The 72,089-nt window shown below is 42.1% G+C and overlaps 1 protein-coding gene across 2 annotated transcripts; it reads left to right on the plus strand.

Moving 5' to 3' along the window:
- Nucleotides 1–10,117: 10,117 nt before the first annotated feature.
- On the plus strand, nt 10,118–47,400 carry LOC308685245 (mixed lineage kinase domain-like protein). 2 transcript variants are annotated; one of them, XM_081356913.1, is made up of 13 exons: nt 10,118–10,205; nt 11,801–11,826; nt 26,638–26,751; nt 31,899–32,351; nt 32,466–32,582; nt 32,890–33,073; nt 34,033–34,133; nt 34,215–34,350; nt 34,465–34,549; nt 35,526–35,665; nt 35,749–35,798; nt 35,916–36,059; nt 45,526–47,400. In XM_081356913.1, the coding sequence occupies exons 4-13, from the start codon at nt 31,904–31,906 to the stop codon at nt 45,564–45,566; spliced, it is 1,446 nt and encodes a 481-aa protein (XP_081213039.1). In that variant the 5' UTR covers nt 10,118–10,205; nt 11,801–11,826; nt 26,638–26,751; nt 31,899–31,903; the 3' UTR covers nt 45,567–47,400. The 2 variants fall into 2 exon arrangements, with proteins under 2 accessions (XP_081213039.1, XP_081213038.1); XM_081356912.1 differs by lacking the exon at nt 26,638–26,751.
- Nucleotides 47,401–72,089: the final 24,689 nt, after the last annotated feature.

Here is a 72,089-nt window from a genome sequence, read left to right on the forward strand (position 1 = left end):
ACCATGCGTATGGCCCTGGCTGTACTAAAAATATGAAATGTAAAATACACAAATAATATTTACAGTTACTTCCATTTCTTAATTAATAAAGCAGTTCTAATTGTCTGAATATGTTGCACATGACGAATAAAAATACAATCCCAAACATGATGCTTAGCTTTTCATTTAATCAATAATTCAATAATAAAATAATTGTGTAGTATACACACACTATTTATTAATATGTAAGCCCTAATGTAATTTTATTTCAAATGAATGAGGAAAATAAAGTGGATTGAATCCTAGGAGCTCTAAAATAAATTTAGAATCATTTTCTGAATCTAAAGGCAGCATCCGCTACTGAAGGCAAGCCAGCCACACTCCTGGACCTGTGTTGACGGCTCTGTAGACCATTTAAAATTTGTAAATAGCTATACAAATAATATGTTTGTGTTACAACTGCATCTGTCTCTGAAAAAAATCAACAGTGATTGATTTTTATTGTTATTTTCAAAGATTATTAGCAAAATAATCTCATTATGAAGTGAGCGCTATTCCTATGTTATTTCGCTCTGGAACCTGAACGGAAAAATATTTTTGCTAAAAACAATTCGTTTTTAATCCAGTTAACTTCAAAGATCTCTTATCCTGAGACGCCATCTAATGGACAGCAGTGGAATTACAGCCATCATTTCTCAGCCAAAGTCTATATGATTTTTTGGAGTTTTGTCATAATTTATACGAAAACCAGAAGTCCGATCCAATCCGAAAATTTTGTTTGAGTTTGGTTGTAGCATTAAAGCTAGGAGTAGCAGTCAAAAATTTTGTCTCAGGAGAAGCAGGAATAAAAAATAATAAGCATAATAATTTGTTGGCTTCCCAACATAATAATCGCTCAATTTGCACAGTCTAGTTTTGCATGCTGAACAAACTATTTCAGTGTAACAACCGAAAGCGATGCAAAATTAAACCAGGGAAAGAACACTAGAAGGATTTAGTCCAAATTTTCTGAAGGGACACAATTGCTTGATATATAATGAACAGTATCAGTATCAAAGTATAATGAACATATTGAATTTAGGCTTTTACTCACCTATAAACATTCATCAGCGAACAGAAACAGAAACTCAAATGAACTTGCCTGACGTGCGAGAACAAACCTCATTGTTTCTTGCGGAAGCTCAAACGTGATGCGTAACCCGAATGTCAAGCAAGCGTGCTTGAGCTTCCCTTTACCAACTGATGTGTGCATTGATGAATGTTTATGTGAATAAAAGTCTAAATAAAATCTGTTCATCATATAAAGCGATCGTGTCTCTTCAGAAAATTTGGACTAAACTGCTCAATTCATATGGATTAGTTTTACAATCTCTTTATGACCTTTTTGAAGCGTCAAGGTGGTAGTAGCGTGGACTGTCAGTGGAGGGACAGTAATCTCTTAATTTTCATTAAAAATTCTTCATTTGTGTTCTGAAGATGAACGAAAGTTTTATAGGTTTAGAATTAAATGAGGGTGAGTATGATGAATTTAAATTTTTGGGTGAACTAACCCTTTAACTGTCCATTTCTCTATGGCAGCGATGACTGAATGGGCCGGAGTAGAGATTATAGGAAGAGGGTAGGCTTCGGCATCTTGGCAAGCAGGGACACGGGATGCATCCTTACTCTAACCAGCTCATTCAAACAGTGAGAGACAGAACGAAGTTTACGATCATAATAAATGCTTTTCTTTTAACATGGCTACTTTCCAGGACAGCCCTTGCATGATCGTGTGCATCCTGAATCGATGACGTCAGGCTTTCTGGGTAAGGAATACCTGTTTCACTAAGTCCATCACAGTTTGGCAGGGTGATGAGATCGAGTGGTGTATCCAATTCCCGTCCGTACAACAACATGGAAGGGCTTTGGCCCATATTCTCGTGTGGGGCGGTTCTCAGGGCAAAACAAATTTGCAGAAGATATCGGTCCCAAGGGGTATGTTTGTTGCCGATGTAGGCATGAATGGCAGTCTTCAAGGTGCGATTCACCCTCTCTGTTGCAATCGTTTGAGGGTGGTACGAAGTCGTGAGTCTTTGTTCAGACCCCAACGCAGAGAGTACATTTTTGAAAAGTAACAAAAGGGGAACCTCTGTCTGAAATCACCATGTCGTGCAAAGACCTCACTGAGCAGCTTGCTAGCCACTACTTGTGCAGTTGCTTCTCTAACTGCTCTGACTTTCACCCACTTTGAAAAATAGTCCAAAAAAAAGGGATATAAGAGTTTCCGCGGGATGTGCGAGGTAAAGGCCCCACAAAGTCTTGTAGACCCAGGGTCTTTGGGGGCAAATCGGTATCTTAAACCCAGCAGGTTTCCTTTGGCTAGGTTTTGTGAACTGACAAACAGTACAAGAGGTTACATACTTTTTGGCCTCTGACGACATTTTCAGCCAGAAAAATCTGTTTTAGTCTTGCCACAGTTGTTGTTGTTCCCAAATGTCCAGTGTTTGGGTGATAATGGTAGTATTCCAACAAATTCCTGTTTCAGAAGATGATGGCTACAAGACACTTCATCTTGCATTGTATACTGTGACAGCTCTCCCGTGTCACTCTTCTCTTGCCCCTCAATCATGCGTAACCGGGTCATTAAGTTGCAGGCAAGGCACGCAGGTCAAGGCCCCAAACAACAGCATACTCAGGGAGAATGTCCATGGGTACATCACCAAAAGGCATGGGGTTTAAAGACATAGCATCGGGAACTTTATTACTCACAATGTGGCTTATGGACAATGTTAAAATCTAAATCTTGTAACCGGAGGGACCTACTAGCCAGCCTGCCTGTGAGGTTTTGACAAGACATTAGCCATTTTAGACTGCTGTGGTCCAAGACAATGGTCACATGAAGACCCTCAACATATAGTCTGAAGTGTTTGAGTGCCCAGATGATGGCCAAACATTCCTTTTCTTAAGTACAATATGGCTTTTCAGATTTGTGCAGAGCATGGCTCGCATATGCTACCACAACCTCTCTGCCCTCTCCCTTTGCATGAGGGCAGCACCAAGTCCGACATCACACGCATCAGCATGAATGAAACAAGGAAGGCAAAAATCCGGGAACCTCAAGACAGGTGCAGAAGTCAACTTGTCCACACAAATGGAACATCTGCCCTGATATGTGCGAACAGTGGCTCTGTGTGGCGAGCGTAGTCATGGATAAAACGTCTGCAATATCTTGTCAGTCAAAAAGTCTTTCAGACTTGTTTGACTTTGACTGGTACTGCAAAATCTGTCACTTCTCTCACCTTGTTCTTGTTTGACAGGATGCCCTCTGCGGTGATGTTATAACCCAGGAAGGTAAGTTTGCGCCTGCAGAAATGACACTTTGCTAGCTTTATAGACAGTCCAGCTGACTCCAGTCGAGTGAGAACATCCTTAAGGTCAAAAAAAGATGGCGCCCGGTGGTGTGTTGGCTGCTCGTCTTGCTCAGTTTGTTTTATTGTTATCACTTTTTGTGCTGTGTTTACTTCCTCATTATGGCCAAACTTTATGGACTTACGATCGTCAAGCGCTATTTAATATCCGTTCATCTGTACCCGACCTCTCGGACGCTGGACAATATTGTTTTCATCCCTGGCTTGTGAGAACCATACCCACGGAGATAATTCGACCCACGGGGAATGCCAGTGATAGGAAAAGAAAAAAACGCCGGAGGAAGCGTGGTTGCAGAGCGGGTGCGGCGGAGAAAGCAAAGAGAGCGTGGAATGTTTTTTCCTTGAGGATGCGGGATTTGCGGCTCCCGTGCCTTCGCGCTGCTTGTCCAGTGGTGCTGCTGTCCGTGCCCAGACCTTTTGTATCAAGGCGATCGCACCACATCAGGAAAGGTATAAATCACGGTAATTTGAGCTACTTGCAGAAGATAAAAGAGTGTGGGGACGTAGATGTACCGACTGGGAACACCCTGGTAAGGACGGCATTAGTCAATGCCAGATCCCTTGCAAACAAATCATTCATTTTAAATGATTTCTATATCATTTTGAATGCTGGGAAAACAGACCATGTTACTCCCCTTCTATCTGTGTTAGGTTGGCTACCAATACAATTTAGGATACAGTATAAGATCCTGATATATGTTTTTAAAGCACTACACGGAATGGCGCCAGAATATTTGGCTGAGCTCATCAAGCCCTATAGCGCAGGTGTAAGACTAAGATCAGTAAACAAGTTTCTCTTAACGATTCCCCGTACACGTCTTAAAACGAAAGGTGATCGTGCTTTCGCTGTTGCCGGACCTAGATTGTGGAACAATCTACCACTGGACGTTAGATCTTCCCTGAATCTTAATGTTTTTAAGGGTCGTTTAAAACCGTATCTGTATTCTCTGGCTTTTTAGCACTTTGTACATGGATGTTGTATGTCTTTTTCCTGTCCTGTTGATTTTATCGCAATGTACAGCACCTTGGAACTACGGTGGTAGTCTGTAAGGTGCTATATAAATAAATAAACGAACGAACGAACAAGGTGCTGTTCAAATGTGGATGAGGCCACGACAATATCATCCAGATATACGACACAAGACTTATATATGAGACCTATAAGGATGGTATTTATAAGTCTCTGGAAGGTGGCTGGCACGCTGCACAGGCCACAATGTAGAACACGGAATTTAAATAGCCCACAATGTGAAATGAAGGCAGTCTTGGGCCTTGAGTCGTCTGCCACAGCCACCTGCCAGTAGAGGTTAAGGCCAAGTCAATCGTGGATATTTAAGTCCACCAGGCCAGGAAGTCAAGAGATTCATCAATTCTTGGGAGTGGGTATGAGTCCTTCACAGTGAATTTGTTCAGGCCACGATAATCAACGCAAAATCTTGGCTCTCCTGATGTTTTTTTTTTTCACAATTATCACGGGAGCAGCCCATGGGTCTGAAGCAGGTTCAATTATGCCATCCTTTAACATCTCTCGAATATGCCCTTAACTCCTTTTTCGCCGGAGAAGAATAGTAAGGTGCGAGATGGATCGGCTTTGCAGTACCCGTCACGATCTTATGTTTGACCATAGTTGTGTGGCCCAAATGTCCATCAAACAAAACATTGAAGATCTCCAGTAATTCAGCCAGCTTCTCTTTTTGATGATCATGTAGAGAAGCCTCTGCTTTTTTCTGAAACAGAGCGGAAGATTTAACCCCCAAAAAATGACACACCGTGGTCAGGTACTGTTGTCTGTTGTCACGACCAGCTCAAAGCCGTGACAAATGAGTGGAGGACATAGTAATGTTGGTAAGGTTGCAACAGAAATATTTATTTACATAAATAGAAAAATATATAAAACAGGAAATCATTTACAAAATAACTACCATTTCTGTCTGAAAAATGACGTTAAACAAACTTGAATTATTTTCATGTTATCACTGTGAAGCTGCTTTGATACAGTCTGTATTATAAAAAGTGCTATATAAATAAAAGTGACTTGACTTGACTTAAAGTGTTAGACAGAACCAAGCTCAAAGTAATAGTAAAGGTGAACATAAACACAAGAACAAAAACCTTGTGTGTGATGTGTGACTGACCAAGCTATTTAATGTCACCAGTAACGATAGATTAGCTAACATAACTTCGGCAGACTATATAAAGATGACTTGTCAGTGTTATTCCATGGTAGCGCACATGATCACATAAATATAAAATAGATAAATATTACTTTATCTGATGTTTTAAAGACTAAAGGCACAATAATCTTTTTCCAAAAAAGTGGTGTGGTAAACATCAAAACGTGAGAACGTTAACTAACACCATAGCTACATGCAACTCTGTGTAATTTAGATACTTAATGGGGTTTTGTTTATTTTTACACAGCAACAGGACTCTTGCTTTTTGTTTATTTGCTGTCTTGAATAAACAGTTAACTGAACATGCGAGTGAATCTTGAGTTATTTCCCCTGACTCCATAAGCTTGAGTTCTGCAAGTGAACGGTGCCTTGTGGTGCCATCTTAATGAAGCACAAAATGACTGACCTTTACCTTGATTGTTCCAAGCTGGTAGTGGAATGACCTGCATACCTCAACCCGAGTCTTTAGCCATTTTCAAGAAACTGCTAAAGACGCATCTTTTCCGACACTTGACCCATTAATCCTAACATTTACTATTCTATATCTTTTTCTCTTTTTTTAAAACCTTGCTACATGTACTATGCTAGAATAAAGGGGACTAGGCACAGCACTTGCATATTGTTGCCCTAATGTTGGTTTGCTTGCTTCTATTGGTCCCCTCATTTGTAAGTCGCTTTGGATAAAAGTCTGCTTCTTTAAATCGGACTTCAGATACAACACAAGCAGCTGTCACCTGCACAAGTTTTATGATCATACTGCCATCATTGGGCGTGTATCAGAAGAGAATGATCAGGAATTCCAGGAGGTCATTGCTAACTTTGTCAACTGGTGTGTTAAACCACCTTTGCATTAATGCCAGCAAGACAAAGGAGATGGTGATAGACTTTCGCAGGAAGGCACCGCAGATTACTCTGGTGAAAATCAAGGGTTTGGACATTGAGACGGTGACAATATACAAATTCCTGGGTGTTCACCTCAACAATAAACTGGACTGGTCTAACAATACAGAGGTTCTGTACAAGAAGGGCCAAAGTCGCCTTCACTTGTTGAGGAGACTGAGGTCCTTTGGTGTGTGCAGGTCATTGCTGAAGTCTTTCTATGACACCGTGGTGGCTTCTGCAGTCTTTTATGCGGTAGTCTGTTGGGGAGCTGAAAGCATTGAGAGGTAGTGAAAGAGACTTAATAAACTGGTAAAGAGGGCCATCTCTATCCTGGAATGTCCTCTGGACCCCATCAAGGGAGTGGGGGAGAGGAGGATGTTAGCTAAGCTGACTTCCATCATAGACAACATCTCTCACCCCCTGCATGAGACTGTGGGGTCCTTGAACAGTTTCTTCAGCAACAGACTGGTGTACCTTCAGTGCAAGAAGGAGCGCAACCGCAGGTCCTTCCATCCAACAGCAGTTAGACTCTTTAATTGCAGTAATAACACTATGTAGCACTTATTATATCTATTAGTATTATCTGGTATTTTTTTATTCAATGTGTTTTTCCGTAATTTTTTTATTTATTTGGAGCTGCTGTAATAAGTGAATTTCCCCGGTGTGGGATTAATAAAGTTTACCTATCCTATGTAAATGTAAACATTTTGACAGAAAAGATGATGCACATTTAATTGGGTTAGAAAAAATAGTTTTATAAAGGTAAAATGCCCATAAAAGGTAAAAATCAAACTTATTGGAAAAGATAATTTCTGCCACTGCTGCAAACTGACCACCGCGCAGACTATGAAGAATATCAAAAGCTTTGGGAGTCAGATATCCACGGCAGTCCTAAACCTATTATCTAATTATTGTTATCGATAAAATCCCTGATATTTTTGTCAATATCACACACTCCTAGTTTGGATTAGTTTGGAAAACCTGTTTTGTTTTTGAATCTCCATCATCTTCGTAGCTGCTTACCACATTGAAACATTTATATAGCAAATAAAAACTGCAATAATATAGCATATCGCGATATTGAATAACCGCGAGGGAAATTCCTTTACCATGACAATCCTAGATTTCCTAGTTCCCTTTCATTCGGGAACTCCTACGTCTCGTCGGAGGAGTTTCCAACGAATTGGCTTACAAATTGAGATCACGCTAGGGAGACCAATTGCCTTCGAGTGAATTAAAACGAGCCAATGAACATTGGCATGCAACATTTGCATTCCGCATCCCGCCTCGCAGCGCTGGTATAAAGGCGGAAGCAAGCTCATACACAAACGCTTTCTGCTTCGGAGCCGACCGGTTGTGTCCTCTGAGTGAATGAGCGTTTTAGATTGTGTTTCCGTGAGCTCAACGAGTCTGCTGTTTCGAGACCTCTTGGTGTTGGTGTTACGCGCTGCAGTGATCTTCGCGATCTCCCGGGTATCAACTGTCACTTCACGCGATCTGCTTTTTCAAAAAAGCTGTTGTCACAGCTGGTATTCGGTTGAGTGCACACAGTGGGCTTGCAGTTTCCCTGCTGTGTTGCCGCGTTGATCCCTGCGTGCTTCAGCACACTAAAAGAGCTTTCTCTGAAAGAGCAACACGAGTGAAGATCGCGTCCTTTTAAGGATGACGTTTCACCCGTGTGTTTCTGGATGTGGTCAATATCTGCCACCGGTTGATGGGACGCGTAGGTTCTAGGTGGCCTACCACAGGCTGTGGTAGACACCATCACTTCAGCTAGAGCCCCCTCTACGAGGCACCTCTATGCGTTGAAGTGGAACCTATTCGTCGGTTGGTGTTCTTCCCGCCGGGAAGACCCCCAAGCTTGCCCAATCAGTGTCGTGCTTTCCTTCCTGCAAGATGGGTTGGAGCGAAGGCTGTCTCCCTCCACTCTCAAAGTGTATGTTGCCGCGATAGCCGCACATCACGATGCAGTAGAAGGTAAGTCTTTGGGAAAGCACAACCTGATCATCAGGTTCCTCAGGGGTGCTAGGAGAATGAATCCTCCTTGTAATCAGCACCCCGTACCCTCTTGGGATCTGACTTTAGTGCTCAGAGCACTCCAGAATCCTCAATTTGAGCCCTTGCATGCAGTTGATATAAATATCTTGTCAATGAAGACAGCTCTCCTGCTCGCTTTGGCGTCCATCAAGAGGGTAGGGGACCTGCAGGCATTTTCGGTCGATGAATCGTGCCTAGAGTTCGCGCCGGACTTCTCTCACGTTGTTCTAAGACCCCGGCCCGGATATGTGCCCAAGGTTCCTACCACTCCTTTTAGAGATCAGGTAGTGAACCTGCAAGCGCTGCCCCTGGAGGAGGCAGACCCAGCCCTGGCTTTGCTCTGTCCTGTTCGCGCTCTGCGCTGCTACATTGACAGAACTCAAAGCTTTAGGACCTCAGACCAGCTCTTTGTCTGTTACGGAGGCCAGTAGAAGGGGAAGGCTGTCTCCAAGCAGAGGTTAGCCCACTGGTTAGTGGATGCTATCGTCCGGGCTTATGATTCCCAGGACGTGCCTTCTCCACCTAGGTTGAGGGCACACTCTACTAGGAGTGTTGCCTTTTCCTGGGCTTTGGCTCAAGGCGCCTCGCTGACAGACATCTGTAGAGCTGCGGGCTGGGCGACACCTAAAACGTTCGCTAGGTTTTATAGCCTTCGTGTAGAACCTGTTTCCTCCCGTTTACTCGCTTCGGCCAGTAGCGCGAGGAATTAGGTTAGTGTCGGCTTGCTACACCATTCTCGCCCCAGGGGCCAGATACGTGCGTTTTCCTGCTCTGTTGGTTACCCAACAAACGGCTAACCTCATGAGTTCCTCCGTCACCCCCCCCCCGACCCCCCAGTAATGAGTAATCAAACTAATTACAGTTTCCTCCGTTACAACGCCGTTACCATTACTGACAATAAAATACAGCGTTACTATTATTGAGCTCACTGAAGCAGTTTTCATCCGAGTAGTCTCTCAGCCATAGGACCTGCAACGTTTTTTTTCTATGGTGTGTGTGTGTGTTTATGGGACGCCGGACTCGCTAAAAGCGAGGCGAACGCTGCGAGCGAGAGAGACCGAGTGTGTCTGAGAGCGCGCTCAACAGTGCACGAGAGAGACCAAATGTGTCCGCGCATAATATAGTTTGTTTATAAATAAATTACACATTTCAGCATTAGAATAATCTCTGTAACATATTAGTATCATCTGCAAAGTTTTAATTAGTTTACTTTTGTAATGTTACTCAGTTACTAACTCAGTTACTTTTTGTGAGAAGTAACTAGTAACTATAACTAATTACTTACCCAACACTGGTCATGACAACATATGTTTTTACATTACTTTAATTTCACAAATAATTTAAGCAATTTCCACTTTCTTTTAAAGTTAGTTTTAATTTAAGTTGAAATTACTTGAACAGCAAATCAATTATACTCAATTTAAAAAAGCAACAGAACTTAAGTTAAGTTGAAATAAGTGGACATTTTTTTACAGTATAGTTTTTATAGGTCGTTTGTTGTTGTTTCCTGTTTTGAAACTTTGACCTTTAAACAGTGCTGTTATGTGTTTTCCTGGTAATTTGCCGTGCAGTTTTCATACTCTACACTTTGCCCTTCCTGTTTTATGAAGGCCCAGCCCCTTGAACATGTCTGGCCTCGCCCCTGACTGAGACTAGCTGTTTTCACATTCCTGTGTCAGACTGAATAGGGTTTTTGCCAATTTTGACAAGATAAAGTAACTTAAAAGTAAGTATAAGTTATGTATTTACATTTAGAATGTATTTTGTAATTGTTTTATTTTTATTTTACAGTCATTGTGCCATAATCATAATATGTTTACTTCTGTTTTTCTTAAAAAATTATGATTATTATGTCTTTGTGTATTATGTCAATAACTTTGAAGTATCTGAGGTATCTGTTTTGATTCAATCTAAAAGTATTTTGGAGGGTTTGTAAGAAAAGTTGGGCTCTGCTTTAGAAGTACCTGTTATATAAGCTTTTAAATACAAAGACACAAGTGTACAAAGGCTGGAAAGGATTACCAGGACAAAGTCAACAAAGAAGTCTAGATTACTCCTTATAAAATGTTTAGGCATGAAGGGAAACATGATTTTTAGCTGATGATGTGCTGCAAATGCAGTGGCAAGCTCAAAATGAAAGGAGATTTCTCAACGAACTTCCTGTTTGTGGTTTCTGCTTCATGCGATTGTGAAAATAACTTTGGTTTACTGGGTTTCTTTTCTCATTTTAACATGCAGTAATGAAGTAGTTTTCAATGATAGTTAACTTTCTTCAATTATTTTTTGGTAGTATACCTTTCATTGGAAACTAGGGGAGCGCGGGGCACAATGTAACACGGGGCTAGTTGTAACACGCTTGTTTTAAATACTTCCGCACATGCTAGGATGACGAAACTTTGTGTATTTACTAGTTGCCATATCAACACTATATATAAAAAAAAAAAAAAAATTTGGAAGATATCCATAGACATTTATTAAACCATAGCAAAAGTAAATTTCTTACTTAAGTTAATTTTTCATCTCTATTTTTTGTGTTTATTTAAAATAAGACAAATCTGATATTATTTTAATCTCCAAGATGTCATTTAACAGTTGAGATAGTTATTTAATGCTTCGCTAACTAGCAGAAGACACTCGCAGGGTTTAAATCCCATTTGTGCAGGCGGGGCATGTTGTAACACTGCGTTACAATGTGCCCCTATTAGAAATATGCTATTATATTCTATACTTTTATTAATTTTATTGAGAAAACGTGAGAAAAAGGTGAAAAAAGACTGAGAATCAATGTTCAGAAATTACTAATTATTTATTTGTTTTGAACTATGTTGTATAGCTGTGTTTTCATGTGTTCGTAGTCAAAACTCAAAAATGAGTTTATATTTAATTATTAAAAATTGCCATTATTTTATATGAAAAAGTTTTTTAATTGTATTTTATTTAGAAAATATTTTAGTTTGTTTTGTATATTTTTTTATTAGATCAGATAACATTTTAAGCTGTCATATGTTATGTTACAATGTGCCCCTCACATGTTACAATGTATCCCACCTATGGGGCATGTTGTCACATTTCACTTCCATTCTTTCAGGGTATATCAAGAAAAAAGTATATACTGTATTAATAAAACAAAAACACATAATTGTAGAAAAATGAGAAAATGGTGCACATTGATTTGATTTTTTAAGTTTCACTTCTCCTTTCATTATAATGCATATGAGGAATAGATGCCATAAAACGTTCTACGTTTTTGACATGTATTGCCTTCACTTTCCTCTGAAGTTTGTTTTTCCATGATTGCATTTGTTTCATTTCTTCATTCAGAAGCAACAACGAAAGCCATTAAACAGGTATTTAAAATTTAACCTGCTTTGATGCCTCCTGTATAATAAAACTGTAAAACCTTTACACCCTATGAACCTCTGTTAGCTATATAGACTGAAGCTGTCATGTGAAAATATAGCTGTAGAAAAGCAAAGGAGAAGTAGGTTTAAAGGTAATCTGATAAACATTTGATATCTGGAAAAAAAAAATCTCTAGTTATTTTCACTTGGAGGAGACCAGGTCTAGTTGTCATGGGGAGATTATCATGATGGATATATTTCCATATATTCAGTTCCCTATCAGTTAGTCACGTTCGACGTTATGTCAGAACTGAACTGAAGAATTGAGAACTCGCCTGAGAGCCCAATTACCTTCGAGTGTAAACTAATGAGCCATCATATTGGCGTGCGAGATTTGCATTACGCACCATGTGAAGCGGGTATGTAACGAAGCACTGACAGTCACGATTGTTGCCTAATGTGTCTGGGCTTAAAGCACACTGAGGTGGATTTTGTGGATGAGTCATGTACTGTGGGAAGATGGCCATCACAATGTTGCGGTCAAGACTCGATTACCTCAGACGAGGTGGAGTCCCCTCTGATATGCCCCGATCTAGTTCCTCTGCTGGCCAACAAAGGGGCTACTTCAAAGAATACACAGGGTGACCTGAGGATTACAGTGGGGGCTCTCCCGCCGAGCCAATTTCTGTGGGCCCCCCACTCCTCTAGCCCCCTCCCCCCTTCAATAATTATCTATTCTATATAAAATCTATCTATATATAACCTAGTCTATAATCTGTTTTTAATGATAGATAGATAGATAGATGGATAGATTCGGCGGGTAACTTTGACAAGGATGAATGAACAGACGCATATTTTTGCCACTATACTGTTATTATTACGGCATTACTCCCTGCAGCACCAACTATACTCGAGGCTACTTCAAATTCTCCAAATGAACGTCCTCGTTGTACAAACATTTTATCGTCGCCGGCAGGAAAGGAGGAGAAGACTGCAAGCAATCCTGCGAGAACCACCGGAACTTCCTGTAAATGGTCTGAAAATGAATGGAGAATATCTTGTGTTTTTCCGTTGGTGCTCGACCATTTCCATGGGTGCTCAAGTCCCCGAGAACCCACGGGATCACCACCTATGTCTCTGACCCAAACAAATTAACTGAAATCCTCACTGAAGTAAAGGCCTTATTGTTGTTTCAGTCAAGTCAAGTCATCTTCATTTATATAGCGCTTTTAACAATGTAGATTGTTCCAAAGCGGCTTTACATTGATAATAGGAAATTAAAGTAACAGAGATTGTTTTGGCTTTATAGCAGCTCTAGAATAAAGTTATTGTCCAGCTAAAGTTAGTTTGATTGATTCACTTCCGTCGCAACGTTCATTAGTTATTAACTTAGGGGCCGCTAACACGACACCGTTGTAACAGAAAACACTTTAAGTTCTTTCTGCGCAAACTTCAAAAACGCGAACCAGTGAGAATGCGGATGGCGTGCACATGCATATTATGAGTTCAGTCTATAGGTATGCGAGTTTGAATATATGTTCGCAGGCGTGTAGTCCTTCCCTACAAACCAACCCTCAACAAACTACTTGTCTGGCCTTAAAATTTATAATACAGAATTTTTATCGGTTCCGTGTAGCCACGCGAACCGGAATTATCCCAACAACGTTTTATCTGTAGAGAGGTAAAGGGAGGGGAGGGAGGCCTTCACAGGGGAGATACTAGTTGACATTTCAGGCCTGCGCTGTCGTCGCGTCCAGGCGCAGGTCCTTCATCAGATCTGGATACAGCCTGGATCCGTTGGACTGCAGTAAACCTCGGGATAAACAGAGAGACTAATATTAGCGTAGAAGCCATTCTTCTTTTGATGTAACGAGTACATCAGGATTTATGGGAAGTGTTCCCGGTTCCGGCTAACCTAATCTATGCAGCCTAACATTGAATTATACAAGTCTATAATGTGTTATGTGTATGCTAGGTCAAAGAGATGTGTTTTTACTAGTCTAGCTTTGAACTGACAGAGTGTGTCTGCTTCCCGGACAATGTTAGGAATACTGTTCCAAAGTTTTGGTGCTAAATAGTAAAAGGATCTACAGCCAGCAGTCGATTTTGATATTCTAGGTATTATCAACTGGCCGGAATTTTGAGATCGCAATAGACGAGAAGGACTATGCGTTAAGAGCTTGCTCAAGTACTGCGGAGCTAAACCAATTAGGACTTCGTAAGTAATCAGCAATATTTAAAAATGTATACGATGTTTAATCGGGAGCCAATGCAGTGTTGACAGAACTGGGTTAATATGGACATACTTCCTGGTTCTAGTAAGAACTCGAGCTGCTGCGTTTTGGACCAGTTGTAATATGTAGCCATAATAGCATTACAATAATCTAGTCTTGATGTCATGAACGCATGGACTAATGGTTCCGCATTTGTCAATGAGAGTTACTTCCGTTACTACTAGCACAACACGCTAATTCGCTACTGTTAGCCTGTTAACGCGCCACCCGGATCCACCCAGATCTCAGAGCCTAGGCTACCTAGAGAGACGCGTTTTTTTGACAGCATGCTAATGGGGCGTGCAGCTAGCGAAATATTAGATGAATGTGATAATTTATGTTTGGGCCTGAAATCGCTGATACCACCTTTAATTGAGGATAGTAAGAGTGCTAGAGCTTTAGATACTATTTTGGATGCGCCTAGCGTGAACTCTTTACATGATGCGGTTCCAGCTGAAGTAGAGCCTGTGCAGCCAGGCAAATGGGTGACGGTGAGGGATCGCTCTAGTCGCGGATCTAAAAACCACTCTTCCGTTCCGATTACCATAACAAATCGATTTGCCCCGCTCAGTGAAACACCCACTGAGAATTCTGTTGATTGTGCCCTAGTAATTGGGGATTCGATCACACGGAACGTGAAAATAGAGACGCCAGCGACCATAGTCACATGTTTGCCGGGAGCCAGAGCGCCTGACATCAAAGCAAATTTAAAAGTGCTGGCTAATGCTAATCGTAAATTCTCTAAGATCTTTATTCATGTCGGCACTAATGATGTTCGACTCCGCCAGTCGGAGATCACCAAAATGAATATTAAAGAGGTGTGTGAACTTGCAAGTACGATGTCAAGGACTGTAATCTGCTCTGGTCCCCTTCCTGTTCGCAGGAGTGATGAGATAGTCAGTAGATTGTGTTCACTGAATCGCTGGCTGTCTGAGTGGTGTCCGTGTAATAATATAGAATTCATAGACAATTGGAAAAGTTTTTGGGGCAAACCTGACCTGTTGAAAAGAGATGGTATTCATCTCTCCTGGGATGGTGCTGCTCTTCTCTCTAGTAATATGGCTCATAGTCTTAGAGCTCAAACATGACAAATTGGGCACCAGGTCAGGAAGCAGACAGACTGGCTAAACCAACCGTCTGCTAGCGGCCTCGCGTCACCCAGGTCAGATAAATCCCATCACATAGAGCCTCTTTCACCTAGCTATCATCATATAGAGACTGTGTCTGTTCCCCGAATTTGGAAATCCAAAAATTTTTTAAACCTATCTAAGGTTAAAAATGTAATTGATGTTCAACAAATAAAAAACAGCTATAATACAGATGAGCAAATGCTAAAGCTTGGGTTACTGAATATTCGATCGCTTACTTCAAAAGCACTCATTGTTAATGATATGATTTCAGATAATAACCTAGATGTGCTGTGTTTGACAGAAACCTGGCTAAAACCAAACGCTGTCAGGACCTACTCATTGTCGTAATCATACTCTAGATCTAATATTATCACATGGAATAGATGTTGATGCCGTTGAAATTCTGCAGCAGAGAGATGACATCTCAGATCATTATCTAGTCTCGTGTAAATTACATTTAGCCAAGGCTGCAAAGCCGACTCCGTGTTACAAATATGTAAGACCTATCACTTCTGCCACTAAAGATTGCTTTATTAATAATTTTCCTGATCAGTTTCATCATTTTAGCATCCCGGATAGCTTAGAAAAACTTGATATTGCAACAGAAACTTTTAACTCTCTCTTTTCCAGCACTTTAGACACAGTTGCTTCTTTGCGCTTAAAGAAGATTAAAGAAAATAATCCAACGCCGTGGTACAACGAGCACACTCAGGCCCTTAAGAGAGCAGCCAGAAAAATGGAACGAAACTGGAAGAAAACAAAACTAGAGGTATTTCGCATTTCATGGAAAGAGAGCTCGATTGCATACAGAGAGGCTTTAAAAGCTGCTAGATCTGCTTATTTTTCAACCCTATTAGAAGAAAATAAACATAATCCTAGGTATTTATTTGAAACAGTGGCTTAACTAACGAAAAAGAAAGCTTCAAACACAGAAAATTTGATTCATTCGTTGCTATAGGAGAGGAAGAATTTACTAAACTCGTTAAATCATCTAAATCGACAACATGTATGTTAGACCCTACACCGACTAAGCTACTGAAAGAGATGCTTCCAGAGGTCACAGATCCTCTTCTTAATATCATTAATTCGTCTTTGTCTCTAGGATACGTACCAAAAAACTTTAAGCTGGCTATGATTCAACCGCTTGTTAAAAAACCGCAACTTGATCCTTCAGAATTAGTCAATTACAGGCCGATCTCGAATCTACCTTTTCTATCAAAGATACTAGAAAAGGCAGTATCTTCACAACTGTGTTCCTTTCTAGAAAGAAATGATATCTGCGAGGATTTTCAGTCCGGATTTAGACCATACCATAGTACTGAGACTGCACTCGTTAGAGTCACAAATGATTTGCTCTTATCATCCGATCGTGGTTGTATCTCGCTATTAGTGTTACTCGATCTTAGTGCTGCGTTTGACACCATCGACCACAACATTCTTTTAAATAGACTAGAAAACTATGTTGGCATTAGTGGAATTGCACTAGCATGGTTTAAATCATACTTATCTGACCGTTATCAAGTTGTAGCAGTAAATGAAGAGATGTCTCATCGATCACAAGTTCAGTATGGGCTTGGCCACAAGGCTCAGTACTAGGACCGCTGCTGTTCACTCTGTACATGCTACCATTAGGAGATATCATTAGGAAACATGGAATTAGCTTCCACTGTTATGCCGACGATACTCAGCTCTATATTTCTTCAAAACCTAACGAAACTTACCAATTCACTAAATTAACAGAATGCATAGCTGATATAAAAAATTGGATGACTCGTAATTTCCTACTTCTAAATTCTGAAAAAACAGAGATTCTAATTATTGGACAAAAAACGTCCTCACGTACTGTAATAACCTAGAATACTGTCTAACACTTGATGGCTGCTCTGTTAAGTCTTCGTCGTCAGTTAGGAACCTGGGTGTGCTCTTTGATACCAATCTTTCATTTGAAAGTCACGTGTCTAGTATCTGTAAAACCGCATTTTTCCATCTTAAAAATATATCTAAATTACGTCATATGCTCTCATTGACAAATGCGGAACAATTAGTTCATGCTTTCATGACATCAAGGCTAGATTATTGTAATGCTCTACTGGGTGGTTGCCCTGCACGCTTAATAAACAAACTACAGCTAGTTCAAAACGCAGCAGCTCGAGTTCTTACTAGAACCAGGAAGTATGACCATATTAGCCCAGTTCTGTCAAAACTGCACTGGCTCCCTATTAAACATTGCATCAATTTTAAAATATTGCTGATTACTTACAAAGCACTAAATGGTTTAGCTCCGCAGTACTTGAGCGAGCTCTTAACGCATTATACTCCTTCACGTCTATTGTGATCTCAAAATTCCGGCCAGTTGATAATACCTAGAATATCAAAATCGACTGCTGGCGGTAGATCCTTCTCCTATTTAGCACCAAAACTTTGGAACAGCCTTCCTACCATTGTCCGGGAAGCAGACACACTCTGTCAGTTCAAATCTAGATTAAAGACACATCTCTTTGACCTAGCATTCACATAATACATTATAGACTTCTATAATTCAATATTAGGCTGCATAGATTAGGTCAGCTGGAACCAGGAACACTTCCCATAAATCCTGATGTACTTGTTACATCATGAGAAGAATGGCATCTACGCTAATTTTAGAGTCTGTGTTTATCCCAAGGTTTTCCCGCAGCCTGCCGGATCCAGGCCGTTTCCAGATCTGACGAAGGCCCTTCGCCTGGACCCGATGACAACGCAGTGCTGAAGTGCCAACTAGTCTCTCCCTATGGAGGATCCCTTTCCCACTCTACAGATAAAGCGTCGTCGGGAAAACTCAATTTGCGTATCTACCCCGAATTGATCAAATAAAATAAAATTCTGAATTAAAACTATAAGGAAACACCAGTAATTTGTTTAGGCTTGGTTTGTAGGGAATTCCAAACCTGCACACATATATTCAAACGCACATAACTATTGAACCCATTCTTAATGCGCATCTGAACGCCATCAGCGTTTCTCACAGGATCGCGTTTAAAGTTTGTGTAGAGAGAATGGTGTCGTCTTGGCGGCCCCTAATTTAATAACAAATGATCATTGCGACGGAAGCAAATCAATCAAAACCAACTTTAGCTGGAAATTAACTTTATTAAAGAACCGCTATAAAGCCAAAACAATCTTACGTTAAATTATACATTTATCTCTGTAAAGCTGATTCAAGATGGCGCCGCGGATGGCTGCCTCGGTGTTGAGCTCTCCAGTTGTTACACTGTTCTTGTTAGTTTGTCCTGTTTTATGTTTGTCATACGCTATCAGTTATACCAGGGACGAACTGCTGAACATTCGGCAGTGCACACCAACTGATCACCAACCAGTTTTTGATTCTTCTGGCGTTTTGCGGAACATTGTCGTCGGTTGCGCCGCTGCACTGTGGAAACAGTATAAGACGCGCAGGCGTGGGAAGCGAGCTGGCGCACTCGTTAAGCTCAGGCAGCGCGGATTCAGAACGGCGCTGCCTAGCATCCATCTGGCGAATGTCCGCTCTCTCCCTAACAAAATGGACGAACTACTTCTGCTCTCATGCAAAAACAAGGACTTTACCAACTCTGCTGCTCTGTTTTTCACGGAAACCTGGCTGAACGAAGCCATTCCGGACAGCGCATTACATCTACCGGACTTTCAGCTGTTCAGAGCGGATCGCGATATGGAGTCAACAGGGAAAACGCGCGGTGTTGGGACATGCTTTTACATCAACAGAAGGTGGTGTACTGATGTAACTGTGTTAAGGAAGATGTGCTGTCCTGATGTGGAAGTGCTTTTCATTAACTGTAAGCCGTTCTACTTGCCGCGGGAGTTTTCCTCGCTCGTTCTCATCAGTGTTTACATTCCACCGCAAGCACACGTGAGTACGGCGCTGCAACAGCTGGCTGATCTGATCACAGAAACAGAACAACAACACCCGGACTCTGTTCTTATCATTCTCGGAGACTTTAATCAGGCAAAACTCACACGTGAGCTGCCTAAATTCAAACAGCACATTACATGCCCCACCAGAGACAATAATATTTTGGACCATTGCTACACCACAACAAAGGATGCATATCGCTCCGTCGCCAGAGCAGCTCTAGGACTTTCCGATCACTGCCTGGTTCATCTTCTACCAACTTACAGGCAAAAACTTAAAACTGCTAAGCCAGTAATAAGGACTGTAAAGAGATGGACCAACGACACAGAGCAGGTCTTACAAGCCTGTTTTGAATGCACTGACTGGAGTGTTTTTGAAGCTGCTGCCAGCGATCTGGACGAGCTCACAGAGACTGTAACATCATACATCAGTTTCTGTGAGGATTTATGCATCCCTACCAGGACTTACTTATCATTCAACAATGATAAACCATGGTTCACACCAAAACTCAGACAGCTTCGTCAGGTCAAAGAAGATGCCTACAGGAGTGGGGATAGGATCTTGTATAATCAGGCCAGGAACACATTGACAAAGGAGATTGAAGTGGCTAAGAAGAGCTATGCCAAAAAGCTGGAAAACCAGTTTTCCTCCAACGACCCTGCATCAGTGTGGAAAGGCCTGAAAGATATTACCAACTACAAGACACCATCCCCCAGCATCGACAGCAACAAGCATCTTGCGAACGAGCTGAATGTCTTTTACTGTAGATTTGGGACCCCCGATCAGACACCCCACACCCGCCCTGACCATCTCTCTACACAGCCATCAACACTTCCAGCCATCCCCCTCCCCTCCCCCCCTGCACTTCAGATCAGTGAGGATAATGTGCGTCAGATCTTCAGGAAACAGAAGAGAAGGAAAGCACCAGGCCCAGACGGTGTTTCACCAGCCTGTCTGAAAACCTGCGCTGACCAGCTGGCCTCTATCTTCTCACTGATCTTCAACAGATCACTGGAGCAGTGCAAAGTCCCTTTCTGCTTTAAACGCTCCACCATCATCCCAATCCCGAAGAAACCAAAGATCACAGGACTCAATGACTACAGACCTGTTGCCTTAACATCTGTGGCCATGAAGTCATTCGAAAGACTGGTGTTAGCATATCTGAAGGACATCACTGGACCCTTGCTGGACCCCCTGCAGTTTGCCTACAGAGCAAACCGGTCTGTGGATGATGCGGTCAATATGGGACTGCATTACACCCTACAACATCTGGACAAACCAGGGACCTATGCAAGGATTCTGTTCGTGGACTTTAGTTCTGCCTTCAACACCATCGTCCCATCACTGCTCCAGACCAAACTGACCCAGCTCTCTGTCCCTAGCTCCGTCTGTCAATGGATCACAAGCTTTCTGACAGACAGACAACAGCTAGTCAGAATGGGCAAAATCACGTCCGACAGCCGCACCATCAGCACCGGTGCTCCACAGGGATGTGTTCTCTCACCACTACTCTTCTCCCTGTACACAAATGACTGCACCTCTAAAGACCCCTCTGTCAAGCTCCTGAAGTTTGCGGACGACACTACTGTTATCGGACTCATCCGGAACGGTGACGAGTCTGCGTACAGACAGGAGGTGGAGCAGCTGGCTCTTTGGTGCAGTTATAACAACCTGGAGCTGAACACGCTCAAAACAGTGGAGATGATCGTGGACTTCAGGAGAAACCCCCCTGCACTCCCTTCACTCACCATCATGGACAGCACTGTGACTGCAGTAGAGTCATTCAGGTTCCTGGGCACCACCATCTCTCAGGATCTGAAGTGGGACACTCACATAGACTCTATTGTGAAGAAAGCCCAACAGAGACTACTTCCTGCGTCAGCTGAGGAAATTCAACCTGCCACAGGAGCTGCTCGTACAGTTCTACTTAGCTGTCATCCAGTCCATCCTCTGCACTTCCATCACCGTCTGGTTCGGCTCTGCTACCAAAACCGACCTCCGTAGACTACAGCGGATAGTTCGGACTGCTGAGCGAATCACTGGCACTACCCTTCCCACACTCAAAGAACTGTACTCATCCAGAGTGAGTAAAAGGGCTCGCAAAATCACTCTGGACCCGTCACACCCAGCACACTTTCTGTTTGAACTGTTACCGTCTGGTCGACGCTACAGAGCACCGAGCACAAAAACAACCAGACACAGGAAAAGTTTCTTTCCCCAGGCCATCTACCTCATGAACACTTAATGTTCCCCTACTGTGGAACAAACATGTGCAATAGTTCCCTCAGACATTTCATTATAGCACCTTATAACTTTCTATATATTTATAATTTATAATCTTTTTTATATTTTTTTTTTATACCTATGTTACTTGTCACTTGTCTTGTCACTTTATATTGTATGTGTACTGGAAGCTACTGTCACCAAGACAAATTCCTTGTATGCGCAAGCATACTTGGCAATAAAGCTCTTTCTGATTCTGATTCTGCTTTGAGACAATCTGCATTGTTAAAAGCGCTATATAAATGAAGATGACTTGACTTGACTTGACGTGACTTTCAAATGAAAAATTGGTATCAAAGAGCACACCCAGGTTCCTAACCGAAGACGAAGACTTGACAAAGCAGCCATCAAGTGTTAGACAGTATTCTAGATTATTACGTGAGGATGTTTTTTGTCCAATAATTAGAATCTCTGTTTTTTCTAAATTAAGTTGTAGGAAATTACTAGTCATCCAATATTTTATATCACCTATGCATTCCATTAATTTTGTGAATTGGTAAGTTTCGTCAGGGCGTGAAGAAATATAGAGCTATTATCAGCATAACAGTGAAAACTAATTCCATGCTTCCTAATGATATCTCAAGGGTAGCATGTACAGAGTGAAAAGCAACGGTCCTAGTACTGAGCCTTGTGGTACGCCATACTGAACTTGTGATCGATGAGACATATCTTCATTTACTTCTACAAACTGATAACGGTCAGATAAGTATGATTTAAACCATGCTAATGCAATTCCACTAATGCCAACATAATTTTTGAGTCTATTTAAAAGAATGTTGTGGTCAATAGTATCAAATGCAGCACTAAGTTTGAGTAACACTAATAGCGAGATACAACAACGATCGGATGATAGAAGCAAATCATTTGTGACTCTAATGAGAGCAGTCTCAGTACTATGGTACGGTCTAAATGCTGACTGAAAATCCTCGCAGATATCATTTCTTTCTAAAAAGGAACATAGTTGTGAGGATACCGCCTTTTCTAGTATCTTTGACAGAAAAGGTAGATTTGAGATCGGCCTGTAATTGACTAATTCTGTATGATCAAGTTGCGTTTTTTTAACAAGCGGTTTAATCATAACCAGCTTAAAAAATGTTGGTATGTATCCTAATGACAAAGATAAATTAATGATATTAAGAAGAGGATCTATGACCTCTGGAAGCATCTCTTTCAGTAGCTTAGTCAGTATAGGGTCTAACATACGATTGTTGTCGATTTAGATGATTGAACGAGTTTAACAAATTCTTCCTCTTCTATAGCAATGAATGAATCAAATTTTTCCTTAGGGAGACTACAATGCACTGCCTGATGCGATACTGTAGTAGACGGTTGCATAGTAATAATTTTCTCCCTGATGTTATCAATCTTATAAGTGAAGAAGTTCATAAAGTCATTACTGCTGTGCTGCTTGGAAACTTATGGGCTTGAAGCTTTATTTTTCGTTAGTTTAGCCACTGTTTCAAATAAATACCTAGGGTTTTGTGTGTTTTCCTCTAATAGGGTTGAAAAATAAGCAGATCTAGCAGCTTTTAAGGCCTCTCTGTATGCAACCGAGATCTCTTTCCATGAAATGCGAAATACCTCTAGTTTTGTTTTCTTCCAGTTGCGCTCCATTTTTCTGGCTGCTCTCTTAAGGGCCCGAGTGTGCTCGTTGTACCACGGCATTGGACTAAACATTGTTCAATGCCCTTGTTCCGATGAGGGAACATGACATTCGCATTCTCAACTATTTTGACGACTGGCTCATACTGGTCCACTCGCGAGAGCAGTTGTGCAAACACAGGGACCTGATGCTCCAGCATCTCTTTTCTCGGTATGGAGTTGGACTCGGTCAACCTGACAGCACATCTCACAAACATACTGAACTGCCTGAATTCGTTCAAGGTCAGGAGAGCTGTTCCACTTAAATGTTTTCAGAAGCTCCTGGGGCATATAGCATCCACAATCAACCTCTCACATTGCTTCACATGAGATTGCTTCAGCACTGGCTTCATGGCTGAGCCCCGAAATGGGCATGGCAACGTGACACGTACTGGCACATCAACTGCCTCGATTTGCTAGCAGTATGGCTTGCTCTGCGCCACTTCAAATCGCTGTTACAAGGCAAGCACGCTCAGATCGGAAAACACTGCGGCCGTTGCGTACATCAATTATCAGGGTGGTCTATGCTCGCGTAGCATGTTGCAACTTGCCTACCATCTCCTCCTTTGGAGTCAGAAGCATCTGAGGTCGCTTTGCGACATTCACATCCCGGGCGAGCTCAATCGTGCAGCCGACGAGCTCTCACAACAGGCCAAGATCCCGGGAGAATGGCGACCCACAGACAGTCCAGCTGATTTGGAGACACTTCGGGGCTGCAAAGGTAGACCTGTTTGCCGCTCTGGACACATCCCATTGCTAGTTGTTTTACTCCCTGTCTGGGGGAACCCTCGGCACGGATGCGCTGGCACACAGCTGGCCTAGGGGCCTACGCAAGTATGTTTTCCCCCAGTGAGCCTTCTCGCACAGACACTGTGCACGTTCAGGGAGGACGAGGAGCAGGTCTTGCAACCGGACCTGGTTCCCAGAACTAATGATCCAGTAACACTTTGCAATATGGTTCATTAGTTAACAACAACATGAACTAAGAAGGAACAATACGTCTTCAGCATGTATTAGTCTTAGTTAATATTAATTATAACATTTACTAATACATTATTAAAATCAAACGTTGTATTTGTTAACATTAGTTAATGCACTGTGAACTAACATGAACAAATAATGAGCGGCTGTATTTTTAACTAATATTAACAAAGATTGATAAATACTGTCACAAATGTATTGGCCATTACACTTCCCATAACACCTGATGTACTTGTTACATCATAAGAAGAATGGTGTCTATGCTCATATTAGTCTCTCTGTTTATCCCGAGGTTTAGCATAGTCTTCTAGATCCAGGCCGTATCCAGATCTGATGAATGATTCCAATTTTTAAAGAAAAGACTATGTGCCTGCGCATGAATGCGCAAGAAAATATGCATGTGTACGCCGTCACCATTTTCACAGATTCACATTTTTTAAGTTTACACTGAGATGAAAAAAATTTTCAGCATTTTTCAAAACGTACACCTTGGAACGAGCCACCAAACACTGTTTTCTGTTTTCAGTTAAAACTATGTTGTGTAAGCGGCCCCTAAGTTAATAACTAATGATCTTTGCAACAGAAGTGAATCAATCAAAAACTAACTTTAGCTGAATAATAACTTTATTCTAGAGCTGCTGTAAAGCCAAAACAATCTCTGTTACTTTAATTTCCTATTATCACTGTAAAGCTGCTTTGAAACAATCTATATTGTTAAAAGCGCTATATAAATGAAGGTGACTTGACTTGACTTTTTACCAATGATCCTTGTGACAGAGCTGTGCTTTCCTTACTGCAAGAAGGGCTGGAGCGAAGGCTTTCTCCCTCAACCCTGAAAGTGTATGTTGTCCGCAATCGCCGAACATCATGATGCAGTAGATGGTCAGTGTATGGGAAAGCCTGACCTGATCATCAGGTTCCTGAGGGGCCCGAGAAGGTTGAATCCTACCCACCCTCACCTTGTACCCTTCTTGGGACCTCTCCTTGTTCTTAGCAGCCATGCAGGGAGCACCCTTCAAACCACTGCAGTCAGTAGAGCTTAAAAGCCTGTCCTTTAAGACAGTACTAGTGACTGCATTGGCTTCTTTTAAGAGGGTAGGGGACCTGCAAGCATTTTCGGTCAACAAATCGTGCCTGAAATTTGGACCAGCCAACTCACTCATCTTGAGACCCTGGCCCAGATAAGTGCCCAAGTTTTCCACCACTATCTTCAGGGACCAGGTGGTGAACCTGCAAGCTCTGCCCCTGGAGGAGCTAGACCCAGCCCTTGCTGTGTCTGTATGTGGACCGAACACAGACCTTCAGGACCTCAGAACAGCTCATTGTCTGTTATGGAGTACAGTGGAAGGGAAAGGCTCCAGGCTACCAAGCCCAAGGATCAGCTATACCCCTTGGGGGTGAGAGCTCATTCGACACAGAATGTTGGAGTCTGCATGGCGCCTCGCTAGTAGACATTTGTGGAGCTGTGGGCGACACACAACACATTTGCGAGGTTTTACACCCTCCATGTAGAGCCTGTGTCCTCCGGTGTACTTGCCACAAGTAGCCAGTAACGCTTTGGACCCGCTCGGTGTCTCGCTTGCAGCGCCATTCCCCTCTCAGGACCGGATACGTGCACTTATTTGCTCTACAGGTGAGTTCCCTGGCGAACCCAGCATGGAGTTCCTCCAGCACCCTCAACGGTCAGACATGGCGGAGGCATCCGATGCTAGGTCTAACACTCATGTGTATGCCCAGAAAGTCAGCCCCTGTGCTAGACTAGGTGCCCATGTGTTGTGATTCCCCTACAGGCGATCCCACATATGTATTCTTCCAAGGAACGGCTTCCCAATCAGCAATTCTGTGTCTTTCCCTTGGCAGAGCACACTCTTCTGTCTCTGCTTGGTATTGACTTCACCCTAGCTAGGCTGAATCTACCACAGAGACCTTCATATGTAGCACTCCATATGTTGAGTATCTATATCGAAGTAGTCCCTTTGTTGGCCAGCAGAGGAACTAGATCGGGGCATATCAGAGGGGACTCCACCTCGTCTGAGCACACATATTTTGGCCAGTCCATATGTGTAATCCCCACATGACACTTCCCTATGGGCAGGATGTGGTCTCCGTAGCATCCCTTTCCATAGCTACTTTTCCCAGTGTTATCCAATAGTCTCACTGTGTGGTCAACAGAAGCAGTTGTCAACTCTCCCTGCATGAAGCCCTGTCCTTTCTCCACCCCAGCAGGTGTGGTGGGATTAGGCGGCTCACACAGGGAGCTGGAAGGGGCAGCAATTGTAGTGTTTTGTTCTGAACGTCTGTCGCCACAATTGCTGTTCCACTGCTGAACGGCCGGCACAAACCGTCTCGGCGTGTGATGCAAATCTTGCACGCCATTGTGCATTGGCTCGTTTAGTTTACACTCCAAGGCTCTCAGGTGAGATTCCAATTCGTCAGGTCAGTTCTGACATAGCGTATCTGTTCCCTCCATTTGGGATAGTAACCAATATGTTCTATAAGGTATTTAGTATTAGTCAGAGGTTTTTAGCGCAATTTTCCACCGGACAAAATTGCGATTGTTAACTCATGATTTCTGTTCTGTCTGTGCGCACCAATCTTGCACTTCTATCTACTCCTCAACCAGACCACCTAGAGACTTCGGGTTTTCGGCATTATGTTAAGGAAGGTCTAATCTCGGGAACGCACAAAAAAAATCCAGGAAAAGATTTACTATCTCTTAGTGTTGTGATCCCATGAGGTGAGAAAATTGCGCTAAAACACTCACTGAGTTTTTATTACTTGTTTTTTTCTTTATCTCTTCCATTTTTGTTTAACAAATTGGTTGTGTTTAATTTTTACTGTTGACATTATTGCAAATTTACCAGTTAAATAATCTGTACTGGATTTGTTTGCTTTAGAGCTTATTTTATATTTCAAAATAAAGCATCTTTCACAAATCAGTCAGTAAACAGTAGATTTACATTGTGAAAACGTCTCGGGTTACTGGATGTAACCCTGGTTCCCCGAGAGAGGGGAACGAGACGCTGCGTCGAATACAACGCTACGGGGAATGCCTTCGGCATGCGTTATCTGAAGTCACTATACAACTATTCCAATCTGGATTGGTGTGCGTCATCGTGCGTCATGATGTTGCATGTGACGGTGACCCGGACGCTATATAAGGGTCACAGGAACAAGGAAATGACAGCTTCGAAAAAGGTTCAAAGCAGCTGTTCTCAGGGCGCCCCGAAGGTGGGGAGAGGGGACGCAGCGTCTCGTTCCCCTCTCTCGGGGAACCAGGGTTACATCCAGTAACCCGAGACGTTCCCCTTCGTTACGGGGAACTCCCGCTGCGTCGAATACAACGCTACGGGGAACGAGTACCAGCTAGCCCCCACAGAGAACAAGCGCCCTGGGTGTGAAGCATCTGGCACACTCAAGAGCACTAAAGCAAGGGAGAGTGAAAGATCCAACTGTGCTAAGAATTTTATTCTTTCTTGTTTGGTGTACAAAGGGAAGGTCGCATCAGCAACCTCGATATTAAGGTCCAAGTAGATAGGCCTGATTAATGACAGGCAGAACACTTAACTCCTAACACCCTTTTTAGTGGATAATCTCTGGAAGCCTAAGAGGCTCTCTTGCTTACACCGTACATGCAACGAAGGATGAAGAGCTGAGGAATTTTTAGAATAGCCTCCGGTACCTTGGTCACCGGGGAGAAATATCTCAAAGAAAGCTAACAAACTCCCATTTAATACCCTATATAGATATACTCTGCGGAGCCGAATAAAGGCTCTAAGCAATTTAATATGATAGCCTGCAGAGACAGGGTTCATCCAGATTCTGACGCAGCATACAGAGGCAGAAAGCACTCTGAAGGTGAGGATCATTGCTAAGGACAGGGGAGAATTTATAGAACCCACTATACTAAGAATTTTATTCTTGTCTTTTTTGGTGTAAGAAAAAGGCTGAGTTAACAGCCTCAGAAGTGAGGTCCAATATATACATATGCCTAAAAAGGCAGGACACTGACTCCAAGGCACCATTAATGGATAACCCTAAAAGCCTAGAAGGCTCTCCTGTCACACTTATAGCAACGAAGGATGAAGAGCCAGAGGAAATCATAAGATAGCCTCCGGTACCCTTATTGGTGACCGGGGAAATTTCCTACTAGAAAGCTAACAGATTTCCAAAATATGTAGATTTTCTTTTAATCTGACATATATACACGTATCCCGCAGAACCGACAGGGGCTTTTCTTTCCACAGACCTGTCAGCCTGCAAGGATAACAGGATTCATCCTAGAAGGCTACAGGGAAATATGGAGGTCATGGGACGACCCGGGTGGACCACCCTGAGAGCATACGGAGGCCGTAGGCGCCATAGCGGCTCTGAGCGTGGACGAGAGGTCCCGATTAGAGTATAGAAGAATCCCAGTACTGAAGCCATAGGGCAGTAAAAGGCTGGGTCCAGCTAACTCAATTAAAACTTCCTGAGCCAGGGAGTTCTGGAGGTAGCTGATCTGATGACCTCGGCCACCAGATCACCCTATTCGAGAAGGCCAGTGTGGTTTTTCGAGAATAAGATCTACTCAAAATCCTCTGACCCTCTCCAGAACTCCAGGGAGTAGAGCGACCGGGGGAAAAGGCGTACAGACGTTGCCTCGGCCACGTCTGTACCATGGCCTCCAGACCCAACGGGGCTGGATGCGAGAGAGAGAACCAGAGCGGGCAATGAGAATTCTCATGAGAAGCGAATAAATCTACCTCCGCCTGGCCGAATTTCTCCGATATAAGCTCCACCACCTCGGGGTGGAGCCTCCATTCCCCTGGCCTGGGCCCCTGCCTCGACAGGGTGTCTGCTCCCACATTATCAACCCCAGGTATATACATGGCCCTCACAGAGGGAAATTTGTCCTTAGACCATAATAGAATATGATGGGCCAATTTGCACAGAGGACGAGAGCTCAAGCCCCCCTGATGGTTGATGTAGAAGACCACCGATATATTATCAGACCTAACAAGGACCTGATGGCCTCTGAGGTCTGGAAGGAAATGCCTAAGGGCAAAGAATACTGCCAGCATCTCCAGGCAACTGATGTGCCATGCGAGGTGATGGTCCTTCCAGACCCCGCGGGTGTACCGGCCCTCCATGACCGCACCCCAGCCCATGCGGGAAGCATCCGTGGTCAGAATTTTTCTGGGACACGAAGCTCCAAGCACCTGGCCTTGGGACAGGAACCGTATGTCTTTCCATATGACTAGAGAACGAGGTTATCTGGACGTAACTCTAATCGTACGGAAGGGGTTGCCCCTTGGGGAAAACCCCCTGGTCCTGAGCCACCACTGTAGGGCCCTCATATGAAGCAAGCCGAGTAGAATCACTACTGATGCGGTTGCCATAAGGCCCAAAATTCTTTGAAAATGTTTGACAGTGATGGCCTGGCCTAACCTGATAGCTCTAACTGCAGCCACGATACTTTAAATACGTGGCTGGGTCAAGTGAACTTGCATAGATTGCGAGTCCCACTCAGCTCCAAGAAATGTTATTCTTTGAAGAGGAGACAGAGAACTTTTCTTGACATTGAGCCTTAGCCCCAAGCACTGAAGATGACGCAAAACAACATCTCGATGTTGGATTGCTAGCGTCTCTGGTTCTGCCAGAATAAGCCAGTCATCTAATAATTTAGGATGCGGTTCCCCTGAAGTCTCAGTGGAGCAAGGGCAGCATCCATACAGAAAGTGCAAGGGGATAGAGTTAGGCCGAAAGGAAGAACCCTATATTGGTAAGCTTTTCCCCCCAAAAGCGAACCTAAGGAACTTCCTATGATAATGGATGATGAAGTTATGAAAATAAGCATCCATGAGATCTATGTCACAAGCCAGTCTTCAGATCTGATTTGCTGAATGATACTGGGTATAGTGAGCATATTGAAACTAAATCTCCTCAAAGATTTATTCAATACTCTAAGATCTACAATAGGATGAAGTCCACCATCCTTTTTCGGAACAATGAAGTAACGGCAGTAAAAACCTGAATCCCTCTCCTGATTAGGGGCAATTTCTATTGCTTTTGCTAAAAGAGATTCAACTTCATTTTCCATCACCTGGCGCTGATGTGAGAAAACCAGTGTGTGAAATACCCCGTTAAAATCGGGTGGTCTTACTTTAAACTGGATTTTATATCCTTTAACTATACCCAGGGTCCATTTAGATATATTCGGAAGGCCTGACCAGGCGTCTAAACAATCTACAAGAGGAATCAATTTCTCTGGGTTAGTCTCAGGTGATATAATGTGCTTATCGGTGGTCTGAAGCAGTTTACTGGCAGGACGTAACCGATGAATAATCTAATAAGGAGATCAGTCCCTCGAGACTGACCTCAGGTTTTGAGATTCGGTGACCTGAAGCGATAGACCGGCAGGAACTAACCGAAAATAATACTTTTTTTTTTTTTTTTTTTTTTTTTGAGAACGTCTCCTCTGACCCCGAGCCCTGTACAGGGGGAAGGGGAGGGGAAGAGGTGACTTCCCAGAATATGAGGAGCTGGTGACTGTCCTCCATATAAGCCTTCCCTACCAAATTCGAGATAATATTTATATTAGCTCCACTTTAATTTTAGAGGGACGTGTCTGAGTCATCAGAGGTAATACGATATCTGGGAGAAATATTCTTCTACCCCCTGCATCATTAAATTCCCCTTTAATTTTCCTCTTCAATTATTCCCCAATCTCAGTACCTCAGTATGGAGATCGTTTGAAAAAGGAAGACTCTGACACAAGGATTTTGACTGGGTTTGCAGGAAGCACTCTTTTTAGATGCTTCCTTCTTATTAAATTACCAAACATTTAATTTCATTACAGCCCCAGTCTTTCTCCAGCAACTCCTCATAATGTGGTGAATATTCGTGATTCAGTGTTGATAGTATCTGACTCCTCAGAATCAAATAAATCAAACACCGGGTCTTTAACACGGTCGGAAGAAGCCACAGTGACGCGGGCTTCCGAACCGTGCGCGAGACCTGTAAACACTGCTCCACGTGCGAACCCAATGCAAACAGACAACGCGCTGCCTCGACAGACGCGAGCTGATGCACTAGGAACGCAAGCCTATTTTATTATTTTTAAACAGGCTCAGGCGGGAGCGGAAGAGTACACTCAGAGTCTACACCCTGCAGACCTGTAATCTACGCGCTGCCTTGGCAAACGCGAGATCCAAGCCACTATAGATTTTGTATTGCAATGCAGACATTAATCTACGCGCTGCCTCGGCAAACGCGAGATTAGTCACAGAATCTTTATTGCAGAGTAGCCGTAATCTACGCGCTGCCTCGGCAAACGCGAGATCCGAGCCACTATAGATTCTGTATTGCAATGCAGACATAAACCTACGCGCTGCCTCGGCAAACGCGAGATCCCAGTCACAGAATCCTTTCAGTTTGCACAAAATAGACAGTGCCCTCGAGAACTGTCCGTGCAAGCTCCGCTCACAACCCAACACCACAAAGCAAGTGTGCGCCATCCTTGCTTCTTTAATTTTTCTTAAATCAAGGAGACGCACACTGCCTTCGCCATAGTAGATTTGACAGACAACACCAAATAAGACGTACAGTTTGACATAGAACGCTGCTGAAGAACAGAAGCTGTCATTTCCTTGTTCCTGTGACCCTTATATAGCGTCCGGGTCACCGTCACATGCAACGTCATGACGCACGATGACGCACACCAATCCAGATTGGAATAGTTGTATAGTGACTTCAGATAACGCATGCCGAAGGCATTCCCCGTAGCGTTGTATTCGACGCAGCGGGAGTTCCCCGTAACGAAGGGGAACTTGACATTATGCTTCCGCCATCCAAGACACTTAACCTTAGAAACATTTATTTTTAAATTTATTTTATTTCCAGCTACGATGGACATCATAGAACCAATTCTGGCCATTGCAGAAAAACTGTACGCCCTGTGTGGGGAGGTCCAAGCCAACAAGAAGCGCTGCAAGCGTTTAGCCAACCGCGTGTCCACTCTGGCTAAGCTGGTGGAAGCTGTGAAGGTTCATGGCTTTGGGACTGAGCCTGAACAGGTTATAAATGGACTTAAACAACTTAAACTCACTCTGGAGTCAGCAGAGAGTGTGGTAAGGAAATACACTTCCTTCAGCTATATTAAACGTATCACGAAAGCGTATGAACTCGGTGAGGAGTTCAACGGCCTAAATGAAAGGCTGAACGATGCGGCTCAGTTACTTTCTCTAGCGCTTCAGGTCGAGCACAGAGGGAGTATAGAGAAAGTGTTTCAAGAAGCAACGAGGCGACGGGAAGATGAAGACGACAGGCAGAGTGATTCTCTGGAATTTCGGAATTGTAAGTTATAGGCTACTTAAAGTTGATGTTGTATGGATTTGAATTGGATTGAAATGGCTACTTCGTAGGATACAACTACGTATTACATGGTATAAATTTTCCTTCTAATAATAGTGCTCCAGTCTTTAGTCCAGGAGAGCAACAAAATGAACACAACAGTTGATGCTGTGCAAAAGACAGTTGACCAAACGCAAAGAGATGTTCAGGGCATTAAAGACATCCTGGAGTCATGTAAGTACAAACATATTGGTCAATAAAACTGTCCACAAAAAAGAAAGAAATGTATGTATGTATGTATACACTGTATATCATTAATTATTAATTCATAAATATCAATTAAGAGTCGGACTATATTTTATTGTCATAAAATATGTTTCAGCAAACTTACTGATCCAGACACACATAATTTTATATTTTGTTACTGTTTTTTTAAAGAATTTCAAGGCGTCTATGAAGCTTTCAGGAATGTTTAGCATTGTTGAATTAATAATTAGAATGGTTGCTAAACTGAACAGTTTTATTTGTCATTTGTTGGCAGTTAAAAAACCCTCCCTTCATCTGCAGGACATTAGAGAGATTAAACCAGAAGAGCTGACCTACAGTTTCCCTGCTAAACCACTTCTGAAGTGCAGCCATTCTGAACTATACAAAGGGATGTACAACAAGTTCACTGTGGCTATCAAAAGATACTCATGCCCGCTGAACACCAACCCCAGCCCCAGGTAGATGGTAATGGCAGACTCTGGTTATGGGAAACTGTTCCATAATAGTAATAAAATTCGACTCGATAAAATTTTGTGGTCAAATGTTATCATGTCATTACATTTTTATTATGAGTGAGACCAGTCTATAGGGGCATTCGCATTTGAGGAACCTTTTCATTGTTCCTAGAACTATTGGCAGAAGTACCCGGATGTCGGCGTGTTCGCACCGCAGGAACTAGGAACGATTTTAGTTCTAGGAACTCTTTTGGAGGAACTAATTTAGCTCCTACTTCAGAGTAGGGTCTAAACCAGCACTCTAGGAACTCTACGTGACGTTAGTGTACGCGGATTGGCCGAACACACGCGAAACACCAGCACCCGCCATTTTTTAAAAAGCTTTGTAAACACAGATTATAGCCTATATATTTACTCCAGAAACTAACTCTATGGACACGGAAAACAGTGATAGATGGGCCTCTTAACCTTTACGCTGAGGATAAAATTCAACGCAACTTTGAGGGGACCAAGCTAAACATGATAATTTATTTCTGCTCAACTAGCAACACTAGACATCAACCACATGGCATCCACTAATAACTTTTCATTTACTATCTACTTTCTATGTATAACAGTTCTATCTAATAACGTGTTAGACAGATCGTAAACTAATGAACACGGAGAATGCGAGCACTGTTTGTTTGCTCAGGCTCAGTCATTCTCAGCGCCGTCAAAATAAAAGTCACGACAACGAGCGCGGCTTACGTCACTTCAGAGTTCCTACTGGCAGTGAGAATGCAACCAGAAAACGTTCCTGGGGGAACCATTAGTTCTTTCTCGGGAAACCACTCCGGGTGGTTAGGTCCTAGAACTAAGTTCCTTGAACTATCGGGTGCGAAAGCCCCTTATATGGTTGCAATCATCATCTTGACTGATTAAAAAACTAAAATTTATTTGTTGTATTTGTTCATTCTCTCCAGTGAGTTGAGGAGTCTCTTTAACAAAGAGGTGGAGACCATGAAGCGCTTTGAGTCACCAAATATCTTAAGAATGTTTGGTATCTGTGTCCAGGATGAGAATGGTATGCTAATCTAATTAAAAACTATTTTCAAAGATCAAACTTTTGAGTTAAATACATCTGATTGTCATTGTTTTCTTACAGGACCAAATCCAAGTTACTTGATAGTCATGGAATACTGTGAGAAGGGTAGTCTTCGACAAGTCCTGGACAGTAATAGCAATCTGCCCTGGGATAGAAAGACTCAAATGTGTCTGGATGCTGCACAGGGGCTCTACAGGTACAAATCTAGTTAATTTATTCTCATTTATGTCTCTTGACTAAAAACAAAGTTCTTAAATACTATAGTGAAGGAACTCAATCACATTATGTGGTTATCCTTTGCACAATACAGATTGCATCAGTCAGAAGAAAAGTTTAAAGTGCATGGTTCCATCAGCAGCTGCAGTTTTCTAGTGGCAGCTGGCTACAGAGTGAAGGTAATTTATTTTCTCTTTCACAATGTTGCCATAATATAACCACAACATGTTTTTGTTAAACATAACTCACATCCCACTTTAACCCTGGATTTAACCCAAGTCCGCCATTACCATCTAACTGGGAATGGGATTGGTACTCAGTGGGCATGAGTATCTCTTGATAGCCAGAGTGAACTCGTTGTACGTCCTTTGTATCGTTTGGAATGGCTGCTCTTTGGAAAGGGTTTTAACAGGGAAACTTTAACCACTGGATGTACACAATAGCTAGGTAAACTGGCTGCGTCTACGACACTTTGGGGAACGCCCTTAGCATAACGCATCTGAAGTATGAATGAAACTAATCCAATCCTGATTGGTGCTGCGTCATGACGTAACATATAACGGCATACACGGAAGCTACAAAGGGACGCCGACACACAACAGAGTTAGCTTTTTGCTCTTCAGCAAGTGCTCTGTGTCAAACTTTCTGTCCTATTTGGTGTTGTTTGTCCCATAAGAATTGTCCCAACTAAAGGTCAGCATAGCATTATTTTGCAGTTTTTTAAAGGTTCATACATTTTAACGGTACTCCAATGGATAGAAAAAAAAAATCTGTTGTCAACATAATACAAAATAAACGTTTCCATACGATATTTTAATAATTTGTTAATAATAATTTTAATGTCAATAGTTCAATTATTTGATTTCAGTAAAAATGTTGTCTTTGTTAAATCTTATTAATATTTTTCTTTTTCTTATAAAAATATAATGTTATATTTTATAAGGATTCATCATATTTGGAGGTCTTGGGCATCAAAAAGTACAAAAAACTTCTTAGAGAACTTATAGAATTATTTTACAGATATTTATTCAATCAAACTCTAAGTGTGCTGGACACTTAACATAACCTAACCTAAACCTAAAGGGAATATTACTTGTTGGGGTTTCATCCTAATTTTTATGTTATGTGTATTTGCTCATTTGTATGTTTCTAAAGTTGGGAGGTTTTGAGCTGACAAGAACAGAAACTTCTCTTCAGAAGAATAAATCCAAAAAGAACAGTGCTTTCCATTACAGCTCTCCACAACAGCTTCAGAATATCAACCATCCTTACGACAAGGCATGTGAGATCTACAGGTATGGCACACTAACTCAAATATCAAATGTGTATCTTATTAAAATAAAGAATGACTGTTACTTACTGTAAATGCTCTTTTTAGTTTTGGCATCGTCTTGTGGGAAATTACAACACGAGATGTTCCTTTTAAAGGTGTGTATCACTACTACAATCAATTTTGATAAAAAAATAAATAAACTCTTCTGTTTATCTTTTACATATTTGTGTTTCCCTATACATGACTTAAATGTTCTGTGCCTGTGTTTTTAGACTGTTCTTCCCACAGTCAGATCTATCAAAAAGTGTGTGTAGAGAAGGTCATGGAGCCACTTCCTACAGATTGTCCCAAACAGCTAGAAGAGCTCATCAATGCATGCCGTTTATTTGAGCCCTTCCAAAGACCAACGGCAGGAGGTAAGACCCTATCACACAAATAAAGTTACATAAAACAAGTGGGCCATCACCTCATCCTTTAATTCTGTGATTAGTGATGCGTAACGTTACATGTAACTTTACATAAACAGACTTTTAGGAAGTAGTGAAAAAGCAGCATCACTTTCCCTATACCAGCAATGGGCAACTCTGGCAACTCGATATCCACTTTCCTGGAGGCACGACGCAAATGTTTTTTGCTAGTTTTAGCCCGGCGCAGTTATAATTTTCACGTCCTGCGCCACGTTGTTTAAATAGCAAATGCATTCATGCCCATCTGTTCGCCCATGGGCGTGCTGGTCTGAAAACAAGGTGTGTTCAGGCTCATTGTTGGCGCGTTGCTATTTTGAGGCAACTGAAATAGACTGAGGCATTGGCCAACAAAAACCTGGTCTAAAGTAATTGGCGCAGTATTATTATTTTTTTTGTTATTTAAAGGGTGCACAATATGCGTACACTCTGCTTATTACACACACAGGGCAGACTTTTTACGTGCAGCAGCACATAAATATGGCAAATATAAAAATAAAAGGATTACAATATAAAAGATTATTATTGTGTACATAAAGATATGGTGGAATCCGGCTAGTCTCGTAGATGGTCTGCTTGGCCGCTTGAACCTTGCGCACAAGCAGATCCGTTTCCTCTCTGGAGAAGTACATGCGCTTTTGACCATGCGCTTAGATCGTTGAAATAGGGCCCTTAGTGTTTGTCAGTTCTCGTTAATGATAGCGTCAGTGTATATGTGTGTCATGAGAGGACACACAATGTTATTTAACAACTATGTCTTTATTGAGCGGACTGCATCAACTACACCCTTTTGTGCACTTTGAACTTCCTTTTCTAAAACTCCCCACTCCCCTTTTCCCAGGCCCCACCTACATCCGTTCATGGGGTCCAATAAGCCCATACACAATAAGGCTGATTCACACATCTCCCCCCTTTTGAAAAAGAACATTTTCTTATCTCTTTTCATTAACACATAACAAAATAAAATGTAACACAATGAAACTACCTCATTATGGTTGTTTGTTTTTCTTATACTAAATGAAGACATTAAAGAACAATATGTGATATAGCATTCATTGTCTCGTTTTCTACATTAACTATCTTCTTTCCTGTTTGTTTTTAGAAACCAGAACAATAGACTAAAATCAGTTTACAAAGTCTGATAAGAATGTGGTTTTGTTCTAAGTATCGTGTTGGTGTTTTCACAACTCTTCCGCTGGAAGTTACAACTGGTGTTGCCTTCTCAGGTGCAGCAGGAGCAACTGCAGGATTATTTAAATGTACAGTCTCTGCAACAGGAGGGCCTGAATTCCTCCCTCCTTGAGGTTTACTGCACCCAATAGAATCTGGCTGCAATGGCATCGCTTGCAGATGTTTACGGTTCCTGCGCAGGACAGCTCCATTCTGTGTTTGCACCATGTAAGATCTTGGTTCAGATGTTTTGTTCAGCACAACAGCTGGTGTTTTCCAGCCTTTCTCACTGTCCAGTTTAAGAAGAACTTTCTCCCCAGGCTGAAGTTCTGATAAAACACGAGCTGAGTGTCTCCGATCATAGAAGAACTTGTAGGATTTCTTTGCAGCTTGATCCTTCATCTCCACGGCTTTATAATCAATGGGTTGAGGCTGGTGTTTTTCCTCAAGCATTGGCAGGTTGGTTCTGATCTGTCGACCTGTCATTATCTGGGCCGGGCTTAGACCAGTTGCTGTAATGGGTGTCGCCCGGTAGCACATCAGTGCCATATGAGGCTCAGGTTGGCTGAGATTCCGTTTTGCAGTTTGAACTGCTTTTTCAGCAGCTCCATTGGCTTGGGGGAAATGAGGACTTGAGGTTGTGTGTTGAAAATCGTAGTCTGTACTGAACTGCTGAAATTCAGCCGAGGTGAACTGAGTCCCGTTGTCAGATATAAGCTCTCTCGGAATTCCCCATCTTACATGCTCTTCAGTCTGCTGATAACTTGGAAGCTGGTTGGCAGTTGAATGTGGGCTATTTCGATGTCACGCGAGTAATAGTCTACAACTATCAAGTAAGCTTTACCATTCAACTCGCATAAATCTGCTGCAATTTTGCACCAGGGACCAGCAGGCAAGGGGGTATTGATTAAAGGTTCTTTCCTTTGTGTGGGTTTGTGGGCCAGACAAAAGGTGCACATTGAGACCCTCCTGTTAATGTCATTACCTATTGCAGGCCACCAAACTGACATCTTTGCCCTCTGACGGCACTTGGTTAGACCTTGATGTCCTTCATGAATTTGGCTTAACACTTCCTCCCTCATCGACTCAGGAATGACAATTCTGTCCTCATACAGGAGCAGCCCATTGACAACTGCCAAGGAAGCCCTAGCGGTATGATAGCCGCTCAGCCGGAAGGGTATCTTGCTAGGCCAACCCTTGTTGAGATATTTTATCACTTCCTGGAGATCTTCATCTTCTTCTGTGGCCTCTCTAATAGCATCTAGATTTGAATGCGAGACCTCTTTGGATGTGACGACTGCTTCAACATATGCTTTCACCTCATCCTCCATCTCTGAGTGGCAGTGCCCTTTCAGAGGATTCCGGGAAAGTGTGTCCGCCACCACCAAACATTTACCAGGGACATGAACTGCTTTCACATTGAAGCGCATGAGGCACATTAATAACCGCTGACACCGTAATGGGGCACGATCAATATCATAGGAGTTAATGAGTGGGACCAAAGGCTTGTGGTCTGTTTGCAGGCAAAATTCATCCAAGCCTTGAAGGTAGCGGACAAACCGCTCGCATGCCCACACACCAGCCAAGCACTCCTTTTCTATTTGGGAGTATCTGCGCTCCGCTTCAGTCAAAGTTCTGGAACAGAATGCGACGGCACGTGCTGCATCACCATGGACTTGGAGCAAGGCAGCTCCTAACCCGAAACTACTCACATCTGCACTAACTATAGTGGGTTTCTCAGGATCGTAATATGCGAGAGCAGGAGCTGTGGCTAGCTTGCACTTTACTTTGTCCAGAGCCTGCTCGTGGACTTCTGTCCAAAACCAGATAGCTTCCTTCTTCAGCAGAGCTGTGACTGGCTGAAGCTCTGTGGAAAGATCTGGCACAAATTTGCCTAAATAGTTGATCATCCCCAGAATTTGCCTAAGCTCTGTCACATTAGTGGGACTAGGCATATCAGTGATTGCTTTCACTTTGGTTGCATCAGGCTTGATGCCTTCATGGCCGATTGTGTGGCCAAAGTACTGCAGCTCAGATTTGTTAAAGTGACATTTATCACGGTTCAGTTTCAGTCCTGACTCTCTGATAGTTCTCAAAACAGCCTCAAGATTCTCATCATGCTCGTTTTGGTCCTTGCCATAAACAAGTATGTCATCCATGACAACTGCAGTGCCTTTGTGTCCAATTAGAAATTTGCTCATTTCTCTTTGGAAAATTTCGGGCGCCGAAGTAACCCCAAACGGTAGTCTATTAAAACAGAATCGTCCTACTGGAGTTATGAATGTGGTCAGCTTCACGCAGCTTGAATCCAAAGGGATTTGCCAAAACCCTGAAGATGCGTCCAAAGTAGAAAATACACTGGCTCCTGAGAGTTTGGGGGCAATATCCTCTAATGTTGGGAGAATAAAGTGCGCACGTTTTACAGCTTGATTCAAACGTTTGAGGTCAACGCAAATCCTGACAGAACCATTCTTTTTTACAACGGGAACCATTGGGGCACACCATTCCGTTGGTTCGGTTATTTCGGAAATTATCCCTAAGGACAGCATGCGCTTCAGCTCCTGTTCGACTTTAGGCAACAGGGGAAAGGGAATCCTACGGGCAGTGTTGGGGCTAGTTACTCAAAAAAGTAATATATTACATATTTCATATTACTCTCAAAAATAGTAATGCCTTACTTTACTTTATTACTCCCTGGAGAAAGTAACTAGTTATATTACTAGTTATATTACTAGTTACATTTTTTTTCTTAATTACTCTATAATTGCCTGAGATGCATCAGATGGAGGGAGAACATACAAAGGAGGAGTGTTCTTTAGGCTCTTTATTACGCCAAACAACAGATTCGGCACTGTCTAGCACAAATAACTACAAACAACTGTACTTGTACTTGCCGTTGTTGACGCTTCCATTTTTCCCCATCTGTCCCAATCTGTCTGCAGAGCCGCAGAGCCACAGTTTCACCACAGCAGTTTTACCCGCGCATGCGCAGTTTCAGGTTGTAATTCAAGCCCTATAAATAGTCATTTATATGCAAAATTGTCTATAAAACACAACCGGTCTTCCGACCTTTTACTATATGCGCGAGGGAGAGAGAGCAATACAGCGCTCGTGTTGTTTGAAGGCGGTGAGAGTGAACGGGCTGCGCGCGCGCGTCCGGGGCGCTATATTTTTTTCCCAGGATGGTAGGGGAAGACTCATGAATATTAATTAGGGAAGTCATCCCTGATTGGCCTTAACTGCCGCGTGTCGACCAATCGGTGATGGTAAATGATACCTCGTGCCAAACCCAGACCAATCACTGTTCCATTCACGCCCTCCTCCCCTTCCCTTCTGTTCTCTGTGTTGTGTGCCTTGTGTGTGATGAAGGTGCTACTGGCAAATGTAACGCAAGTAACTAGCTCGGGAAAACTGTAATAATATTACTATTTTCAGACGAGTAATGCCTTACACTACTAGTTACTGAAAAAAGTAATATTATTACAGTAACGCGTTACTTTGTAACGCGTTACACCCAACACTGCCTACGAGGGCTGGCAAGACTATAAGGAGTGGTATCTGACTTAAGTTCAATTTTCACTGGTTCACAGTTGAGCAAGCCAATGTCTCCATAGACATCATTGTGGTCTGTGATTTCATCCACTCTATGTACTAGGCCCATCTTACAAGCCGTGCTTCGACTGAGCAAATTGTTAGCAAATGGCCCATCTACAACAAAGACCCACAATTCAAAAAAATTTCCTTTACTTTCTGTATTTGCTAGGAATTTTCCCATACAGCTCACTTTTCCCCCAGGACTTTTCACATTTATACTGGTTTTGACCAGTAGAGGGCGCCCTTGTAAGCTCTCATATGTAGAGCGTGACATGATGGTGATGTCGGCCCCTGTATCAATTTTGAACTTGACTGACCTGCCCTGTATGGGGAGAGTAATGCACCACCTGTCCTCGGAAGCAGACTCATTCATTACAGACCCAAGGAAAAATGCATCACTAGTCTCAGTGTCACACACTACCAGTTCTTTGACATTTTTAGTTTTGCATGCAATGGCAAAATGTCCCAGTTTATTGCATCTCCTGCATCGCTTATTTTGTGCGGGGCAATTATTCTCTGTGTGTGTGCGATTACAGCGTGTGCAGTCTATGGCTTGTTTCCTCTCACCAGCCCTTTCCTTATTTGGTGGTCCCGTAAAGCGCCTCATGCCTTTCCGGTGTCCATGAACTGCGTTCACTTCAGCAGCCGTTCCCCCGCTCGCATTTTGGGTCTTAATGAGCTCAGACTCCCGCGCGATCTGGACCGCTTTGTCCAAAGTCAATTCAGGTTCCATTTGTAACCTTTGGGAAACGTCACGATCTGCAATCCCAATGACGACTCTGTCCCGTATTTGTTCCTCTTTGCTCGCACCGAATTCGCAGTATTCAGCCAATTCATAGAGGCATCTCACAAAAGCCTCAACCGTCTCTCCCGATCTCTGTGCACGCTGGTGAAAACAGGCCCTCTCATGTATGACGTTCCTCCGGGTAACGAAATGTTCATAAAATTTTCCAACAACAGTCTCATAATTGTTTGCATGCGAAGCTTCGGCAAACGTGAATGATCCGAATATCGCTTCGGCATCTTTACCCATTGCATAAAGCAGGGAATTGACTTGTACTTCACCGTTTTCCTTGTTCAGCTTCGTTGCGATGCGAAAACGGGAGAATTGCTGGATCCACGCAGGCCAGGTCGCAGGCTGTGCGAAGTTGAAAGCCTCAGGTGCGTTGAACTTGGACATTATACCACTCAAGACGAGCCGAACTTGTTCGTGGGTGAAACTTGCTCTTCTGACACCATGTCATGAGAGGACACACAATGTTATTTAACAACTATGTCTTTATTGAGCGGACTGCATCAACTACACCCTTTTGTGCACTTTGAACTTCCTTTTCTAAAACTCCCCACTCCCCTTTTCCCAGGCCCCACCTACATCCGTTCATGGGGTCCAATAAGCCCATACACAATAAGGCTGATTCACACAATGTGTATTTCTCAGTTTCTCATACTTAGTGGTGCACATACATTACTGTCGGATCCAATATAGTCGGCACAGCATCATCTTTTAGTTTCAATGTTTCTGAAAATCCTGCGTCGAATTGTGCCTTGTTTGTAAACGAATCCACAGTCTGGAACTTCATTAAAAATAAAGTTCATCCACTCTTTCCTAATGTTGGAATCAGAAGGAAGGCAATGCAAAGACTGTTTTTTTAATTTCTCAGTTCTGGACCCCTTTAAACATACATCACTCAAAACATGACGTCGCAATCTGTTAAAATGCAGGTGAGAGCCAGTAAGCATTTTATACCACTGCCATCAACTGGATTTTACGTTTGTGGTTTTTACTGAGAATGGAGATGAAGATTGCTGAATAAAGAATAAAATTTTGGTCTATTCCTCACAATTATGGATTCTGAAGACGTGGTTTACAGCGCACGAAAATAAATGTATTACTTTTGTGAATTTTTTGTTTTTGGCATATTTTATGATTCTATTGTCAGTCCCAGCATAGGACTATACTGAGAAAACGCCTATTGTGTTCCACAGCAATATATATATATATATATATATATTCATGATAAACAATGGTTAAACAATTACAGAAATGCTATTCATTTTAAGGTTTTAAAGTGTAGACTTTTTTAACATGTAATCTTTCAAAATGAGTTTGCAGCAGAAGTCACAGAGCGGAGCGAAATGTTATTTTTATAAAATTAAACTGCATTTAATAAATGTGATTGAAAACAATTTAATTTATATACAACAATACAATAGAATCAAAATAGTACTGTTACGATTTTAATATTGATATTAAATAAGGATTCATACATAATTTTGTCTAAAAGTTGCTCATACATAAATAATTTACATTTTAGTAGAGCCCGACCGATATGGATTTTTTGAGACCAATACCGATATTAGGTAGTAAAAAAGCCCGATATCGATATCGGCTGATATTATTTATTGGTATATTATAATACAGTTGCAATATTATTTATGTGCATATTATAGTACAGTACCAGTCAAAAGTTTGGACACACTTTCCCATTCGTGTGTACAAACTTTTGACTGGTACTGTATATAGAATACAGTAGCCTATAGATACAGAATATAAAATATATAAACACATTTTTTGCAATGATCACTCAAATGTGGTGATCAAACACTTGTGTGACAAAGATATATAATGGAGGCAGGGTGAATGATAGAACCAGAATTATACATTTGAGCTGTAACCAGACTAGTTTGCATTAAATACTGTTGCATAATCTTCACTAATGACTTTGTCTTTTTATTTAGTCACGTTATATAAAAAATAACTTGTATCAATAAATATATCAAAAGTGTCACTGGCAAAACCTTGTTATCTTCTATTATTAGTCTTAATTCCTCTGGTCTCTACCAGTGGAGGAAGTAGGCTACTCAGATCTTTTTACTAAAATAAAAGTAATAATACCATAATGAAAACATTAATTTTATCATCATTTAATTATACATGTACAGTACTTTTACTTAAATACTATTTTAAATAGGCCTAAGTAAGTAGTCAGCAAAATGTACTAAACGTGAAACTACTCATTATCCAAAATGGCTCTATATAAAGTGTTATAATTATATAAATTATTGGAATATTGCTTTGTGTTGTATGTTATATGCAGCATGGGCTCACACTGTGTTTACCCTGGATGTGGCAAAGTGCCCTTTACAAAGCAGAATGAGGCATCAGTTTACTGTCTGAGATTTGTTGCTCGCGTCGCGCCGCATCCAGTGTTGACAACATCACTGATTATAATGGATTCAACTGTCTTTTGTCGCATCGCGCCGCTCACGTCCGGTGTCTTGTTCAGGCAGCAGCAAGAGCGGTGTCTTGTAAGTAAGTTGCTTGTTACCAGTGCGGTGGTGGCTTGAGTCTGTTGAATGGTGATTTAACGCTACGTTGTCACCTAGTTGGTGAGACGCTATGCTATAGAGTAAATAAACAATGTCCCCGTCTTTTACTCTCACAACGTTTTCTACATTAGCTAGCTAGCCATGTTTCATACCTGTCAGTGGCAGTGGAAGCTAATGTGTGCACATCTTACACCATGTCTGAAGAGACCTCTTTACTGAAGTGAAAGGGTTGGCTGGTGTTACTATAGTAACCTGGGTCGCCATTAGCAAACAATGGAGCGCCCTCTGCTGGACAAACTGGACAAAAATTCTTATCGGCGGCATATCTGCGTCATCAACACCGATACCGATATATCTGCAACAGGCTCATATCGGCCGATTAAATCGGCAGACCAATAAATCGATTGGGCTCTACATATTAGTGCTGTCGAAGAAACAGTGATGTGTTGAAAACATAATAAATGTACATATGGTAGAACCACACTTTATGTAAAAACACATTGTCACGATTACTAGAAATCTACAGGCAAATGAGTCTGATCACAGTTATAAAACTAAACAGGAAAGTGGATCTCGAGGGCCAGAGTTGCTCAGGATGTGTTTTTCTGCAAACAACTTTAAAACTGCATATTGTTACTTTATTGAGATTTTTCTATATTTCTCATTCTATAAGCAACTTAACACAAAGAATCTATTGTTTTATCCCTTTCTCTGTGATATGGGCCATTAGTTTAGCAATTAGTTTGAATTACCAGATACAATTAAAATTGGCCCATTGAAAGTAAGTATGATTGTGTTTGTTGCAGAGGGAGAATAAATCTGGTCTGACTACAGAACCAGCTGATACAAAAAAGGGCAGTGAGCTGTTGAACATTAAATGTTTGACTCAAGACAGGGCACACATAATGGCTATACATATTTATGATTATACTGTATACACAGAAATGCTAATTAATAAGCAATGAACCAGTAAATAAAAAAACAAGAAGGGGAAATGATGACGAGAGACAATTCAAAATTAAATACATGAACAATATGACTCATTAAAGCAAACCAAAGGTCAACATATCTGTTACACCTACACAAACTTTTGGTGAGATATTTCAAGAAAGGACAAACAGCCTACAATGGGCCAAAAAAGGCATAACCTTACAGCTAATCTTTACTCTTACTCAAAAAGCACAAAACTTACCTCATTATAAACAAGATGATTTAAATAGATAATGTGAATATGTGAAAAAGAACATACAAATTATAATTTTTGATGGTAACAATGGGAAATCTGAATTTTAAGAAAGCGTTATTTATGGTCTCTTTTTTTAAGTGTTGGTGGACATGCTCCTTAAAATGGTGGAAGAGGATTGATGGAGCACCTCTGCAACTCTTACCAAGCCTGCATGCTGGCAAATTGTCCACATCAGATTCTAACGATACAATCTATTACCATCTACCTGGGGGGTATTTCCAGAAAGCAGGATCAACTTGACGTCACATAAACCCTGAACTCTTGGGGAATGCCGGTTCCAGAACACCTGTGAGGAATTCAATCAGTGTCCTATTGGTAACCTAGAGTTAACTCATGCACAAAAAGACATTATCTATGGATTGCAGATTTCAGGAGTCAGCATGGAATCGGAATTTAAGAAACATTCTATACTTTTTTTTTTCTGTTTAAAGTCGACATGAAATGAAAATTCACTATTTCTATTTTATAAATACATATTATGTATCTTATTGTGAACGATTCATTCTTGCATGTTTCACTTTTTTTAAAACCTTGTAGCTTTCCTGGCCTTAAAACAAACCCATTGTTTTCTGTTTCTGTTTAAGAATTTTAGATTTACTGTAAATCTTTAAGAATGTTAAAATTGAAAAGTGGAAGAAGAATACTTGGTTTATTGAAGAAATTTAAACTATTAGAAGACCCGGATGTATATATTTTTTCCTCTTTTTTTTCAATGGCAGCATCCGAAATTGAATACTTCCCTACTTAAGCAGGCAAAAAACAGTATGTGACAAAAGAAGTTTGTCCGAATTTACAGTACTCATAAAAGAGTAGGCAAAAAGTACCCGGTTGACCTACTTTTTCCGACGAGATTCTGAAGTGTACATATGATGGAGGATGCTAGATCCTTTACTAGAGGATTTTGAATGCCAGTGAAAGCAAGGTAGCTGACGCTGGTAGATCATATGATAATTACAATCATACATAGGGTTGGAAGGGTTACTTTTAAAATGTATTCTGTTACAGTTACAAATTACTTCATGAAAAAGGTATTCAGTAACGTAATCCAAGCACCACAATATGAAAGTAATGTAATCTGATTACTTTTGGATTCCTTCAAGGTCACACATGTAAATAAAGTTAAGTAAAAGCAATATTTACTGTTCTAACGTCAAATGATTTGCTGTTAATATAAATCATCTAATCGCGATCCACTCGAATCCATGATTTTCTCTGATTTAGATATCCGCACCCGATCATCACATTACAATTACAATTATTCAAATTCTCAGCGTTAAGCATAATAATATTGTAACATATTACACTAAAGTAGGCTGATTTAAAGTTAACATTTAGCTATTTCAAGTTAACATTCTTCTTTGGCAAAATTGCATTTCCTTAATAGCCTAAACACAGGCTTTACTCCTTTCAAACATAAATTGACACTGTTTCAGTCACTGCAATTCCTGAACACAAGCAAGAATTTAAATACGTTCATCCGGGGTTATTGTGTCAAAATACTAAATTTAAAGTGAAACCATTGTAATCCTGAAAATATTCCTGTATTCCCTTAATTCCTGTTTTCCCTTGTTGCATTGTCTACATTATTTGTTTCCATAGTTACCCTCATTTTGATCAGCCCCTTTTTAGCCTGTTAGCCTTTATGAATTTATAGCCCAGTGTTTCTGATGTTCGAGTCTTTTTCCTACATGGATGTTTTGTTTGGTGCACTTACCTGGTTCTCTGTTCTTTGTGTTTGGTGTTTTTTTTTTTTTTATATCAATAAAACTCACTGAATTTGGATTCAGCTCCCCTTTGTTTTTGAGTTCAAAATATTCAAAATACTCGAGAGGATGCGATTTCTGTCGCAGCCCCTGTATATTTGTTTTCTGTTTTCTTTTTATAGAGTTGTGCTCTGTTATTTAGTAATTTTAGGTGATTTTGTATTGCTTTTTTGTAATTGTGTTTTCCTGCAAAAAAAAAAAAAACTCATGATGCTTCCTCGTTTTTCACTCCTAAGTCAGTGATGAACAAATAAGAAATGAGAAGCACCCTAAGAATGCTAGAGAGTGCAAGTACAAGTCTGCAGCCAGACTCTATTGAATGAGCTAGTGAGTGACGCTCTGCCGCCATTTAGTGGCTGTTCTTGAAATTTCAGGTTATTTTACTTTTAAATGTTTTTTTTTTTTTCAGTAGATGGCAGCAATCTTCCACTAAACATTGAGTGATATTACTGAGAGTGATGTTTGTTTTTTAAATACATTAGGCCTATTTTAAGCTGCAAACATTCCAAATAGGCTAGTTGTGAGCTCTTCAGTTAGAAGAAATAATTTGCACTTGCATTCAATTGCAGAGAGCAGCTTCTTGGTGTAGCCTACCTCACACGCACACACGCACTCTTAGTGATGTCATTAAAAGGCAAGTGGGAAATGTTATGATGGACATGTTATTATGGTCATTTTTATCATTGATTTTTATATCCAGTCCTTGTTGCCCGCATTCAGTAATAAAACATATAACTTTTATCCAGAGAGACGCATGAAAACACAGGTAGGACCTACATAATGTATAATAGGCTACTACACCAAACTCTGTGTTATACTGTAGGCTACACGATCTCTCAAGTGCTAGCCGAAGCTTCTTTTGCAGCAGCACTAATTATGTGTCCAGCAACATATTTATGCTATAAAAGTCAGAGTGGTGGTTCGCGTGGTGATAAAAGCTTATTAAAGTGAGATTTGGCAGTGCCGTACTGACTCTCTCTACCTGACAGAATATAGGCTGTAGGCTACTAAAGATGAAGCGGTTTGACCAATCAGATTAAAGGGGTGTTTCAGCACCGCCCACATGTGCTGATAAAATATCAAAGTCATAAATCAATTTGCAAACCACAAACGAAAAATGAGAAATCGAGCCAAAATCTCATTTTTCTGTTGGTTTGTTAAACTAAACTAAACGAATAGACGAGCTGTCCTTTAATTTCTTATTATTCCATTCGAAATAGGAAATTAATTCATTAAAATGGAACAGGTGTTGTGCCGAATTTCGACCCCCTGCCAAATTATTACCCCCCTCGTTGAAGTCAGTACCTGATTGCCTAATCCTAACCCCACCCCTAATCCTAACCCCTCCCCCACAACTAATCCTAAACCTACCAATACTAGGGGGGTAATAATTCGGCGGGGGTCAAAATTCGGCACGACACCGGCCATCGGGAGCAGCCGGGAAAAGTGAAATCCCGGTGGCCTGGGTATGATTTGGCACATTGCCCTTGTTTGTATTTACCTATTCATTCTTACTTTATTTTATTAATATATAGCTATATCCTTGTTGTTGTTCATTTTACATGGTACAGCCTTGGCAGCCACAACCACGAGATCCCAGACAGTTCATTTTCAGTGCAGCAGAACGGGGGTGGCTCGCGAGCAGCAGCGCTTAAGATCCTTCACGGGAATCTAGAATAACGATAAAAATGATAGCCTACTAAGCAAAAATATAGAAAAAAATAAGCATATTTTCCCCCCCAATTTTTTTAAAGGGTTTTAGCTCTCGTTTGTAGGCTAATACAATATTTAATGTCTATAGTACTGATTCAATATCGAATGGCGAATTTAATGTGCTCGAATAAATAAATAAAAAACAAGCTGGGCAATGTGCCAAACGTAGCAAGGTATTTCTGTTTATTTACTGAAAATAAATAAATATTATTGCTCTTGATTTGCAGCATAGTTAGCTATAGCCTAGTATCACCTCATATCCCAGCGAACTGCTTCTATTAGTGGAGCGGCTAAGTGATATAATCGTTCAGTTTATGATACAAGCGTGAAAATTGGCATGAGCAGTCTCCATGGGTCACTTGACAAGAAAATTGTCCGAGCCACTTAAAATTTCAAGATGGCGGCCATTTTTCAAGATGGCCGACACCTTAGTGGAGCAGTTAAGTGATATAGTGGTTTATTTGGTGATACAAGCATGAAAATTGGCATGAGCAGTCTCTGATGGTCACTAGACAATAAGCCACCCACAGCTACTTGAAATTTCAAGATGGCGGCCATTTTTCAAGATGGCTGACACCTTAGTGGAGCAATTAGGCTTAAGAAATCATTTAGTTGGTGATACAAGCATGAAAATTGCCATGAGCTGTTTCAAAGGGTCATTTGACAAGAAACCGCCCACAGCCACTTGAAATTTCAAGATGGCAGCAATTTTTCAGGATTACTGCCGCCCGCCATGTGGATCTTTAAAAGATACATTTTCTCATAGAAATGTATTGGGTTCATCAAAAGACTCTGTCAAGAGAGGTAGTTTGACTGTGTTTTGTCTGACTCCTCACTCATGACCTGTCCAGTTTGGTAAAGCCTGTCAGGAGTTGCCTCCCACCGGCATAGCTCTCAGGGTTCATTGAGGTACACAAGCTCCCTTACCATGACAAGGTAACAGTCACAAGGGAAGTTTTTTTATTTTTTATTTAAACTAACAGTTATTAAACATGTCAAATTAATACTGAGAGGTGGGGAAACAAAAATAAGATTAATAAATTAGCAAAGTTGTGGTGCTGAACGGACAGTGTACCAAACAAAAAACAAATAAAAAATTGAGCATTGACTAATACTGAACGTCAATAAGAACAGATCCAGAGGCAACAGCGACTCTGGCTGACACAGCCATGGAACCATGACAAACAGAAAGTATCTCAAACAATACTAAGGAACTAAACTGAAAATGTCACAGTGATAGTCTGGTGACAAAATAAAACATGATGCGCCGATGTGGCGAGGGGAGCTTTTGAGGCTCTGCTCTTGCTTGATGGCATTGAGATGGTCTCGCTCTCTATTGTACAGTCCAACGAGACAGGCAGGGTGGTATTTAAATTCCTGTGCAACAACATCACCAACAATAAGCTTTGCAAGGAGCTTCATGTCGCTTAGTTCCCTTACGAGAACGTTCTCTCGTACTGCGTTGCAAACGCTGTGGGAAAACTCCTTTTCTCGAGAATATTGAAGCCTTTATTTTAAAACACATTGCTGCAGCACATGCGAGAGTTAGAAGCTCGCGTGAGCGTGCTGATTGGCTTGTGCAAAGCCAGAGTCAAGTGCGCGAAACCGCACGTGACAGAAGAGTATAAATATACAGAGAATCCGCCATTTGACAGATTTTATCTCCTTCAGCTTTCGACTCACCTCGTCGCTGATTCTCTCCAGAGTGAAGCCGCTCGTCGTCGAACAGCCTTCCAGCGGAACTGCTTCGCATCTCGGCGTCTGCCAGCTGAGCGTTTCCCTGTGGCATCCGACGAGTATCCTTTTTCTAACTCAAAAAGAGCATTCTAAGAGAGCAAATCGCTGTTTTCACAGTGCGCGGCGTTGTTGCAAATGCCGCTCACCGTGTGTGATTCATGCGGGGTCTCCCTGCACGCCTCTGACACACACTCCCGGTGTGTTGCCTGCCTCGGTCCTGAGCACGCCGAGGCAGCGCTCACTAAAGGCGGCTGCCTTCACTGCGACGGAATGCCTGTTGCCACGCTCCGTGCCAGATCTTCCGCCGCCTCGCTGAGTGTTCCCGCCCACCTTCCATCTTCGGCGCCCCGTGAGCCCCGTAGGAAGAAGCGGCGCGACCAGAGGCCTCCAGAACGCGCTCATCTCGACGAATGCACGCCGGGTCTCTCCCCGCACGCTTCGCCCGCGCCTTCATCTCCAGTCCTGTTCTCCCAGAGCGACCAACGCCCCTCTTCTGAAGCGGCAGGTCTCGTCTCTTTCGGTTTATCAGCAGAAGAAGCCGCCGGTCAAGCCGCCTCTGCACTCCACGCCATGGCGACCCTGCAGGTGTTTCAAGCTAAGCTCCTCCGCACTATGGACGAGTCTGGCCCGGACCCAGACACCTTCAAAGACCTCAGGAGTGCTACAGATTTGGCGCTGAGGGCCACGAAGACCACTGCTCAAGCACTGGGCCGCAACATGTCTAGCCTGGTTGTCTTAGAGCGCCACCTGTGGCTTAACTTAACGGAGATCAGGGATGCTGACAAAACCGCCTTCCTCGACTCCCCAGTCTCTTCATCCGGTCTCTTCGGCCCTTCTGTCAATGGCTTCGCTGATCGCTTCACGGCTCAGAAAGCTTCAAGTGCTATGAGGCACTTCCTGCCCAAGCGCTCTAGCTCGGTCCAATGGCGCCCCAAGAGCACGCCGCGACCGGAAAAGCCCGCGTCTCAGGTTCCCCAGCCCCTCCCAGCGGCTGAAACCACCCGACGCCTGAAGCCTGCAAAACGATTCCCGTTTCCCAAGCGCCAGGGCCCTCGACCGAAGCTCACGCTCGACCACGAGCCCAAGAAGCCGTCCTAACCGGCAGGAAAAGGGGTCTATATCCCGCCGCGGCCGGACCAGCCCCGAAGATCGCTCGAGTGCTACTCACAGCTCCCTCTTCAGTTCAGGCGGCTGGAGCAGTTGTGTATGCAGAAAATGGGCCCGTCACATGTTACGCACCCCTGCACCCAAACGCTGTTTTAACAGCGACCCACACAGAGCACAAAACGAGCAAAATTTCTCCCCTGACCTCATATCAGTTCGAGCCCCCGTCTCTGGGCGTTCCAGATATGATGAGGCCTCTGGCTCTTCGGGCTCTAGCCTGGCAGGCTATCCCAGGAGTTTCAGAATGGGTGATAAACATCATAAAGCACGGCTACTCGCTTCAGTTTGCACGCAGACCCCCGCGCTTTCGCGCTGTGGTTCAAACCTCGGTCAGCAGCACACTGTGTCATGTCCTCCGCACCGAAGTGTTAAGTCTGCTAGCAAAAGGGGCTATCGAGAAGGTTCCTCCTTCTCTAAGCGAGTCAGGCTTTTACAGTCGTTACTTTCTCGTTCCGAAGAAAGACGGCGGCCTGAGGCCCATTTTAGATTTCAGACATCTGAACAAGGCTCTCATGTCACGGCCGTTCAGGATGCTCACGACCAGACATATACTGGTGCAAATTCGCCCAGGCGACTGGTTTTTCTCAGTAGATCTGAAAGACGCTTACTTTCACATTCAAGTGAATCCCCACCACAGGCCATTCTTGAGATTCGCTTTCGAGGGGCAGACATACCAGTACACGGTTCTACCGTTTGGACTGGCACTGGCACCTTGTACATTCACGAAGTGCATGGATGCAGCTCTCTCCCCCCTGAGACAGCGGGGAATGCGCATTCTAAACTACCTCGACGACTGGCTCATTCTGACTCAGTCAGAGGCGGAGTCACATACTCACAAAGCCTGGCTCCTCAGCCATCTAGAATGTCTAGGGCTCAAGGTGAATTTTTCGAAGAGTATTCTGTCACCCAGCCAACGTATCATGTTCCTGGGGACAGTATTCGACTCCGTTCTTATGAGAGCGTGGCCCTCCCCGGCCCTTGCTCTATCGATTCAGCGGCTCGCCGCATCGTTCACAGAGGGCTCTCATGCACCCCTCAGAACGTTTCAGAGGATCCTTGGCCTTATGGCCTCAGCATCATCAGTACTCCAACTAGGCCTACTGCGCATGCGTCCTCTTCAGCTATGGCTAGCACCTCAGGTGCTACCCCACGCCTGGCACTCAGGCCGATTGATTATCAAGGTGGATCAGCGCTGTGTTCAAGCCCTGGCCCCTTGGACGAACACCAGCTGGTTTCAGCAGGGCGTGAGTATGGGGGTGGTCTCCAAGAGGAGGGTGATTTCAACAGACGCTTCCAACTCAGGTTGGGGAGCCCTGTACGAGGGCAGGCCTGCCTCCGGCCTCTGGTCGAGCTCGGAGAGACGCCTACAAATCAACTGCCTCGAAATGAGGGCAGTTTTTCTGGCCCTGAAAACCTTCCTCCCATACCTGGCTGGACACCACGTTTTGGTCCGGACGGACAACATGTCAGTGGTATCTTACATAAATCGCCAGGGCGGCCTCAGGTCCCGCATCCTGCTTGCCATAGCCACCCAGCTACTGTTATGGGCTCACACCAATCTGCGCTCGCTCAGGGCAGCTCACGTGCCGGGCACGTTGAACAGGGGAGCAGACATGCTCTCTCGGGGCAAGGTTCCCCCAGAGGAATGGTCTCTCCACCCGCAGACGGTTCTCCTACTTTGGGAGGTCTTCGGGAAGGCAGAAGTAGATCTCTTCGCCTCAGAAGGCAATTGTCACTGCCCAATCTTCTTTTCAAAGAACAAGGATGCGTTGGCCCACGACTGGCCCAACCTCCCCCTCTATGCTTTTCCTCCGGTCTCGATGCTCCCTCAGGTCATCGAACGGATCAGAGACACGAAATGCGCAGTGCTCCTGATAGCTCCCCTCTGGCGAACACAATCTTGGTTCCCGGAGCTGATACGGCTGTCTGTGACAGACCCTTGGCCAATCCCAGTGAGGCGCGACCTCCTGGCTCAGGCCAACAGGACCATCTGGCATCCCCGTCCCGATTTGTGGGCCCTACACGCTTGGCCACTCAACGGGTACCCCAGGACCTCCCAGAGGGCGTCCTGAATACGATCAAGGAGGCTAGAGCTCCGTCTACCAGACGCCTCTACCACCATAAATGGTCAGTGTTTTCCAGCTGGTGTTTAGCTCGAAACCTCGACCCACACACTTGTGAAGTACCAAGAGTGTTATCCTTTCTCCAAGAGATGCTGGATGCGGGTCGTTCCCCCTCCACTCTCAAGGTATATGTAGCAGCCATTGCTGCACAGCATGTATTGGAAGCCGGAGCCTCCTTAGGAAAATGCGACCTTATAGTTCGCTTCCTTAAGGGCGCCAGAAGGCTTAACCCGCCTCGGCCGCCATCTGTCCCAGCCTGGGACCTTTCTTTGGTTCTACGGGCTCTTAAGGGACCTCCCTTTGAACCACTTCAGTCAGCCGACCTAAAACCTCTCTCCCTGAAAACCGCCCTGCTTTTGGCACTGGCGTCAGTCAAGAGAGTAAGTGACTTACAGGCGCTCTCTACTAGCGCTTCCTGTCTGGAATTCGGTCCCAATGACTCTAAGGTCATCCTTAGGCCAAGACATGGATATATTCCTAAGGTGCTCTCAACTCCGTTCAGAGCCCAGGTTATTTCTCTGTCAGCTCTTCCCGCTTCAGAAGAGTTCAGTGATGCTCTCACACTGTGCCCTGTCAGAGCTTTGAGAATTTATTTAGAGCGTTCAGCCTCTTTCAGACAGTCTGAACAGCTTTTTGTTTGTTTCGGGGGCCGAACCAAAGGTCTTCCCGTCACGAAGCTCACGCTGTCTAGATGAATAGTGGATGCCATTGCTCTGGCCTACACCTCACTGGGCCTTACATGTCCCATAGGTGTTAGAGCTCACTCCACGAGAGGCGTCGCCTCCTCGTGGGCCTGGTCGAGTGGTGTTCCTATCGAGGATATTTGTGCGGCGGCCGGATGGTCCGTCCCGTCCACATTTGTGAGATGTTAGAACCTAGAAGTTCCTGCTCTGCAGGCACGAGTTCTCTCTATCTAAGCTCTGGCTCTGCGGACCCAGGCTAGTTTTGACATTCCTTCTGGCACATTCGTGCGATGACCGGCTAGTCCGTTTCGTCCACATCTGTGAAACATTACAACCCAGAAGTCCCTGCTCCGCAGGTACGAATTCTCTCTATCTAGGCCCTGGCTCTATGGACCCAGACTAGTTACGGAAATACCTATGTAGGTATTTATGCGGCGGCCGGCTGGTCCGTTCCGTCCGCATCTTTAAACCTCTATAACTTATGGTACCTGCCTTGCAGGCATGAGTTGTCTCTATCTAACGCTGGCTCTGTGGACCCAGACTAGTTTTTGACTCAGACACTGGTTGTCATCTTGAGTTGTGGGACTCTTAAGACTGGCCCTTGGCCCAGCTTTTATCTGTTTGGATATCTAAGGGCCCGAAGATTCGGTCTCTTTATCCTAGGCTATTCTGTACTTCCTGGATCTCTCGGTGAGTCAGATTGGCCAAAGACGACAAGCACGGCGTTTTAAATAGTGTTCCCACAGCGTTTGCAACGCAGTACGAGAGAACGTTCTCGTAAGGGAACGTACTTGGTTACTTTCGTAACCTCGGTTCCCTTAGAGATAAGGGAACAAGTACTGTGTTGCCTTGCCGTGCTATTGTCTCTTATGGCAGGTGTCTTTTCGCTTCAGTCGATTTAAACCTGTCAAATGGCGGATTCTCTGTATATTTATACTCTTCTGTCACGTGCGGTTTCGCGCGCTTGACTCTGGCAGAGTGCCAAGCGCCCTGATTGGTCCGCGCTCCTCTGCTGATCCGCCATTGGTTCGTGCAGTTGCTTTGCACAAGCCAATCAGCACGCTCACGCGAGCTTCTAGCTCTCGCATGTGCTGCAGCAATGCGTTTTAAAATAAAGGCTTCAATATTCTCGAGAAAAGGAGTTTTCCCACAGCGTTTGCAACGCAGTACTCGTTCCCTTATCTCTAAGGGAACCGAGGTTACGTAAGTAACCAAGTACGATTCCTGGCACATTCATTGACTCTTTCATTAAGTTTCATCGTCATTGCTTCTCGTAAGGGGGACATTGCTGTAGCGTTTGCGACTCGGGGTTAATTTGAATTAGCTCAAGAATATAGGGAATTTTGGAAATATTAATAATTATGACTCATGGTCATAATTCATAAGTCGCATGTACATTTATTTTATCAATTATAGAGATTAACTGGTTCTGTAACTGATCTAATCGTTATTCGTCCAGCGAATAAAGGTGAGATTATCACAGTTAAGAAGGGTTATCTCTTTACAAACTCCACGAAAGTTTGATCTCCTGGCCACGGACATCAAACCCTTCTGAGTTTATTAATTAAAACTACTGAATGTAGTCTAATATCGAGCTTGTAGCTTAAGATCTTTTTAGATTCATTGACTTAAAAGGTGGATGTTTCAAACACAGAGGCAGTGAAAAGTATTTATGAATTTTAATAAATGCAAAACTATGATTATATGATCTACGAACATAAACGTACGTAAAAATGCACACAATAAACAAACAAACAGATAACCAAACAATAAAAATACGTGATCAGAAGTAACATGAAATGAAAGAAAGATAGAAAGAAAGGCAGAGAATGGGGAAGCTAGTAATTATTACATACAAATAGAACCTAAGTTCACGAGACAACCTGGAAAGCAGTTTTATCAGAATAATGTTTTACTTGCACGTTTGTTCTCTGTTCGGCGTGAGGCTGAGGCAGGGCAGCGTGACGATGTCGATCCTGTTTCTGCGGTGTCTTCAGGTGCCGCGAAGTTTAAAGGCTCACGAGAAAGTTAGATCATTTCCCTTTTTGAGGGGAAAGGCACGGATGAGCTTAGTTGCAAAGAACGGCAGGCTTTTTCATGGTGCGGGCCATGTGTCCCAGAGGCCAAGGCAAGGCCCGTTCATCTGGAGCAGCACTGCACGTGGAGGAGGAGGAGGTCAGCGGGATCGATGGGAGAAGAGGTGAGCGAAGAGCGAGAAGCGAGGAGAAGAGCGAGAAGAGAGAGAGAGAAGGGAAGCATGATATTTTAAAGGGGCCAAAACTCACGCCCTCTCACGGACGTGGGCCAACCGTCTTTAACAACGGATCGGGCACACCTCCTGACGTTTCGAGATTTATACCCCCCTTCCTCTTAGAAATTGGAACGATAGATTCGTTCGTAACATTAATATCACTGGTATTAATAAAACAATGCATCCTCTGATATGTTGCGTTAAACATTCGAGACCGTTGGGATATCTGGAACAAGACGATACCATGAATGGCACTGCCATGACATAATTACACACAAATACACGATTATATTCACATCACATTGATTACAAACCAATAAAGTTATATAGGCATAATATTTGGGACAAGGGATCATGCACACATCAAGAAAATACATTTTAAACATTGTACCAAATGATTTTGATCACGCGTGGTAGGATCCATGTGTGTTTCGGTGTGTGTGTGCGTGTGTGTGACCAGGACTGAGAGTTCAACTTTTGCTCTCTTGCCTATGTGTGTGTGTGTTTGGTTTGATGAGATCATTAGCCAGCACATCTGGCCGGACAAAGTCTTGTTGTTTTCTGACGTATAAATCAGTGTCTATCCCTAGGGGATCTGCGTAATCTCAGACATCGTGGCGCCTTGCGCTCGTGGCTTCCCGTGTAAACTCATAAAAGAGGTGTCTATAGACAGCCATCAATGAGTTACTTGAGCTGATAGATGCCATCTGTTGTTGGTAGACAGTTCAAGAAGGACAGAGTCCGTTTGTTGGTAATTTCAGTAATTTTAAATATATATAGAGAGAGAGCTGGTAATCTGACCCTCTTCTTTGCGTTACATTCCCCTCTTGAGGAGTTGACGGGCGTGTATGTGCTTAGTCGACTCATCACGGTAGCGATGGTCAGATGGCAGGTGGTTGCTAGGCTGATGACTCAGCTCAAGTGAGGTTGAGTCTGGTGCAGGATGAAAGCCAAGACGAGTGTCGGGGCGTGGTCGGTGACCGTGGAGATGCCCATCACAGTGTTAGACTTCCTGAATGTGAGTCCTGCCTTGGGGATCAGGAGTCGGGCTGCTCTCTCTCCATGCGATGCCGGATGCCAGATCTGGTGATGTCCGATTGCGGCTGCTTTCTAGCGAACCACCACAGCATCCTGTTGGAGGAAAAAGAGAGAGAGAGAGAAAGGGAGGAAAAATTTCAGCGATGGATGTCCTTGGTTGACTAGGGCATCTTGTTGCTTCGCTGAGGTTGGTATGCCACGTGCTTCGATATCTCATGCGTGGCTTTTGTGCTGCGGTGTTCAACACATGGGCACCCTTGGCATAGGAAAGGTCTGTTCATCAGAGGTCCGCATGACCTTTCTTTGTACACAGCGGAGGTTGCGTAAGCGGCTCTGAGGCGTGCAGTGTAGTTGGTAAAGTTTGATTGTGCTGTGTAGTCACTGCAATCGTGATGGTGGTAGGTATGTGGCGCAGACATCAGTCTGGTTACTCACTGCAGGTCAGAGATGACCTTGAAGCAGCAGGTGTCAGTGTTCGTTTTCGGTGTCGGTGTCAGACGTGGCTGCACTGTCTTCATCTGTTGTGTAAGAAGACTCGGGCTCATCAGCGTTCTGGAGAGAGTGGCTATAGGTTTGACGGTCAGGGCTTGGAATTCTGGACGGCGGGTGATGCTGGTTCCAGAATCTTTCTGAGCGCTTGGTCCGACGCTTTGGATGAGCACCGTCACAGTCGTGCTGCCACCTGCTGTCTGGCTCTGAGCAGTGCTCAGAGACGGAGTAAATGGTGTGTGTTTCGACAGTCTTTTCATCCATAGCCCTTTGCTTGGTGTAAGCCTTGTGAGCTAAGTCTCTGAGTCTTCGAATAGACATGGTTCGTGGGCAGACGAGCACACCGAGATGTTTACTCACGGTGCTATGCAGATTCCGCAGAAACAAAATTCTAAAAGTTACATCTTCTTCCAAATGTGGAGCGTTGGTTGCTCCGAAGAACGTTTGTCGGAGTCGGTCATAGTAGGACTGGGGGTGTTCAAGTCGGGCCTGTTTGACGTCAAAGGCCTTGATAAACCCTTGGTCTGATTCTGGGTCAGAGAATTCAAGGATCAAAGCTTGTCGCAGTTGCTTGTAATCTGCTTTGACAGCCTCTGGTTGTCGATCCAGGAAGCTACGCACTTCTCTATTTGCGGTGATTCGTAACAAGTAGAACTTGTCCCAAGCTGTCACGTTAGCGACAGTTTGCAGGTGAAAATCAATGTCTTGAAGGTACGCATAAACATTGTGGTCTCCGGCAAACGTAGGAATGTTTCTGGCCAGCTTGTCGAGGCTGGTTGGACGAGAGCTGTTGCTGGGGGCCCAATCCGTCTGGAGAGGATTCTGACCCTTTACAGCTCTTGGTGTTTGGCTGACAGGCGAGGTGTTGTGCAGTGGGCTTTCGCCCCCCTTTCCAGCTCTGGGTGTGAAACTGAAAGGCGTGGACTCGTGGGAAGGGGGAAATGGTGTGGGGTGTTTTTCCCCTTCCCTGTCACTGTTAAGTCTGTAAGCATGTCTCAGTTCTCTGCGAACCATGTCTAGTTCGTCTTCGAGATCGTGTCTCTGTTGAGCGAGCTCATGGATTTTAGTCTCTGCTCTCTCAAGGAGAGCTTCAGCCTGTTGGAGCCTTTCGTTGAGTTCCTTCCGGGTGAGTTCCTCCGACTGTTGTCTTTGGTCTGTGTGCCGATGAAGATCGTCTAGGGCATTTTGAAGTCTTTCAACTTCCTGTTGTAGCGTTGTGTCCGTCTCGTCCTCTTCCTCGGTCAGGGAGAGGAGCTGGTCTGGACGGCTCTGTGTGTGTGCTCGGTCCTCCAGGGACTCTGTGGCCTGGAGCTGTAGTGCGGCTACCTTCTGCTCCAGATCGAGGTTGGTTCTTTCACTGTCCCGGGCCCTGGCGACGAGTTTGAGTGCGAGGTTTCCGAAGATTTTGGACAGCTGCTCGTGGCTGTATGTCTGGGCTGGATCATGGGACTCGAACTGGCTCAGGTCTGTGTCCCGTTGCTCTTGGCTCGAGCGATGTGGGTCCTGGGGCAGCACGGTCTTTGTTATGTCCCTCAGCCATGCCTCAAGGTCGTCCCAGCGGACTGCAGGACAGGGTGAGCTCGACATCTCGGCTTACTGTTGGCGAGAGAAGCACAGCACACACAAAAAGAGACAAAATGCAAGTTTGTTTTAGGGTCAAATGAGCTATACTCATACGGGCTAGGCCGTTTATGAGAATTTCGGGCTAACTGATGCCGACAGTTAGCGGAGCCAATTTCGTGGGTATGGCTAAACCCACAATAGAGATTTTGACAGGCGGTAGCCTGGGAGTCGTCTAAAGACGCCCGCTTGGATTGTTTACTCTATTATTCAGCTTTCCTGGGGTCTCTCTCAGGTTCTGTCTGTAAGTGAAATGAGAGAAACAAATCACAACAGAAATGGAGAAAAATTAAAATAACAAAAAGTTGAAGGTAGGGAAGAAAAGGGAAACACAACACAAGGAAGTGAATTGGTCTGCAATGAAACGTCACAAACAATAACACGGAGAGTGTTATATAGTAAAGTAAAAAAAAATTAAAGAGGCCTAAGCCTATTAACACTGCTAGAGTTATCGGGACAGGACCTCGAAAGAAGGGGTGTCTTAGAGAGAAAAAGGTGGGCCAAGCACTTAAAATACACCAGAAGGAATATCTAGTATTCTGTGGTTCATAATAAGTGGATGGGTTCTATCAAATTTTAGTTACCTGGGGTGAATAGAGGTTATCCAGGTGGAAACCAGTGATGACGTCTCAATCACCCCAGTGCACTGACTGAGTCCTGCCCATAGATACACAATAAGGGATTAAGAGGTTGGACTTAATGTGAATTGAGGCTTTCTGGTTTCATCAAATTGGGTAAATATGTATGCAGGAGTCAGAGGCAAAGGCTTTACTAAAATAGTGATACAACAAAAAAAAGAAAAAAGAAATTATGATAACTGATGGTGATTTATCAGAATAACCTACCCCCCCCCCCCACCCCTACCCCCCCCCCCCCCCCCTTGGAGAAAAGTGGGAAGAGAAAAAAAATTATTAATGAAATAAAATGTGAATAACAACACAGGCTTGAGACGCAGGCAGAGGGATAGGCCCCGGCAGTGGGTTTGTGCCACTAGGGTGAGGGCCGTATGTCTTCTCAGTGGTCTTCCCTGGCTGATTAGACACAATTTTGAATTAAAATTCAAACTAGTTTGAATTGAAATTCAACTAAGCATGCAAGGGGAGGTTCAAAATAATAAAAATAAGGAAGGAAAGAAAATTAGAATGATGACAGTGATGTATCAATACTAAAATTAATTAAACTGAAATTCAGAATGACTTCCCATAATCCTTACAATAACACTGAAGTTATTAGTATTGATTATAAAAATAATCAAACGAAAAGGGTAGCAATGAGACACTTTAATTGCAGACTGGGGGGTTACACAGATATTGATAAGTCGACCCAAGATGGCCACACGGTGGCGTGCTTCTTCCTAGGTGGACCTATCAATGAACTGAGTGAATCAAATCTAAGTTTTTAATTCGAAAAGTTTTCTTTTTTCCCGAACTTAACTTAAAGTGTGACAGTCAAAAACAGAAAAAGGAATTGTCTAACTCCAAATAATATCAGCATAAGCTAAGCTTGAATGCAGTTAAGTATTTGAGAGAGAAAATGAATGCAGAGAGAAAAAGAAATTGAAAGCAGGTATTATCTTAGAACGCCACGAGATGGCGTAGTTGCGCTCGCGCAGGCTGACGTCAGTGGGAGGCGACACTCACGCAGGATGACGTCGGTGGGGCGCGCGTGATTTGAGAACTGCCACGCACCTAGAGGCTGCCCTCTAGTGTCGGTGACGTGATTCAGCAATTTAGACAGCAGATTTTCTTATCTGTGGAAATCACGAGTATTTCGCGCTCTGTTGCATGCGGAGAATGAGCGAGTTTTACAACATGTAACTACAGGGATTACACATTTATATTACACATTTACATTACACATTGAGACGGTTTTAGCATAAGAGCAGGGACTATCATCTTTTCTTAATTCATAAAACTGGTCTTCAATTACACATTATCTCTGAAACGGTTTACAATAAAACAGGTATTAAAACTTCTTGTTTTAATCACTAGAGCTATGAGCACGACAGGAATTAGACATCTGTGAACTTAAGCCGTGAGCACACATGCATCAAACAGCTATGAGCAGCAATTATCATCTACTCATCTCCCATAAGCATTAATCAAAATAGCCCTTTTATGATTTTATGCGTAGGTTTTTCAAAATTGGTTCGCGACGCCAATTTCTGACCAGGAGTTTATCGTTAACGTATTATCATAAGGCCTATTACGACTGAAACTGAGGCATTGCCCAGGTCAGATTTACGCCTTCGTCCTAAAAGAGATCCTTCGTCTTCATTTAGTCGGTTTAAATCATATTACATGTCCAGAGACAATTGTAATATGAACTGCAGTTTTTTTTTTTTATATATAAAGCTGAGCTGGCTTTGTGCCTATACCATCAGCTGGGTGAGTTCACCTTATAGCGACTTACCTCACAATTCAAAACGCGCGTGTAACGTTACAATTATTAATACCAATAATACACATTCACTGAAACTGAATTTGTTCCACCAAATAACGTTTAAAACTGCCAAGCGTTCTCCACCAAAACTGTAGCGTTTGCGACTCGGGGTAAATTTGAATTAGCTCAAGAATATAGGGAATTTTGGAAATATTAATAATTATGACTCATGGTCATAATTCATAAGTCGCATGTACATTTATTTTATCAATTATAGAGATTAACTGGTTCTGTAACTGATCTAATCGTTATTCGTCCAGCGAATAAAGGTGAGATTATTACAGTTAAGAAGGGTTATCTCTTTACAAACTCCACGAAAGTTTGATGTCCGTGGCCAGGAGATCAAACTTTCTTGGAGTTTGTAAAGAGATAACCCTTCTTAACTTCTTAAGCTTTTTTTCTATATTTTCACTTGGTAGTATTTTTATTAATAAGGTCAATACTATGGCGTCATTTTTTAGTCAAATGTTATGAGCGTGTAAGACATGCTCACGAGCACATTATGTTATTTCACACGCGCAAAAATGAACCTTCAGCTGGCATGATAAAAGTACTCGCGCACAAATTCAACAACCGAGAGGTGTACAGGTAGCTGCGAGCGAGCGCCTGGCATACTCTCATGCTTGTACAGTGGAATCCTGCTCGCGCGCAGCGGGCTTCTGCTCGCGGAGTGCTGTTTTGCTCGCGCAGTGGATTTCTGCTCGCTCAGCTGATTTCTGCTCGCTCGAGTCTACATGACTTTTGACAATTTGGGGGCGGAAACCAAGGAGGGCACTGACCCTCTTATGATTGGTCACTTTCATCATGGAAAATCTTGGGAAATCCTAACCCCGCCCATTACTCCGGCTATCTCTGTATATTTTAGACAACGAAATATGTGATAAAACACCATACTAACTCTTTTCGTTTTCATTTAAAGAAATCTTAAACATGATAGCCACACAAATGTGGTTCATGCAACGCGTATTGATTATATTCACAGCACATAACGTTTGCCTATTTATAATATATATATATATATATATATATATATATATATATATATATATATATATATAAAACACAAACCTGCCTCTTTTCGTTTTAAATTTAATATAAAAACATTAAACATTTTAATATGGTCCAGGCAATATGTGCATTTGTACTAAACAACAGATTTTGCAGTAAACAACATTACAGTTTTTAAATTTTTAAATACAATTATTACAATTTAAAATGACAAAACTCAAACCAGTCTCTTTTTGTTAAATTTCAGTTTTATCAATATTAGCCATGATAAAAGTATAAGTAAAAGGTATAAGAAGCTATACAAATAAAGCAAACAATTCAGTCAAACATACAAAGTCAGCGCTAGTCTAACCATACAACGATGACCGGGCGCTCGGCACTCATGTACCCCGCCTGGAACAGCCTTTCCTCAGCTATAGTCGTTCTGACGTTCGCCGCTTTCGCTGGCGTCTCTGTAGTGGTTAAACATGAGATATAATTCGTCTTGTGTATATCTAACGGGCGATTTTTGGTCTCGTGAATCTATAATTTATTCCCTGGCCAATCGTTTTGGCTAAGGGGAAGTTTCATAACTTTATAAGCTATTTAACATTACCTTTGTATGGTTTTATAGAGCGCTGACTTTGTGTTTGACTGAATTGTTTGCATTATTTGTATAGCTTCTTATACCTTTTACTTATACTTTTATAATGGCTAATATTGATAAAACTGAAATTTAACAAAAAGAGACTGGGTTGAGTTTTGTCATTTTAAATTGTAATAATTGTATTTAAAAAAATTAAAAACTGTAATGTTGTTTACTGCAAAATCTGTTGTTTAGTACAAATGCACATATTGCCTGGACCATATTAAAATGTTTAATGTTTTTATATTATATTTAAAACGAAAAGAGGCAGGTTTGTATGGGGCGCCGTTTGTAAAGAGGCTCACGCTGAAAATAACAGCAACATTTTGTCACATTTAGCTTCAAACAATGTTTAAAAAACTGGTATGAATTTTTGACGGTCACTTTTTACCACATTTACAATAATATTTATCAACTTAGAGATATTTTAAATAGTTAAATCTAAATATTAAATGTTACACCTAAATGTTAAATGTTAAATCTAAATGCTAAATCTAAATCTAAATGTTAAATCTAAATCTAAATGTTAAATATAAATATAAATCTAAATGTTAAATCTAAATGTTAAATGTTAAATCTAAATCTAAATGTTAAATCTAAATATTAAATCTAAATCTAAATGTTAAATCTAAATGTTAAATCTAAATCTAAATGTTAAATCTAAATCTAAATGTTAAATCTAAATGTTAAATCTAAATGTTAAATCTAAATCTAAATCTAAATGTTGAATCTAAATATAAATGTTAAATCTAAATGTTAAATCTAAATCTAAATCTAAATGTTGAATCTAAATCTAAATGTTAAATCTAAATCTAAATGTTGAATCTAAATGTTTGGGTTGAAACTAAATATTTAACTAATATGCAAATTCAAAATGCCGGTAACAGGAAGTGCCAAAATAAAAGCTTGAGGTGGTCAGTGTGTGTTTATAGCATGGTTTATAGTGTCAAATAACGAATAAAAACCATCTCATCCGAGGAAATGGACTCTTGGACATAGATTATCGTGATAATAACTACCTAAAATAATAAACACGTTTGGAGAAACTGTATTTGAAGAGTTGGCTAGTGTCACTTTTATGAAAAGTGCGGGACTTATGACCTGTAGCCATAATAGCCAGCCACTAGGGGGCTCACTTTGACTGAATGTCATGTCATTACTCTCATCACGATACTCTACAGTTTCTCCAAACGTGTTTATTATTTTAGGAAGTTATTATCGTTATATTATAGTTATTATTATGAGATGGTTTTTATTCATTATTTGACACTATAAACCATGCTATAAACACACACTGACCACCTCGAGCTTTTATTTTGCCACTTCCGGCATTTTGAATTTGCATATTAGTTAAATATTTAGTTTCACCCAAAACATTTAGATTCAACATTTAGATTTAGATTCAACATTTAGATTTAGATTTAGATTTAACATTTATATTTAACATTTAGATTTAGATTTAACATTTATATTTAACATTTAGATTTAGATTTAATATTTAGATTTAACATTTAGATTTAGATTTAACATTTAACATTTAGATTTAACATTTAGATTTAGATTTAATATTTAGATTTAACATTTAGATTTAGATTTAACATTTAGATTTAACATTTAGATTTAGATTTAATATTTAGATTTAACATTTAGATTTAGATTTAAGATTTAACATTTAGATTTAACATTTAGATTTAGATTTAACATTTAGATTTAGATTTAACATTTAGATTTAGCATTTAGATTTAATATTTAACATTTAGGTGTAACATTTAATATTTAGATTTAACTATTTAAAATATCTCTAAGTTGACAAATATTGTTGTAAATGTGGTAAAAAGTGACCATCAAAAATTCATACCAGTTTTTTTAACATTGTTTGAAGCTAAATGTGACAAAATGTTGCTGTTATTTTCAGCGTGAGCCGCTTTACAAACGGCGCCCCATAGGTTTGTGTTTTATATATATATATATATATATATTTTTTTTTTATAAATAGGCAAACGTTATGTGCTGTGAATATAATCAATACGCGTTGCATGAACCACATTTGTGTGGCTATCATGTTTAAGATTTCTTTAAATGAAAACGAAAAGAGTTAGTATGGTGTTTTATCACATATTTCGTTGTCTAAAATATACAGAGATAGCCGGAGTAGCAGAGCGAGCTGAGTGACTCGCGCTGCGTCTGAAGGTGGGCGGGGTTAGGATTTCCCAAGATTTTCCATGATTAAAGTGACCAATCATAAGAGGGTCAGTGCCCTCCTTGGTTTCCGCCCCCAAATTGTCAAAAGTCATGTAGACTCGAGCGAGCAGAAATCAGCTGAGCGAGCAGAAATCCACTGCGCGAGCAAAACAGCACTCCGCGAGCAGAAGCCCGCTGCGCGCGAGCAGGATTCCACTGTACAAGCATGAGAGTATGCCGGGCGCTCGCTTGCAGCTACCTGTACACCTCTCGGTTGTTGAATTTGTGCGCGAGTACTTTTATCATGCCAGCTGAAGGTTCATTTTTGCGCGTGTGAAATAACATAATGTGCTTGTGAGCATGTCTTACACGCTCATAACATTTGACTAAAAAATGACGCCATAGAGCTCGACATCTCGGCTTACTGTTGGCGAGAGAAGCACAGCACACACAAAAAGAGACAAAATGCAAGTTTGTTTTAGGGTCAAATGAGCTATACTCATACGGGCTAGGCCGTTTATGAGAATTTCGGGCTAACTGATGCCGACAGTTAGCGGAGCCAATTTCGTGGGTATGGCTAAACCCACAATAGAGATTTTGACAGGCGGTAGCCTGGGAGTCGTCTAAAGACGCCCGCTTGGATTGTTTACTCTATTATTCAGCTTTCCTGGGGTCTCTCTCAGGTTCTGTCTGTAAGTGAAATGAGAGAAACAAATCACAACAGAAATGGAGAAAAATTAAAATAACAAAAAGTTGAAGGTAGGGAAGAAAAGGGAAACACAACACAAGGAAGTGAATTGGTCTGCAATGAAACGTCACAAACAATAACACGGAGAGTGTTATATAGTAAAGTAAAAAAAAATTAAAGAGGCCTAAGCCTATTAACACTGCTAGAGTTATCGGGACAGGACCTCGAAAGAAGGGGTGTCTTAGAGAGAAAAAGGTGGGCCAAGCACTTAAAATACACCAGAAGGAATATCTAGTATTCTGTGGTTCATAATAAGTGGATGGGTTCTATCAAATTTTAGTTACCTGGGGTGAATAGAGGTTATCCAGGTGGAAACCAGTGATGACGTCTCAATCACCCCAGTGCACTGACTGAGTCCTGCCCATAGATACACAATAAGGGATTAAGAGGTTGGACTTAATGTGAATTGAGGCTTTCTGGTTTCATCAAATTGGGTAAATATGTATGCAGGAGTCAGAGGCAAAGGCTTTACTAAAATAGTGATACAACAAAAAAAAGAAAAAAGAAATTATGATAATTGATGGTGATTTATCAGAATAACCTACCCCTAACCTATATATTTATCAGAATAACCTACCCAGAAAAGTGGGAAGAGAAAAAAAAATTATTAATGAAATAAAATGTGAATAACAACACAGGCTTGAGACGCAGGCAGAGGGATAGGCCCCGGCAGTGGGTTTGTGCCACTAGGGTGAGGGCCGTATGTCTTCTCAGTGGTCTTCCCTGGCTGATTAGACACAATTTTGAATTAAAATTCAAACTAGTTTGAATTGAAATTCAACTAAGCATGCAAGGGGAGGTTCAAAATAATAAAAATAAGGAAGGAAAGAAAATTAGAATAATGACAGTGATGTATCAATACTAAAATTAATTAGACTGAAATTCAGAATGACTTCCCATAATCCTTACAATAACACTGAAGTTATTAGTATTGATTATAAAAATAATCAAACGAAAAGGGTAGCAATGAGACACTTTAATTGCAGACTGGGGGGTTACACAGATATTGATAAGTCGACCCAAGATGGCCACACGGTGGCGTGCTTCTTCCTAGGTGGACCTATCAATGAACTGAGTGAATCAAATCTAAGTTTTTAATTCGAAAAGTTTTCTTTTTTCCCGAACTTAACTTAAAGTGTGACAGTCAAAAACAGAAAAAGGAATTGTCTAACTCCAAATAATATCAGCATAAGCTAAGCTTGAATGCAGTTAAGTATTTGAGAGAGAAAATGAATGCAGAGAGAAAAAGAAATTGAAAGCAGGTATTATCTTAGAACGCCACGAGATGGCGTAGTTGCGCTCGCGCAGGCTGACGTCAGTGGGAGGCGACACTCACGCAGGATGACGTCGGTGGGGCGCGCGTGATTTGAGAACTGCCACGCACCTAGAGGCTGCCCTCTAGTGTCGGTGACGTGATTCAGCAATTTAGACAGCAGATTTTCTTATCTGTGGAAATCACGAGTATTTCGCGCTCTGTTGCATGCGGAGAATGAGCGAGTTTTACAACATGTAACTACAGGGATTACACATTTATATTACACATTTACATTACACATTGAGACGGTTTTAGCATAAGAGCAGGGACTATCATCTTTTCTTAATTCATAAAACTGGTCTTCAATTACACATTATCTCTGAAACGGTTTTCAATAAAACAGGTATTAAAACTTCTTGTTTTAATCACTAGAGCTATGAGCACGACAGGAATTAGACATCTGTGAACTTAAGCCGTGAGCACACATGCATCAAACAGCTATGAGCAGCAATTATCATCTACTCATCTCCCATAAGCATTAATCAAAATAGCCCTTTTATGATTTTATGCGTAGGTTTTTCAAAATTGGTTCGCGACGCCAATTTCTGACCAGGAGTTTATCGTTAACGTATTATCATTAGGCCTATTACGACTGAAACTGAGGCATTGCCCAGGTCAGATTTACGCCTTCGTCCTAAAAGAGATCCTTCGTCTTCATTTAGTCGGTTTAAATCATATTACATGTCCAGAGACAATTGTAATATGAACTGCAGTTTTTTTTTTATATATATAAAGCTGAGCTGGCTTTGTGCCTATACCATCAGCTGGGTGAATTCACCTTATAGCGACTTACCTCACAATTCAAAACGCGCGTGTAACGTTACAATTATTAATACCAATAATACACATTCACTGAAACTGAATTTGTTCCACCAAATAACGTTTGAAACTGCCAAGCGTTCTCCACCAAAACTGTAGCGTTTGCGACTCGGGGTAAATTTGAATTAGCTCAAGAATATAGGGAATTTTGGAAATATTAATAATTATGACTCATGGTCATAATTCATAAGTCGCATGTACATTTATTTTATCAATTATAGAGATTAACTGGTTCTGTAACTGATCTAATCGTTATTCGTCCAGCGAATAAAGGTGAGATTATCACAGTTAAGAAGGGTTATCTCTTTACAAACTCCACGAAAGTTTGATGTCCGTGGCCAGGAGATCAAACTTTCTTGGAGTTTGTAAAGAGATAACCCGTCTTAACTGTGATAATCTCACCTTTATTCGCTGGACGAATAACGATTAGATCAGTTACAGAACCAGTTAATCTCTATAATTGATAAAATAAATGTACATGCGACTTATGAATTATGACCATGAGTCATAATTATTAATATTTCCAAAATTCCCTATATTCTTGAGCTAATTCAAATTTACCCAGAGTCGCAAACGCTACATTGCACTCTCATCTTCACATATAAAGCACAAAGCTTTCGAGGGCTGGGATCCTCTTGGCCTCTTGACATGGATATCTTTGGTATCTTCAGTGTCTTTAGCAGCAGTAGATGCTCTCTTTTGGGCCCTTTCCAGCTTTGTGTTATTGAACATAAGTTTACAGCTTGAATGATATTTTGCTCTGTTTCTTGTCAATGTGTTTTCTATGCCATCACCTTCATCTAGTCAGGTTGGACTAAGTAAGATAGGCAGAGCATTGATCTTATGAAATAATGGAACTTTTCTTGCAATGATATCATAACCAGTACGATCGTGCTCTCTGTTGAATAAACTCGGATGAATGAGTTTTTCCTTGGTGTCCTGCTGACAAATGAAACATCTGTCCCAGTTAGTTTTCTCAACTTTTATGATGGCTTCTGCCATGTCTGCAGCAAATGTATAGGCAGAGGCCGAGGGTTTATCCTTTTACCAAGCACTTTGATGTATGGGATACAACTAAGTTCATGCCTTAACCCTACACTTAGTCCGATCGTTCATCCAATGCTATTTATATCCCGTGCGATCTGTACACCATCCGGTTAACTAAAACCCCATTAACCTTGGCTCGACTCTCCCGCGCTGGCACAACCTGTCAATTCAGGTGCGGCTATCTAACTGTTTTGGGGTAGATTAGACAGCATTTGGGATACTAACTTTACAATTAGCTGACATTGAACCCCACTCTGAGTTTAACTGCAGTGATATCACCAGTGTGCCCTAGTAGTGCAGATATTCACTCTTGTCTAATCTATCTATAATCAACAAATCAACACAACTGTATTTTGATGCGTTAAAAGTTGTTCTTTAGAATAATCTAAAAAATATAAAATAAAATGACACCAAATCGTCCTTAATGAAAAAAAAAACAATACATTTCTATCGGAAAATTGATCTTTTGAGGATCCAGGGGTCGGCCATCTTGAAAATAGAAATTTGAAAATAGAAATAAGTGGCTGTGGGCGGTTTCTTGTCAAATGACCCTTTGAAACAGCTCATGGCAATTTTCATGCTTGTATCACCAACTAAATGATTTCTTAAGCCTAATTGCTCCACTAAGGTGTCAGCCATCTTGAAAAATGGCCGCCATCTTGAAATTTCAAGTAGCTGTAGGTGGTTTATTGTCAAGTGACCCACAGAGACTGCTCATGCCAATTTTCATGCTTGTATCACCAAATAAACCACTATATCACTTAACTGCTCCACTAAGGTGTCGGCCATCTTGAAAAATGGCCGCCATCTTGAAATTTCAAGTGGCTCGGACAATTTTCTTGTCAAGTGACCCATGGAGACTGCTCATGCCAATTTTCACGCTTGTATCATAAACTGAACGATTCTGCCAAACATAAGCACTTAGCCGCTCCACTATATTGTAGCCTAATGAACAGACTAGAGTTCTACAACTGTGCTAGATTTAAGGGCACGGGAACGAGAAGCGGTGTAGAGCTAAAGCACACAGAAGCTCAAGCGGATGCCGTGGTAACGAACAATGCCCGCTATAGTGAAAACATCTGCATCTTTATTGTATTGTAGGCTATTAAAACGAGAGCTAAAAACCTAACAAAAAAAGAAGCTTTTTTTCTATATTTTCACTTGGTAGTATTTTTATTAATAAGGTCAATACAAACAGGTAGGGCAATGTGCCAAATCATACCCAGGCCACCGGGTTTTTACTTTTCCCGGCTGCTCCCGATGGCCGGTCCGAGACTGCCTTATAATTTAGTAGGCTAGCCTACACGTAGACTATTAGCCTAATAATACAAGTTATGGCACTTCGGGTGAAAAATGTTATCCTGTGTTCCGTCTTTTAAACTTCTCCTCAAACGTGCATGCAGTGTAAATAAAGCAGTTATTACATCAATGAAATGATAGTAAAGTTAGTCCACGGCCACACCCCCGTGCTAATGGTACCGCCCACGGCACAAATTACAAGACGAAAAATGGAAAAATAGAAAATCGGTTAGATTTCATTTATTCAAATGTTTGTTTATGAAGTCACAATTTAGCAAAAGTAAAATTGAAAAAAGGGGAGAAAAGGGCAAATATCCATTGACAATGTACTGGAAAAACAAGAAAAAAGAATGTCTGGTTTCAATTTTTCATTTTTGCATTTGCATTGTATGGTCTGAAAACTGAATTGTGAAAGCACGTGCAAAACCTGATTTTACCAAATGCAACATGTTCCTGGATCAACATCTTTGTTAGCCTGACTTCGTCATACTCCGGTATATTCTAGTCAGAATGTGAGTCTGATACTGCTCCATAGAGATTTGATTATGGGGCGTGTCTCAACCGAACCAGGAAAAAA

Source organism: Scardinius erythrophthalmus, assembly GCF_964197995.2.
Source record: "Scardinius erythrophthalmus genome assembly, chromosome: 24".
NCBI lineage: Eukaryota > Metazoa > Chordata > Actinopteri > Cypriniformes > Leuciscidae > Scardinius > Scardinius erythrophthalmus.

Coding starts and splice junctions, on each gene's coding strand:
- LOC308685245 (XM_081356913.1), top strand. CDS start 31,904: ATGGACATCATAGAACCAATTCTGGCCATTGCAGAAAAACTGTACGCC. Junction 32,583..32,889: donor TAAAGACATCCTGGAGTCAT/GTAAGTACAAAC, acceptor ATTTGTTGGCAG/TTAAAAAACCCTCCCTTCAT. Junction 34,550..35,525: donor CAGCTGGCTACAGAGTGAAG/GTAATTTATTTT, acceptor ATGTTTCTAAAG/TTGGGAGGTTTTGAGCTGAC.